At 45.9% G+C, this 71,920-nt stretch overlaps 1 protein-coding gene, 2 long non-coding RNA genes and 1 pseudogene across 3 annotated transcripts in view; 1 reads left to right on the top strand and 3 right to left on the bottom strand.

Annotated features, from left to right (window-relative positions):
- The window catches only part of LOC131918740 (non-histone chromosomal protein HMG-17-like), a 272-nt pseudogene extending 54 nt beyond the window's left edge, over nt 1-218 (bottom strand).
- LOC131918741 (uncharacterized) overlaps nt 1-835 on the top strand; it is a 6,228-nt gene extending 5,393 nt beyond the window's left edge. The window contains exon 2 of the long non-coding RNA XR_009381076.1: nt 380-835. This is a non-coding gene — a long non-coding RNA (uncharacterized LOC131918741). The remainder of the gene's footprint in view (nt 1-379) is intronic.
- A 39,547-nt stretch (nt 836-40,382) lies between these two features.
- Nucleotides 40,383-41,718, bottom strand: Gpr6 (G protein-coupled receptor 6). The gene has a single exon (XM_059272947.1). It carries the CDS (start codon nt 41,716-41,718, stop codon nt 40,627-40,629), a length of 1,092 nt encoding a protein of 363 aa, XP_059128930.1. The 3' UTR covers nt 40,383-40,626.
- Nucleotides 41,719-52,940: 11,222 nt separating this feature from the next.
- On the bottom strand, nt 52,941-69,284 carry LOC131918413 (uncharacterized). Its single transcript, XR_009380967.1, has 3 exons — nt 69,028-69,284; nt 64,627-64,816; nt 52,941-53,240 (listed from the first exon to the last, which is right to left on the bottom strand). It is a non-coding gene; the product is annotated as an uncharacterized LOC131918413 (long non-coding RNA).
- Nucleotides 69,285-71,920: the final 2,636 nt, after the last annotated feature.

The following is a 71,920-nucleotide window of genomic DNA, read 5'->3' as shown; positions in this document are numbered from 1 at the left end:
TCCATTTTCTGCAGGATTATTTGTGTCCTTGCCAGCATTGACTTTCTCTCTCTTCCCCTTGGGGACCTTCTCCCCCTTCTTTGTAGGGGCCTTTTTAGGCCTGGGCTCTGGCTTGGAGGAGCAGGTTTTGCAGACAACCTTGCAGATCTTCTCTGTGGCTCATCCTTCACCTTGCCCTTATCTCCTTTAGTATCCCTTTCAGCCTTTCTCTGGGGCATGGCAGCTGCGGGGGACGTGGGCGCTGAACACGGGGATGCAGTGGTGCACATTTGGTCCATCTGGGAGTCATTCTCCCTGCTTCTTCCTCTACTTTTAAGTCATTTTGAGTTGCTGTTGACTGAATGCCATTTTTGTTGTTGTTTTGTTTTATTTGAGACAGGGTCTTTCTGGCTGTGCTACAACCTGCTCTGTAGACCAGGCTGGCCTCGAACTCCTAGAGACTCAACTGCCTCTGCCTCCTTAGTGCTGGGATTAAAGGCGAGCGCCACCACCAGCCAGCTAATTGTGTTTATTCTTTGCTGTGCGGGTTGTTCCCGCAGAATCTTTTGACATGAGTAAGTACTATCCCTTTGGTTGGGAGAGCACTAGAAGCCACCACACTTGGAAGAGTGACGCGTGGATTGATTGGAGGTCATTTGTGGAATTCTATGGAATCTGTTGATGCTGAACTGAGAGTCATCCTAATGTAGAAGAGGACCTGTCATCCCTCAGATGTCTCACAAAGACAGTCCAAATTTTGACTCTACTCATGACGTAGCAGTGACCTCGTGTCTGTTTTCCCAGAATGTTGGACAGAATAAGGTTTTATAAACTATCCACCTTGGGGGAGTTGTAACTGCTTTCTGAATTGTTTTCTCATTATTTTTTGCTAACATTTTGAAAATGCCCGCTTTGGTATCTGCCTCCCGTTTCTCACCTTTAATTTCTCAAATCTGTCATGCCACCTCTAGCCCCTGCAACGTTGTGTTCCGTTTGAGGGGGCTGATACGATGGATGGGAAGGAAGGGACATTCAGGCCGAAGGATGACCGTCGAGCTGGATGCCCTGCAGGCCTTGGCTCTCCACTTCAGGACCCTCAGGATCTATTCCTCCCCTGAGCTTTCAGAGCACTATGCCTCTCGTTCTGTTTCCTGGACTCAGCTTCTCCATATCTGTCCCTGACCTCCCTGCAAGCCCACATCTACCCTGAGCCAGCTCCTTCCCACCTCTGTTTTGATGTCCCCAGAGCCTGGCTGCATTTACATTATTTTAAACCTCTAACAAGGGGAGACTTACCCATAGGAGACACGTGACTTGTCCCCAAGCAAGGAAGCTAGTAGCTGAAGAGAACTGGGATCCTGCCCCTTCAGACTGGCAGCTCTCTGGGCAGTCCGAGTGTGCCTCAGCCTTCAGAATGGGAAGATGGAGGATTCCATCCGCTGTGAAAAGGGGCTCAGGAGATCCAGGCTCTGGGGATGGAGCAGTCTCATACCTAGATCCTGGCCTAAGGGAGGTCCCCAGGATCAGAACTGTGGTCTGTAATCAGCTACATGTGGGAGAAAGGGTCTCTTTGAGGCCACTAGGCCTACAGTAAAGGTGTACGGGAGTAGGTACTTCCGGCTCACGCACACTGGTGCAATCACTCAGGCCCAGCCAGTAATTGAGGGATGGAAGCGTCTTATGGCCCAAGCTGCTGGTAGATTCCAGGAGGGATTGTAAGCCCTCAGAGAAAGTGTAAAGGAATCTACAACCTATGGATCCTTTGAGATGGCTTTGAAGCCTTTTAATAACTTTTTCCTGAAAGAAGAGGGTTGACGCTCTGGTTTCCTTCTCCCTCAGCTGGTATTTTATTTTATTTTATTTATTTTATTTTCCTCAGAAGCAGGGACAGCCTATTAGGAAAAGATACTTCACAGGAGTGGGCTGTGTGGGCCCGAGCAAAGGGAAAGCATTTAGCAGCTGGCATGGTACCACGTGATCTTGTGGGAGCCTCCACACTCTGCCAGCCTTCATTCCCTCCTCTTTGGAGGAAGGAAGATGACCTCTGCTCCACACACACCGAGACCAGCGAGCACAGTAAATGAAACAAATGTGTCGTTTGGGGGGTAGATTTCACAAACTGAAACGCATTGCCTAGTCAGACCCCAAAGGGGTTGTTTCCCTGTGGGAAAATGGAGCTGCTGAGATGCTACGGGCATCCTTTGCACTCTGCTCTCAATGACGAGTCTCTGGGGGGACTACAAGGCAAGGACCAGGTGATTTCTGTCCCTGGTGCACGTCGCCTTGGTGGATGTTGCCTGTACCTTTCTCTTCACCAGACAGTTCCTGCTGATGCCCCATGTGGTGCTTTGGATGAGACGCCCCTCATATGAGATGCTCCAGCCATATAAATATGATTCCCGTTTGGTGATACTGTCTGGAGTTAGGAGGTATAGCCTTGATGGGCTGGAGGAAGCATGCTATGAGATTCCAAAAGCCGTGCTCCATGCCAGCACTTGGGAGGCAGAGGCAGGTGAATCTCTGTGGTTTTGAGACTGGCTTGATCTGTGTAGTGACATAGGACAGTCAGGGCTACATGGAAAGACCTTGTGTTAATAAACAAGACAGACAGAAAAAAATCTTTCTCAGTTTCCAGTGTGCACTTTCTGCTTCCTGTTTGTGGTTCAGTTTGTGAGCCCTGCCTGCACCCCCGCTGTGCTCAGCTCAGGTTGCTGTGTCTGCTGCCTGCTGTCCCTATCATTATGGACCTAACTCCCTGGAACTGTAAACTTCAAGCAAGCTCTCTGTCAAGTGCTTGGCATTCCTATGAGAAAGTCATGGTGTTTTATCCCCATGGTAGAGAAGCAGCTAATACATTCCAACTCACTGTTCTGACAAGTGTTGCAATATTCAGTCACTGAAGTGAGGAAGGACTTGGCCTGTGCTTTTTCAGCTTCAGGGAATCCTGGTAAGGCACAGATCCCTGGGTCCTACCCCTACGGGAAGCATTTCTAACGAGTTCCCAGGTAGTATTGAGTCTATTGATCCTAGACTCTGCCTCAGAATGACTAGAATTGGGAGGTTAAGAGCCCTCTCTTTGGGGCTGAAAGACCAAAGCTGTCCACTGGCCTAGGCCCCTCCTGTGACTCCTTCCTTGAAAATCCTAGGTATGAATACTTCTGTTAGCGCTGATGGGTCCCTTGGCTGTGCCTGGCTTGAGAAGTACATGGGCATGTCTCACCTCTGCCTCACTGGTGTTGCAGCACATGGCAGACACTGTATGCACTTTCTCTCGGCACGAAAGGTTAGCCAAAGTCTGTAGCATGAATCTTAAAAGTTCTTATTAATAAACTCAAACCCAAGGCCAGTTATTGGGGTCAATGCGGGTAGATCAGATGCAGAACAAGCCACAGCTAGCTCATCTCGCCGGATCCTCAGCTGGTCTTGTTTCCTCAAACTGGAAGCCTCTGTGTCCTCATCCAGAATGGCTCTCAGCTGAACTGTGCTGCTAGAAGCCTGAGAGCTTAACCAGCCAAATGCTTCTAGTTTCTGGTCCTCACGCCTTATATACCTTTCTGCTTTCTACCACCACTCCCTGGGATTAAAGGCTTGCTTTGTGGGATTAAAGGCGTGATGAGTCACCATGCCTGTCTGTATCCTTGAATACATGGATTTCTGCCTCTGGAATGCTAGGATTAAAGGCGTGTGCTACCACTGCCTATCCTTTATGTTTAATATTGTGGCTGCTCTGTCTCTGACCCCAGATAAGTTTATTAGCATGCACAATATTTGGGGGAATACAATACCACACAAGTCTGACCATGGGAACCCTTTTCTGACTTGGTCCCTTTCCAGAATTTGCTTCTGTGGGCTGGGAGCTTTGCTGAGTGCAGTCCTGTGACCCAGAAGAGTCTTGCATGCAGCCAATGGGCCAGTGCACAGTGATGGTGACAGCTGTGTGATCTAGAAATTGCCCATCACTGCTTCCTGCCCTCACCTCCAGGCTGCCCTGGCCCCTCCCCCACATGCTGACAAGTTACCTGCCAGCCTGTCCCACCAGCCTGTCCTCACTGGCTGTTTGGTTCCGCCTCAGACCCTGGGAGTCCTCCCCACTGTGACATCACTAGGTACCTGTTCTCGCTACCAGACCCTGTGTGGTTTTTCCTTGCCTAATTGTCCTGTTTTGTTGTTGTTGTTGTTATTGTTTTGTTCTCTCTCTCTCTCTCTCTCTCTCTCTCTCTCTCTCTCTCTCTCTCTCTCTCGGTTGGCGTCATTACTTTCCCATGCTCACAGCCTAAAGCTCGGTTTTTCTTCACATTTTATTTCGTGAAGGCAGCATTGGGCCTTGCAATACTTGGCATATAGGAACTAATCTGTCTCATGAAGGATTCTTGACCTGGTTCTGTCTATGGCTCGTTTCCTGTTGGAAGCTTAGCAACTTGTGGATACTTGATTTCTATAGGCTCTCCTTTGAATAGCTTTATTGAATAGCCATTTTTATTATATTAATCTTACTGAACCATGAGTGTGGGATCTTTCTGTCTTCTGATATCTTTTTCAATGTCTTGAAATTTTTGTCTTACAAGTCTTTCACTTGCTTGCTCTTGTGATAGGTGTTGTTTCTCTGATTTCCTTCTCAGACAGTTTGTCATTTGCTACTGATTTTTGGGAGTTAATTTTATATCCAGTTAGTTTGCTGAAAATGTTTATCAACTGTAGTTATTTGCTGGTGGAATTTTTAGGGTCGCTTATGTATACTATCATATCATCTGTAAATAAAGATACTCTGACTTCTTCCTTTCCAGTTTGGACCCTCTTGAACTCCTTTTGTTGTCTTACTGCTCTAGTTATGACTTCAAGTACTTGAATAGGTACGGAGAGAGGGGACAGCCTTGTCTTGTTCATGTGTGCTTTCTTGACATTGTAGCCCTCCACACTGGCTCATATCTAGTACCATCCATTTAGTGATGAACTGGAACAAAGCCGGAAGCCCTGCTGGAGAGATCATCTGTTGTCAAGCAATGCTTCTTCATTTCTTTGAATTTATCAAAAAAGTAAAAAAGTCTCCAAATCCTTTTCTGAAGACAAAGAACACCTCGAGTAATCAATCACACAGACCCCCTCCAGGGTAGCTTCCAGATACACATTTCCCAATGTTTCTGACCTCTCATCTATTCCAGGTGTCACCCTGTCTCCTGGACTCCCTTCAACCAAGCTCCCATCCCTCAGGAGATCTGAAATGTTCAGAGAAGAGAAAACAGCTCCCTCTTGCCTTGAAGACTCAAAAATTCCTAGTTTAATTCATAATAGGGTTTCCGTAAGAAAAGAATAACTAACAAAGGAAGGAAAACAAGCTGATTCTTGAGGGGAAATTGCATTGGGTAATTTTCCTTTTTTCTACCGTCAGGTTTGTGGAAACCAGATCAGTGAACCACCGAAGTGACCCAGTTCACACTGAGCAGCCTAATGACACACAGGAAGGCAGAGCGGGTTGTTTTGTATTACTGTGACGTTGTACACACAAGTATCCTAAAATGCTATCTAGCAAGAGCTCCAAAGGTGTTAGGAGCTATTTTTACATGAGAAAGTGAAAATGGAATTAGACTTTTCAAACCCTGAGGACATTTAGAAATTTACACCCAGTGGGTCTGGTGTGAGTTTTGAATTTGTCTTTCTAACTGGTCAAGGCAGTGAGTGCTCAAGGCTGCCAGTCAAAGGGCACACTCCAAAGACCACTAGTCCAAAGCCCAGCCTCTTAAACTGTGAGCCATGACGCCACATGGGGTCATGTTGCTGAATGCTGTTGGTTAGAAAAATTCAGTATCAGTAAAAGGTTCTGAATTTGCAACTACCAAAAGTAATCCAAAAATCTAGTGCTTAATGGATCCAAGGTATTTATGGACACCCACTCGCCACCTGACATCCCTGCACCCTTTCTTCGAACACACTGCGTGCATATTTTGCATTGCATATGTTGTCACGTGACGCCAATGACCCTGCTTGAAATGCCATGGTTCAGCTTTGAGACTACTGTTGGTTATGAACCGTGGTGTTTTTGCAGTTTTTCCTGTTTCTGTGATTAAAATACTGGGATAAGGCAACTTAAAGAAAAGCAGTTCATCTGGGCTCACGGTTCAGGGGCACAGTCGACATCATGGGGAGGAAGTCACAGCAGCAAGAGCTTGAGGTGGCCGTCACATTGCCAGTCAACAATCAGGAAGCAGAGAACAGCCGTGCTGGTGCCCAGCTAGCTTTCCCCTTGAAAAAAAAAACCCAACTTTGTTAGATTATGTGTATGGGCATCTTGCCTGCATGTTTATGTCCACCACGTGTGTGCCTGGTGCCCACAGAGGTCTCAAGATCGCATTGGATCTGAAACTGGAGTTACAGATGGTTGCGAGCCATCATGTGGGTGCTGGGGATTGAACCCAGGTCCTCTGGAAGAGCAGGCAGCACTCAAGTGCTGAGCCATCTCTCCAGCCCCTTATAATTTTCTTTCATTGTGTGTGTATACGCAGGCATGCTTATGCTCGCTATGTAAGCTGGTAAGCATGTAGACGTCAGAGGATAACTTGCAGAAGTAGGTCTTCCCTTCTACCATGCGGGTCCTGGGGGCCAAACTCAGGTCATGTGTCTCTTCCTGCTGAAGTATCTCACTGTCCCGGCTTTCTCCTTTTTATGCAGCCCGGGACCTAGTCCAGGGAACAGTATTGCCCACTTTCAGGATGGGTCTTCCCGTCACAATCAACATAATTCCCCACAGCTGTGGCTGGAGGCTGACTAATTCCTCACAGGTGTGCTTCCGGCTTGCCTGATGCACAGTTGCAGAGCCCATTCGGAGAACATGTAACCAGCAGTGTTTTATTGCACATGCAAAGTCTTTGCTGTCATGGAAACATCATGGTTTAATTGTGGGAAGCAAGCACTAACAATACTTTTCTGCCACCATTTCTCAGTATGTGAGTCTCAAATTAGTGTATCACTGGATTGCATTGCATTAGAATGTTTGGTTTTAAAAATTGAGTTTTGAATTGTTGACTAATTGCATAAAAAAGATTAAATTAATTTTAGCTTGGAACTGAGACGGAATCCCAGTAATTTCTGAAATGGCTTTAAACACAATTCTGCCGATTTAAACTATGTGTTTACATAAAGTGGCATCCTCAGCATTAAAGATTATAAAAATCAAACTATATCAGCTATGAAAAATATTTAAGATGCTCTATGTCCTGCAGGATCAAACATTCAACTGAGATTTAATTCTTGTGTAAAACTAAGCAAACTGCCCATCTCATTAATACACAGCTCTGCTTTCCTCTTGCCTAGGTGGTAAAATTACATGCATCTCAAATAATTATTTTAAAATACATTTCTTTAAGGTATGCTGTCAGCAAATGTTTGATGTTTTACATGACCTGGGGTCATGGAAAAGTTTCTCAGTATAAAAAATTGTACCAGTAGAATAATAAGTTCTCCTGGTAGTGGAGTTTTCAGTCTTGGGTTTATTCTGGACTCTACCCATCTTTCTTTCTAAGAAAAAATGTATCCAAGGGGAAAATCTCCCCTCTATTTGAACCAGCTCTGTAAACTCATCCACATTTCCTCAACACTTACATTCAAATGGCCCCACTGCTCACAAGAACACTTCCAAAGGAACTGTTTCCAGTAGGCTTTAGTGGAATCATCATCAGTGGAATAATGTTGCAGCCCTGACTACAGATTTTACCTCTGCACATAAAAAGAGTTCTTCAGACAATGTTAGTACAGATAAACAAATAAAACGGAGCAGCCCTCTTCCCCCAGGATGCACATCCGGATGCATCTCTTCACATTTCCCCGGTCATTTTCTTTGTACTCAAAGCCAGTAGGAAGTGAAGAAGGGTTTGGGGTGTGTGGTTCAAGGAAGTCAGGGAGAGGATATTGCTTTTTTTCTTTTTTAGTTTCCAGTGTGCTCACTATGTCTTTTCTCCAGCTCAAATACACTGGAAGAGAATGAGAAGAACTATTATTTCCATGAAAACTTGGCTGTCCTTCTTAGTCACTCAGAGAGAGTAAAGAGACAGACAGACACTAGAAGACGAATCTTTTCCCCTCTGTCTTAGAGGTAATAATTTGAGGTCTTCAATGTTCAGAGTCCTCAACATAGGTAGCTAATAAGGGGGCCTTTGGATTCCTGGGCAATAGAGAGAAGTGTACTGTGTATAACCTTAGCAAAGAAGATGTTTGTGCTGTGGTTAGATACAGCTCCATGGGAAGGGAGCAAGCATCCCCTCCAGCTGGAATGGATTTCAGTTCAAAAGGTGAAAATACAGTGGTTTCCACCTACCTCCTCACTCCCTCACACTACCTCCTGGTGACCCACCAGTGCAGATCCACCCTTCGGCAAACCTGGGTGGTCACACATCGCTCAGTTGAGACCCCATTGCGTTCCTCTCCCCTCAGGGACTGCCAGTGCCTCCCAGTAGCAGGCACTCACTTTTGGGAACTGAGGCGGAGGAGGCTTTGTTGGTGATGCACCTGTCACATCCCATTAGTGTATGGGTGGGTTTCACTGGGTACAGGAGGTATGTCATTTATAGACAGAAATTGCATAATTAATCTTGATAGAATTTTGACGTTTCCTTGGCATGCAATTTTTCCATCAAGTAAAAAAACCTTTGGGAAGCAGGTCACATGGAATTTGAAACTCTGAAGTTCAAGACTAGGTACTTCTCATAACTTAAAGCAGTCCTGGAGGCTCATGGGAGATACACGCTCACCTTTGGGTTCTGGCCTTGTACCCCAGGTTTGACTGGAAGAAAGGACAGTGTTGAGGGCAGGAAGTTTTCCCAGAGCTGTTTGAGAAGATGCAATGACTTTAGCACTTCCCTATTCATTTTCTCTGAAAAAATTATTTTTATTGTAGAAATTCTGTAACTCAGGTATTAAAAGCCAAGTGTGTATCTACATTGATCAAGACTTTCTGAGCTGGTTACATGAATGGATTCAAATCATGTCTGGCTTCTTCCACTCAACACAATGGGTGGGAGACTCATCCATGCTGTTCCTCTATGGCAGTAATCTCTCATTTTCGTGACTGTGTAGAACTCTACTGGGTGATGGCTCTCAATTTATCCACTTCCCTGTTGATAGGCATGCTGACTACTTTCAGTTTTCACTGTTACAAGTGATGCTGTTATGAGCATTTTTGTACACCTGCCCCCGCCCCCAAACAATTGAATAACAATGCCCGAGTTTCACCTTGAAATTTTTTGGCACTACGGAAATGAAAACAGATGAGGCATAGGGTTATTGATATTCTCAGCTTCAGTAGACCGCGCAAAGCCATCTTCCAAAGAAACAGTAGGAGTCACCTGGTGAGGGGACGGGACCTGATGCTTTTCACTAATAGTCTTAGTGTTGTAAGATGTCCACCTCCAGGTGGCCCCTGATGGCATGTCTCAAGGCATACATGAAAATTCTTGAAAGTAGGGTGACTTGGCTCTGCCTGTGCCTGGTCACATTCTTTGGGAAATGTCCCAAAGAGGCATGGTCATTGGAATCTTTGCTCACAAGATGCAGACAGAAAAAAAAGGAAGGTGTGATACAATTTGGATTAAAACCATTTGTTTTCTAGAATTTGACCAGTAACATATTTATGTTTTATATAGACTAGTGAGAAAAAAATATTTCAGTTTTGAATGACAGCCAGACACAGGGCATGAAAAGCACAGATTTCTGACAATGTGGAATTCTGTAACAATATGTGGACTACCAGGCCCCCCAAACACGTGTGTACATGTTGTCAGAAGAAGATAAGAAGCAGCTGTGGGCATGACTGACCCTGTAACTGCTGCTCCCCCAAGTGACATAACCCCCTCCAACTCTTTCTTGGCAGATCCAGGAACCCTGGTACATTCCAAATGGTAAGGCGAAAAGGTCATTGCCTTGTCTGCCTGGGCGCACGTGCACGCACACACACACACACACACACACACACACACACACACACACACACACTCCCACAGACGTAGACAGTCAGAACCGCTTGCTAACATCTGACGAGAAGAGCCAGCACCACTTCTGGGTTTTCACGGAGGTTGTACATTTTTGCGACAGAAATATTTTGGGTGAAAAAGACCGAGGATTTATGCCAGGCGCGACACCAGTAATGGCTCAGCAGCTGCACTCTCTGCGTCCACGTGAGGTTTTGGCACGTGACTGCATGTGCCAGCCTTGCAGCTGGCATTTTAACTTCCAATTGTACACTGGCCAAGGTGGATGTGAAACACAAAGGCAGCATGCCAAGTGAGAACGAGGAGGAGGAAGAGGAGGGAGAGGACTCAGTCAGCGGCTTGGAGTCAGTGCTTTAACCATGTGGCCCCCAGGCTGGCAAGGTCTTGAAAATACCTGATTTGGGCCCGGGGAAAGTGCTTAAATTAGGTTGTTAAAACATTCTGCTATGTGTGAAGATCATGCTACCGCCGTAGATAAATTAATTATGCTCCCACATTCTCAAAAGGGTTCATAGTTTTCCAAAAGAAGTTGTCAAACTAAATAATTGCTTTAAAAATTTAGCGAGCTGCATGCAGGCTGAAGTAGCTAACAGTGAGAGCAGCTGCCGGTGCCTGTGAAAAGCTATGGGAGGCAGATCTGTTCTGGGGTCAGAGGACAAGCTCTGGGGGCAGATCCCTGCCTCCATTCCTAGCTCAGGTGACCCTCAAGAAGCCACTGAGCTACTTTCAGCCCAGTTTCCAGAGTAATATCATGGCCGCAGGCATTAAATGATGATGCTTAGGTCTTGTACAGACTCACATGAGCTAGGATGCTAGTATGAGCTAGTATGCTCATTGTAAGAAGAGGATGCTGTAGGCGTGAAAAATGGCTTATCATGGTCCTTTATCCTGTTAGTAAAGCAGGGCCGAGATACATTGGACTAATTTTGGCATCTTGTGGAGATGCCTGGAATATCTAGTGGTTTCTTGGGTGATGATTCTTGTAGTTTTCTGACAAGAGACCATTAGGCATAGGCCAACACTATTCCTAAGTTCAGTGAGACTGGTGGCCTTTTACTGCTCTTTACAAAGAGACCCCAAAGGGCCTCCTTCTACATCGGGGACCTTCTTTCCCATCTCTGAACTTTTGTCTCCTTAATTTCTTTTTCTTTCTCTCTCTCTCTCTCTCTCTCTCTCTCTCTCTCTCTCTCTCTCTCTCTCTCTCTCTCTCTTTAAGACAGAGTTTCCCTGTGCAGCTCTGTCTGTCTTGGAAATCACTCTGTAGACTAGGCTGGTCTGGAATTCATAGATCCACCTGCCTCCACCTTCTAAGTGCTGGGGATTAAAGGCATGTGCCACCACCACCTCATATTTCCTCTTGCAGTGTGATATGGCATGTTGCACATTCACTTATGGAAAATATTTATTAAATGCCAACAAGGCCGTCCAAGCACTGAGTATTGCAGCTTTTTATTCTTGAAAAGGAAATGAATAAAACCTCAGGCAAAGACAAAAAAGTACAGTAATAATAAATAGCGAGAAGTATCCAACTATGGGAGAATCTAGCAAGGAGTAAGGGATGGAGTGACAGGAAGAAAGGAGAGGAAAGGGGACATTAATTGAGACAGACAGTAAGTGTCTTTCAAAAGAGGTGACATTAGTGCTTGGATTCTGCCATCAAGAGAAATGGTATTTGTATGTGGGGGTGGAAGGGCCCCTAAGCAAGAAGGACCCATGTGGAATCCCGCTGTGGGAGCAAGTTGTGTTCTAGGAAGAGTCAAGGGGATGGCCTGGGCAGGAACAGAGTGACAGAAAGTGACAGGAGGTAAGGCCAGAGATGAGCAGAGCCAGTGTGTAGGGTTCATATCCATGGAGGGAGGTGGACTTCCTGTGATCATGCTGCATGGCTTTTCTGTTAGGGGGAAGGCTCTATGTCCTGTATGTATCTTGATGTTTCTATTCCCTCCATCAGCTACCACAATATGGGGACACAGCACATGCCACGAGAGTTGCAGACTATGATGGTTCCCTCCGGTGGTGGGGGTCTGCAGCCAGGTGAGCTGGTGGGAAGACTTGGAAAATGAAAGCTGGTAGAGCCCTCACCTGTCACTGTTCTTTGTGCTTGACCTGACATCTGGAAACTTCTCTTCCAGAGAGATAAGTAAAGAATCTTGTCTAACGCAGGACACGATTTTCTTGAGTAACTGTGAGTCATTTTCCATACCGTAGGCCATCTAGGAAATGCAACTGATGAATCTCATTCAAACACAATTGATATTTGTCAGTGTTCATTGCCTGACCTGGGCCCAGGCCACCTTGGCAGCCACCCTTGCCCATTAATTATTAACCTCCTTCACTTGGGTTAGACATGGTCCCAGCTATTTGGGAGGCTGAGGGAGGAGGATCAATTGAGCTTATTCATTCCATGTCAGCCTGAACAGCATAGTGAGATTTTGGTCTCAAATAAAATGAAACAATCTTTCACTTAGGCCTGACTCTTCTAGATGAAGAATGAGAGGAAACTACTACATTTCATAGCAGAATAAATAAATTTTAAAAACCTGACATAAAGAAGGAAGCATAGCCCCACAGAAGGAAGGTTAGCTGGGTTTTAAACATACTGTGTCCTGGCACCTACAGGCATTGTATTGAGTACATTATAGATGTCATTCTTGGTTCCTTTTGCATCTGAGAGACGAGAATCCCACTGCTTAGAGGGCAGCACCCATAACTACCAGGCTGTGGAGGAAGTATTTCTTAGACCTCACTCCTGTGGGAGCACAACAGATACCCTTCCATTGCCACACCGGCCTGAGGGCAGCGTGTGGCTTCCCTTCTTCTGGCACCAGTCGGAGGACCTGCTAGAGTGTCTGCTGAGCTGTGGGCTGGGGTGACAGCAGCCAGGGTGACAACAGAGCAGATTCAGGTTTTCACTCTCTAGCTACCCGGCATCTAAGTGGAGCTTTATCCAGAGACATATACCCATTCTGTCCCACGTGACTGGGATGAAGCCTGGGGATTAAAAAGGTGTTTGCCAGAGATGAGGATACACAACTGGATTTTAAAACACTACATGTCAGGGCCAGTAGTGTACCCAAGTGTCATACTATCTACTTCTCTAGTATGAATGATCCACATCTAGTATATCAATCCACAGCACTATTCAAAAACAAATCAACAAACAAAAGCCCCCAAATAAAAAAATCCAAACTGTCTTTCTATTTGGCCCCTAGCTTGCTTCGTTGAGGGATATGTCTTTTTCCTTCCCTTACCCAAACCTTACTCAAAGAATGTTGGGTTCCTAAAAACCCCCGATGCAAGAAGAAAAAAGAAAAGGTCCCTCCCCCAAATAAGACATTTTATTGCCGGGTGGTGGCCTTTAATCCCAGCACTCGGGAGGCAGAGCCAGGCGGATCTCTGTGAGTTCGAGGCCAGCCTGGGCTACCAAGTGAGCTCCAGGAAAGGCGCAAAGCTACACAGAGAAACCCTGTCTCAAAAAAAAAAAAAAAAAAAAAAGACATTTTATTGTTGTTGGAGGGAGGGGCAATGTCTTCTCCTTCACCTTCAAGGGAAATGGCATCCATCTCCAACCAGGAAATATTTGCTTTGGGACAACACAATCACTCTGGCTTTCAGGCCAGACTCCAAGGCGTGAGCCTATGCCATTACAGTGTCATCGTAACCCCAAGTTCAGAACAGCTCAGCCTGCTCTCAGGACGCCATTCTCCAGAGTCCGTGGCATTTGCTTGTGAGGTGGGCAAATCAATTTGTTATTGAGTTCTGCTACATCAGGATCAGTATCTTGGTAGTTATTTTCCTTAGATAATGCAGTGAAAGCCTTTGTTCAAGCCTTAGACAAATGTAGGTCAGAAACTACTTATAAATTTCAAACTAAGCAAAACAACATGGCTAGGCCTCTTTCTTTCTGCACAGAACAGAAATGGAACATACCTACTGCCAGGATTATTTTGAAAGTTAAATGAGGTCGTGTGTCTAGAACACCAGCTTTTAAGCTGGACACATACTAAAACCCTCTGGAGAGTTATAAGTGACATTGGTGTCTGCATTTGATTGCTTTGGTCTGGGCTTCAAGCTGGGTAACAGGATGTTCAAGCAGTCTCTAGGTGCCTAGAAGATGCAGCCCCAGTGAAAGCCAGTCATGTCCAGTGTATGGACAGTCAGAAAGCCATGTGGAGGGCTTTGCAGAGAGGTAGACATCTAAAGCCTCAAATAATTTGGAGAATTACCTCTGCTCTGTATATTTAAAAAGGAATTTTCTCCGCTGTTTCAGATGACTCTTGTTTTTTCATCCGTGATTACAGTCAGCAACTTTCCATTGCCACTGTTGTATGAACTATTTGATATTGCCCTCAAATTCGATAATGGGAATTGACCTCCATGATGGGACAAATTACAGGTCTCAGAGGCACAGTGTGGGTGACCAGGATTTAGCCATCTTTTAATTCTCAACCTATAGTTAGTGCCTAGCACTGAGCTATCCCATCCTATTAAATAATAATAAAAAATATCCTTAGTCCAGCTTAATTTGATTTGAAATTAATTCTCTTTGCTTTCCTGGCCCCCAAATCCCCCAGATTGGAGCAATTGTACCTGAAGAGTGCCTTCTGGGTTACTCAGGCAATCACACTCCAATTGCTAACAGACTGGAGAATTTCAGCCAAGCAGGATTCATTCTTCAGACTGATTATAAGTGGGTGGAATGGAGTAATTCCCTGCTTCAATTGAACGTATTTTTCTGCCTCATACTTTTTAGCCTTTGAGCAGTCAAGGCTGTCTTTAATGCCTCAGCTCCTTTTAGTTTAGCAAGGGAGTGGCTACTTTTTTTGATCCTTAAGCTTTTGTGGGAGAGGGTGACAATGTAACCCGGCTCCCGCAGGATCAACCTTTGCATCGGTGAGGGATGGGAGCGCCTCTGGTCCTGTGTATAAACACACAAGGCAGAAGCCCCTTTTCTACCACCAAGATCAGCCGAGAAACCATGACAGGAGAATTTGAAATAGATGTTACTGGAGAACAGCAAAATTCTTAACAAGGTAACTCTTCTGTTCTTAATCGAAATCAAATCTAACATTCTGTGTATAAATAGGAAGGTCGCTCATCACAAGCTTGAGTGATGTGAGCCAGCTGAACAAAAGGGTCCCATGACAAGGTGTTTGCCTTTTTTATGCAAATGTCAAATAAATATTCATGAAGCTTTATTTTAGGGAGAGAAATTTTAAATGGCAAAACTATTTAAGTTTGATTTCACATGGGCACAAATATCTTAAATCCTCTTGGGAACAAGAAAAGGGTATAATTATACATTTTTAAAAGTGCAGGTGTGGGTGTGTGTGCTCGTACCTACACACCTATTTTCACAGAGAATCAGATACAGAATCATGATCGATTCTCAGCAGGTGAGGGGCCTGGTGATTTGGAGAGCTCACGGGACACATAGAAATCTCTTAGTTTTCCCAGGGTTACCTTCGGCCAATCACTGCCACATGGCAGTTGGCCTAAGGTTATCCAGCAAAGCTAGTAGTTAGTCCTGTTTTCTTCCAGCTGTGAGCAGCAGACGTAGACAAAAAAAATCTCCCTTTTTCTTTTTATTGAGAAAAATATCCAATAGCCAGTCAGGAAAAGACTCTATGTGACCTCTGTGCGCCATCCCCCAGCTGCAGCAACTACCACCTTTATAGCCCATCTGGATTCATTCATAATAAACCATCTCCATTCCCAGATTTGTTTGAAGGAAGTCCCAGATATAATATCATTTCATCAATGTCCTTTTTTTGATGGGAAGTGGAGGGTACGAGGTCTCCTGGATCTCAGACTGGTTTCGAACTCACTCTGTAGCAGACGATGACTCTGAACTCCTGTCTTTCCTGCTCCCACCTCCTAAATGTTAGAATTACAAGCATGTACCACCATGGTTTTTGTTTTTAAATGATAGAGATTGAACCCATGGCTTTGTGAATGCTAGCAAACATTCTACCAACTGACACATATCCCCAGTCCCAAGATTTTGGTTTCCAAACCAGAACTGAAATAACCAATCCTGTGTAAATCAAAAATATTAATTAATTCCTATGTAGTCATAAACGGTTGGGCCCATCCAGTTCTATAACTAGTCGAATAAATTATTCGGCTGAACTGAATTCATTTTCTTAAACCGTGTGTGAACCACATACAGCTGCTGTTCACAAATTCTTCTGAGCATAAAGTAGCAAAACTAGGAACCGGCTTCGCATTAGAAAAAGCTAGATGCCGACCCTAACCTGAATTCGCTTCCAAGAGCTGTGTCTCTGTCTGTAGCTCGGCAAGTGTTCCAGGTCTCTGTTTTCTCACAAAACACGTTTAGACTTTGATGTGGCGTCTGTGTAAGTATGTCTGTTGCTTATCATGGTTGTGGTTTACATAATGTGAACATTGTTGTCTAAATGTTGTGAGGTAAGTTCATGGGAGGAACGTTAGGATAATTGGAAAGTATCAATGAAGGCTTTGTACATTGTGCTGGGCTTTTACTATCTTAGGTAACATTTCTCCACGAAAAATAGTGTTTGATCTTCACATCTCACAAAGGGAGGCTTTTAAATATGGCTCACGTCTTGAATTGCACTTCTAAATGGTGATTGTGCCTTTAAAAATCTTTTCATGTTGCTCAAATCATTTTAGAGCTACTTAGTCATTTCTGGTGATTTAATTAAAATATAATTAATGTGGGAAAAAGAATTAATTCTCATTAACTTGGGCAAACTGAGGTAGCTGGTCTGAATTTTAAATATGTTTGAGGGAACTTCAAACCTTTTTTTTTCCCCCTTTTTTTTTTACTGTTTCCAGCTACACACACTGAAATCAGTCCTGAAGTATTTATGAACAAAGAACAATGAACAGAAATATTCCGGACAGCAGCTCCTGCTCGCAGGGAAGAGGTTGAGAGAACTTTATTTACATGTTTGATAGTCAGATGACATGTATGTCTGAGTCTGATTTGTGCTATGACTTGTCACAGACCTTTGCCTTCTGTGTTATGAAAAGGTGAGAATTGTAGTTACTCCAGAATTTAAAATCCTGAATGACTAGAATGCAAACTAATGAAAACTTAACTTTTTTTTTTTTAAAAAAAAGCATACCTATTTCCACAATGGAGAGTAACTGGTGTAGGAAGCCACATTGTCTAGATGCTTGAGGTTCATGTGCTTTCAAGCATAAGAGGAATATTTTCCTTAATGTCTATTAAATTCTTTCTAAAATAGCCCAAATACTCCACTACGTTTTAAGTAAGAGATTTAAAACAAACTTTTTTTTAACAAAAGGTATGAGTTATTTCACTTGTTCAGAGGACTTTCAAGGACTTTGGAGTATTTTTTATCAACTCAAAATCAAGTCCCTGAATGTGTGTGTGTGTGTGTGTGTGTGTGTGTGTGTGTGTGTGTGTGTTCCTATGTATGTATTCTGTGTATTCCTCAGTTCTCAGACTTTCACGGTTACTGTGGTCACTGTGTCCCCCAGATTTTAACTTGATAAGTCTACAGACTTCTGTCTCTTGGGAAATCAGATAATCTCACTATCATAAAAAACATTTATGTGGCTGTGGGTGGGGCTTCGTGAGCTCCATTGAGAATGGGCTGCAGATGCTCGCAGAGGTCTCCAGTACTTCTGCTTGGAAGGTTTTGTGATCATCCCCGCTCACTCCTTTGACCTCTCCTGTGGACCCTGCACAGGTAAGGGCAAAAGCACCAGTGTTCTGAGCTCGAGCGGTACTCGTGTCTTCTGTCTGGCTACTCCTCTTCAGACTGAGAGGAAGGATTAGGATTCTACAAACACCACACAAACTGAAGGACAGGTGTTAGAGCGTGAAAGTGATGGGTAGAAACTCAGGGCCCCTGAAATAAAACTAATTCATTGCTAATCAAATCAAGTGTTTTAAACATTTTATCACTGAAAAACTTATTAGCATCATAATTATGAAAGGTGCATTTATTCTAAATTTTCATCTTAGTCAGAAAAACCAGTGGAGCTACTGAAAGGTGAGCCCTCTCTAATTTGGACACCATTTTGGGAGTCATATATGCAGACTTATGTATTTATCACTTCTATAACCTGATGTCTTTTTTACCTCTATATTTTCAATAGTATTCCTTAGTTGTACCCAGAAAAAGATCCCCACCCCATAATTGTGTAGGTTGAATAATACTTGCCATCTTTCTAAATTGTCCATATCCTAGTCCCTGGGAATATACATGACAAGAGGGATGGTCCAGACGAGATGTGGTGACGGACCCTATAATGGGGACAGTCCTGGATTACCTGCACAGGTCCAAAGAAATCATAAGGACCCTTGTAAGAGGGAGGCAGGAGGGTCAGGCTAGAAGGCAGGGAAGAGGAAAGATATGTTGTAGAGTGCCAGGACCATGGGACAGGGGCCTCCCCTCAAACAGCGTGAAACCTATTATGAGTTCTTCCTTTCAGCCTCCAGAAGAAAGCAGCCCACTGATGTTAGCTCAGTGGGACCGATCACCGACTTTGAATCTCAAGAACTGTAAGATAATAAACACATTGTGTGTGTGTGTTTCATGCTTTATTTACTGTGTGTGTGCACACGTGTGTGCACATGTGTAACTATGAAGGAGTCAGAGGACAGCTTGTGTTAGAAGGTTCTCTTCTTCCAACATGTGGGCTTGACCTTAGGTTGTCTGGTTTGTAGTTGTTTTTTTTTTTTTTTTTTTTTTTTTTTTTTTTTTTTTTTTTTTTTTACTCTTCACTCTTTGGGGCGCCACCCAGCTCCCAAACAAATACACAGAGACATATTCTTACTTACGAATGGCCGGCCTTAGGTTAGCTTGTTTCTAAGCCAGCTTTTCTTAAGTTATCCCATCTACCTTTGGTCTCTGGGCTTTTGCCTTTCTCTATTTCTGTATAACTTTTCTTTCCTTCTTATTCCGTGTCTGGCTGTGTGACTGGCCCCTGGCATCCTCCTCTCCTCCTCTTCTCTCTCCTCTCCTCTTTTTCTCCTTCTATTTATTCTCTCTGCCTGGCAGCCCTGCCTATCCTTTCTCCTGCCTTACTATTGGCTGTTTAGTTAGACCAATCAGGTGTTTTAGACAGGCAAATTAACACAGCTTTACAGAGTTAAACAAATGCAACATAAAAGAATGCAACACATCTTTGCATCATTAAACAAATATTCCACAGCATAAAAAAGAACGTAACACATCTTTAACTAATATCCCATAACACTGGTTGGTGATAGTTGTTTTTATCTGTGGCGCCATCTCCCCAGCCTGAATTTCCTGTTCTTTTTAATGTCACTGAAATGGCAATGATTTATTGGAGCAGCAACAGGACACCAACACACATGGAAAGGAAGGTACTTGTGACCTCCTGCTGCATACACATTAGAATGAATTAAACACGAAAGTCAGATGGCACAGCTCTTTCCTACCATTATCCTGTTTGCTCTTAAGCACAACAGTAGACACAAGCTTTCTTTGTCTTTTTCAATTGCCAAATGAATTCTTAATTTAGCATGAATCAATCTAAAAGAAGGAAATGTTCTTCTTAAGCTTAAAAAACCCTCTGTGGATAAAAGCTGGCCTTTCACTCCAGTGAGCTCCCGTGGACATGGCTTCCACTGTTTACTGCTGGACTTTCTGTCCCTCCCCGCCAGCAAGCCTGTATTGGAGTGAGTCATCCTTCATCCTGAAATATGCAGCAAAGTGGTCGCTCTCACGGAGAGATGATTGCCAGATCCCACGCCATGGCAGCTCCGCGCTACGGTGATTAAGAGCTGATTAAGAGCTGACCTTGCTACTGTGCATTAAGAACCCTGGCAGGAAATTGAACTAGAAATTTGGAACAAAGAGGCCAGGACTGCATTTGTGACTATTGGAAGTAGGTCATGGTTCTGTATTGTCTTAATACTAAGGCAAGATTTCCTTCCCTTGATTTATACTCTCCTCACTACAAGTTTTTATTTCTGTTATTAATGTACTGTGTCACAAGTGATTTTGAATATAGAGAAAATTAGGAAAAATGAAGCATAAATCTGTCTTTAAGAGTCAGGGCTTGTTGTTTTTTCTTGCAGTTTTTTTTGTTTGTTTGTTTTGTTTTTTGTTCTTTTGCCTTTTACAAGTAGTCATTTGGTCTGCTGCATTCTATTCCTGTCTAGATAGGTTTGCATCTATCTTTCCTCATTCTGTGTAGATGTAATTCTGAACAGTCTTATTAAATGAGAAACACAGAGCCAAATGCAGAGTTAAAAGCCCAGAGATTGAGCAGCAGCCAAGAGCTAAGACCACTTTCTTACCTCTCACTGTCGCTGTCGTCCTTCCCCTGAGAAAGAGACCTACTTCCTGTGTGTCTGTACTTTTATTGACTTTCTGTTCTGCCTTCTCATTGGTTTTAAACCCAACCACATGATCTCCTCATCACTGCCTGTCTATACAGACCTCCAGGTCTCCATGGTTGGTATTGAGATTAAAGGCGTGTGTCTCCAAGCTGGCTATGTCCTTGAACACACAAGACTCTGCCTGCCATGTGATCAGATTAAGGACGTGTGCTACCACTGCCAGACTTCTGCTAAATGGCTTGCTCTTAGCTCTGACCCCCAGACAACTTTATTTATTAACATACAAATAAAATCACATTTCAGCACAAATAAAATATCACCATAATTCTGTCTCTGTGTCTCTGTGTCTGTCTGTCTGTCTCTCTCTCTCTCTCTGGACATCAGGATGGAACACAGTACTCTGTGCACACTGGCAGGCACTTTACCACTGAGCTACATTCCAAGCCTGGTTTTGTGACTTTCATTTTAAATTTCACAATGCGCAATGACCGAAGAGGCGGCACGGGACTTCAAAACATCTTCACATATGAGTCTGAGGATGTGCCATGATTCTATGTAAGCCACAGAAACCATTTGTCTACCTTATTCATGAAGCTTCTATACAGGAGGAATGTCAAAAATTTGCATAATGACTAGGAAGATGAGGGCACTTTAGAGGGCTGTTGCTGTGGGATGTATGGCAAATGTGTTGCTAATTAATCAATAAAACACTGATTGGCCGTTGGCTAGGCAGGAAGTATAGGCGGGGCAAGGAGGAGAATAAAGCTGGGAAGTGGAAGGCTGAGTCAGAGAGACACTGCCAGCCGCCACGATGAGAAACAGCTTGTGAAGATGCCGGTAAGCCACGAGCCATGTGGCAAGGTATAGATTAAAGGAAATGGATTAATTTAAGCTATAAGAACAGTTAGCAAGAAGCCTGCCACGGCCATACAGTTTGAAAGCAACATAAGTCTCTGTGTTTACTTGGTCGGGTCTGAGAGGCTGTGGGACTGGCAGGTGAAAGAGATTTGCCCTGACTGTGGGCCAGGCAGGAAAACTCTAGCTACAAATGGCGCCCAACGTGGGGCAAGAGTTTCCACCTAAAAACTGAGAAAAAAGATTCTAAAATGGAGCTAAAAACAGCTTCCTAATTGTCTCTCTCAAATGAGCGGCAGCTGCTGGTTTGAGCTATTGGCGGGTTCCTAGCGCGTGTGCTTGATCTGCAGTAGGGCGGAAATGAGGCCTCTGCAAGTGGCACATTAAGCTGCATGGTGGATTTAGACATTGTTAGTATAAAACAAAAAAAGTTTCTGGACTACACGCTGCTTGGATAAAAGCATAGACCCATGATAGCTCCCAGAGCTGGTGGTAAACGTAGCCATGTTGAGAAGCTGTGGGCGGAGCCAGCAGCCACAGCTGCTGCAGGTTAAAGCAATAGATTCACAATAAGACAGATTCAGATGTAATAGTTTACAATGTGTGTAAAAGATACGTAGGCTTGAAAGAGACAAAAAAGGTGATATATACAGTTATAGAAACAAATATTAAAAAATAAAGTCTTTAAAGAGACAGTAAAATTAATATAAAAAATAAGCCACGTGAAGATGAATATTACACAGAGAATCTGGATTGTGTTGTCTTTGGGATTCTTAACTGCAGAAAAATATTTGATTGTAAAGGAAGCTGAGTTAAACCAATATGTATACTTTAAAGATACCTTGACTTCAAAATTTGGATATAAGGATATGTTGCTTTGGAAAAGAGTTTCTTTTGTTTCCACAGAAAGCCAGAGGCTATGGATTTGTTCCAGATTAAGATACATCAGGTTTGACCAGCCAAGACCCCCTGAAGTCTCCGATGACACCATGGCCCAGATGATCCAACATCCAGAACAGTTTGAAGGCATCTGGCTCAGATGATACAGCCTCATGGACTATTCCATAATTCTAAAATTTTCTTTGTTTCCCCATAAGATACAGCGCCCCCCTCCAGCAGGAAGTAGTAAGAGAAGCTACGCCCAAATTCCCAAATTATATGTAATTTTACTTTGTTAAGGTTAAAACCTTCCTTTTTAAAAAAAAAAAAAAAAGGGAAGTGCTGTGGGATGTATGGCAAATGTGTTGCTAATTAATCAATAAAACACTGATTGGCCATTGGCTAGGCAGGAAGTATAGGCGGGGCAAGGAGGAGAATAAAGCTGGGAAGTGGAAGGCTGAGTCAGAGAGACACTGCCAGCCGCCACGATGAGAAACAGCTTGTGAAGATGCCAGTAAGCCACGAGCCATGTGGCAAGATTAAAGGAAATGGATTAATTTAAGCTATAAGAACAGTTAGCAAGAAGCCTGCAACGGCCATACAGTTTGAAAGCAACATAAGTCTCTGTGTTTACTTGGTCGGGTCTGAGAGGCTGTGGGACTGGCAGGTGAAAGAGATTTGCCCTGACTGTGGGCCAGGCAGGAAAACTCTAGCTACAGGCTGTGAGCAGGGGAGCCATGATGGGTCTGGGCATGAAGGCGGCATGGACCCAATTCTTTTCTCTTGACCCTGTTTCCTGGAGTGAATACCTGTAGTTTCCACAGTGTGGCCATGGTACTCAAGGCTGGGGTCTTGAGGGAGAATGTCTTGTTGGACCAGCCTGGGTTTGTGACCAACTTCTGGGAGAGGAGGACAGGATACTATAACGCAAACATCCATGAAGAGACAGAGAGGCAGCTAGTTAATGCTGCACAAAAATTCACCGGGGTGACCGTTAGTATGCAGTTGCTTACTGCTTAGCTTGGTGGACATGAGAGCAGAAAGGGATAAGATGACTTCCCCTGTCATGGGCGATACTCTTTGGTCAAAACAATATTTTAAATCACTACCATTTGGATAGAGACATATTCCTTTTTGTTTTAGGCAAAGCTAATTGAATTCCAAATTACAGTACCATTTTAAAAATCAATGTGGTGCCTTTTAGTTCATTCCAATAGGAAAAATAATTTTTCTGCAGCCACGGAAGCTGCTTTGAAGATAAAAGGAGTGTGACTGTGGTGGGTCCTTCATGTAGACAGTTTCCCGGGCATCTTGCTAAGTCTCTGGTCTGTATCTGTTCAACTAGTAGAACCTGCAGTATTGGTAGGTTTCTCAGGCTTTCCGATGGGTTTCTTCATTCTCCCTGGTCCTGCTAATCCAGACTTTCATTAGAGGGATGTAATTTAGTCATACTGGGTGGGGAGCAGCATAAGGCAGGGTAGGATTTGGGTGGAGGAGGGATCTTTAATTCTCATTTGACATGTACATCTTGGGTACTTTTTATATACAAGGCTTGTTAAAACCTTTCAGATGTAGTGGTAACAAGACAGACAGGGTCCCTTAAAGTGAACAGTCTATCAAGGAGAAAAAACAATTTAGAGAAATGATGATCATAAATGACGAGGATGCTCAGGGCACTTAAAGGAACACCTCACAGAGACCTAACCTGATCTAGGGTAGGGGATAGGGGAGCTGAACCCCAAGTATGAGGGAGGAAGGTAGGAGATGAGACCTTGATGAGGCACCTAATGGGAAGAGTGGAGGAATTGAAGGAAAAAATGATGTGGCAGCAGACGAAACTGAACGCACACAAAGCCGTGCAGGTGGATGAAAGGTAGTACATTCAATGTGGGTCACCTGGCAGGGTGAGACAGAGGAGACAGCCAAAGAGGTTGGCAGGGTCAGATCGTAAGTGTCTGGCCATGCTAAGGTATTTGGCTTATTCTAGGAACCACGGGGAGCTGTTGCGTACGTGGGCAGAGTTGCTGGCAAGAGCAGATTACTCCTCTCTGACCTTGCTTCCTTGTGGTAGGAGACAGAGAAGAAGAAAACCGTCAAGAGCGTGGAATTCACCACACCTCAGAGCATCTCTGCCTCCACTGAAGCCAGAAAACGAAACAGACTCTGGAAATGATGGGCCTCCTCCTGAGAAGTTGGTGCAAAGAACATCTGAGATCCTGAGGAGGAAGCCAGCGCTGGATAACACAGCATCTCTTGTACCACCCCATCATGGATAGGATTTTGGACCATCATCTGCTTAGAAGAAGGGAGTAAAAAGAAAACTCTCAGCTCATCTCAGCCCAAACTTCTCATTTTGCTGATGTTTGAGCTGATGAGAGAGAGGACTTGCCTACCGGCCTCACCTGAAGTCACATAGTCCTTGAAGGGCAAACATGATTCCCTAGTGTATCAATCACTGGCTAACAGAAATCACGTCCTTCCTTATCTGCAAGGGATTTGCTGTAACATCTTCTTAGAAAGCTTCAGGTGGCTCTGAATGTTGAGAGTCTTGGTCCTGGTGAACCTCCTCAGTGCAAAGATAGCTGTGATCATTTTAAAGAACAGGGTTGTACGTTAGAGTGGTGTGTGTGGGTGCTACCACAAACAGTTGAGGGACCTGCCCATGACTCTGGTTCCCCTTGTCCTGTGTGGAATGGGGGAGCAGGGTAGAGGTGCAGAGCTGTGGCTGAGCGGCCCTTATTCCTTGCTTGCTCTGATGCCTCATGTTGAGTATGTCCCAGAGCCTTGCTGAAATGCTCTGTGTTTAGCCCAACATGATTCTCAGAACTTTCTCTAATGTCAAGGATCAGGGGTTTGAACAGGAGAAAAGCAAGCTCTGATGAAAGTAATCAGTAAAAGCCTCCTCCCACGAGGATAAGACAGTGTAAGTGTCTGCATCCAGCAGAGCTGACATTTCCTTTGATGAAATCTCTGTTATATTTTTGTCAATTTTCCTATTGAGTTAACATTTTCTCAATCTGTAAAAAGCTTATATGCAAAACTGTGTTACATTTTATTAATGTATTTAAATGTATGAACTGTATTTGATATACTTTGCTCTTCATCTTTAAATTTATTTATCATGGGTTTGGCTAGACCTGCATTTCTTACACACTGTGTGACTCTGTTCACTGTTTTGAAGCTCAGAAAGTCCTGTCCACTTCAGATAGTTGATGCATATACCCTCACGTATGTATTTTTTCTAATGTTCTCAATAGTATGAGAGGGTTTTGTTGTCTTTTACTTACTCATTCGTCTACACTAAACTCAGTTGGGAGAGGCAGAAAATGCTTGGCTTTTGAGCTTAAAAGCTTTACTTGAAGGTCCTGAGGTGGCCAGCTGCTGCATGGTCTTGTTGTTTAAGACAATTCCGCAGGCACTGAAGAGACGCAGTCACCTGGGCCAAATTCCTGGCTCCTGAACTTGATAAGTAGGGCAAAGCCTGACTGACATTCCCTTTGGTTCACCACACTCAACAGCTAGCCACAAGCTATGCCGTCTTGAGTAAGACTACTCACTGGCTTTTCTGTGAAACCCCGAATCGCTGACACCCAAGGAAACTCTACAAGACGGCTTCTAAAGTCCTTTTAGCTCTACCTCTGTCACTAGGGTCCAAACCCCCAGCAGATGTAGCTAGCTTCCTGGACAGGGAAAGTGGCATCTATATGGAAAGGAATAGGGTCCCACACAGTCACAGAGTTGAGTTCAGTTTGCAAGCCCAGGCAGGGTGGCTATCACGTGCACGCTGCATGATACGCAAAGTTCTGCTAGCTCGGTACCAGCCCGTCCAGTGACATCTGTCACACAGGGATTAAATGCCTCAGCAACAAAAGATAACATTATCAGCTGTCAGCTGTTTCAGTAATAAAGTGGATGTGCGTCCACAGCAGTGAAAAATGAGATCTGTTGAAATGGACTGAAACAAATGATCCTTTCACTGTTGTTGATTCTGCCACGGTTTTCATAATTACCTTTGTGTGTGCAGTATTTACCAAACAGGCATTTAACACCCTTCCAGTAAGAGAAAGAATACCGTCTCACGCTGTTACTGTGTGTTCTATTAATAACGGTAATTTAAAAAAATTAAGGGAGCAATTATCCTTTTAACACAGAGCATCCGCCAATATTACAGTAATACCCAAGGGGCTGTAATCATTGTTGGCTTTGGATACACGGTGACGTAACTTAGTACACAGTGGTGGGGTAATAGAGGGATGGCTGTCACCTCACATTCAGTCTGTAATGTATGGACCCCACCTCACCCCACCCCCGCACCCTACAGCAAGGGGCTGATGAGTGACTGAACACACAGCATTCTGTTACTGGTCATGGCTCCTTCTTGCCCCTTCCTTTTGTGTTGAAGCTGGCATTCAAAAATGCTCACATAGCCAGAGCCCAGGCTGAGAATGTTATACTGGTTCTGTGTACCTATGGAGTTTGTCCTAAACGATTTCTCTCTCATAACTGCATTTCTTTTGGGAGTAACCAGTTTTTTTTTTTTTTCAGAGCACCCTTGAATAAACTAGGTGTGTAGGATATCCTAGGGAGTGGGATTTGGTAAGTAGCAGGGACTCCCAGGTACATGACTTCTGTGTGTGGTTTGTGTGCGTGCATTTGTGTGTGTGTGTGTGTGTGTGTGTCTGTCTGTCTGTCTGTCTGTGTGTTCATGATAGAAAAACAGAGATGGAAATGTGTGTGTGTTTGCTGGCTGGTTTTGTTTAGTTTACTATCCAAAGGATCTGGTTTAGGGGGAGCAGAGATGTGAATGTTATCCCTAGGTGTAAACAGTTTATTGGAAAATTTCATGACAAGTGGTTTACAGCAATATGTACACCCCAGTTTCAATTTGTTGGGAAAATGGATACAATATTGATTTGAATTGCTGTTTCAGAGATACAGCTTAGCTCAGTATTAAAAACTGTCATGGCGTGGGACCCGCAAGATGGCTCTGGCAGTAAAGACACCTGCTGCTAAGTATGGTGACTTGGGTTTAAACCCCAAGACGCACATGGTAGAAGGGGAAAACCGACTTTCAGAATCTGTTCTCTGACCTCCACATATGCACTATGGCACCCCCCCATATGATAAATGAAAAATGTAATAATTTTAAAAGATTATTATAAAATTATTTTCAAAGCAGCAACTAAAGCATTAAAGTGGCAAAATTTGAGATTTGCAAGCTACTGAAAAGAGGTAACCCATGAGGAATACCTGGAGTACAATGGAGGGCACCTGACGATCAGAACGGGCCTCAGGCTATAACACCCAATCTCTGTGAAATGCTGCCGTTGTACCGTCTGCTCGCGATCAGCTGTATCACAGGAGCAGCAAAGGCAGATGCGGCGCTGCCTTGGGCCGAGCCCCGTTCCGGCTCTGCCAGCCCGTTCAGCCGTTCAGTTCTTACAACAGCCTTTGCCCTTGCTTGACCTGGCTGAGAGAGTTGAGTTCTGGACTGGAATTCTTTAGACCTTCGTGGCTTTAGGAAAAGAGCAGTTCCAGGACTGGGCAGGTGACTCACCTTGCAAGCGTGAGGACCGAGTTCAAACCCGAGAACAGTGGTCATGACCCCTTCGGCAAACCTCTGTCTCTCCAAATACGTAACACTACAATTCATAACAGCAGCAAAATTACAGTTATGAAGCAGCAATGAAAATAACTGTATGGTTGGGGGGTCACCACAGCGTGAGGAACTGGATTAAAGGGTCCCAGCACTAGGAAGGGTGAACACGTTTAAAAACAATTCCAACAGCTGGGTGTGGGAGCACCATGCTGGCCTTGTCAATCTCAAGTCAGTGAGAGATTTGTCTTAAAATACAGTGGAGCCTGGGAGATGACAACTGAGGTTGTCCTCTGATCTTACACACACACACACACACACACACACACACACACACACACTCATTCACCTCCACACCCCCACACACCACACATACATACACACACACCCACACACACATATACTCATTCACACACCCCCACCCCACCCCCACACATACACACACTCACTCACATACCCTCATTCACCCCCACACCCCCACAGACCACACACTCACACACACTCATTCATACCAATACCCACACCCACACCACACAAACACATATACTAATTCACCCCCACACCCTCACACATATACACACTCATTCACCCCGACATTCCCCACACCACATACACATACATACACACACACACACACTCATTCACACCCATATCCACACCACACGTACATACACACACCAACACTCATTCAGACCCACACCACACACACCCACATACACAAACCACACACACACACCACACATATACCCTACACACTCACACCCCACACACACACCACACACACACACAAAACACACACACAGCACACACACCCCCCACACACTCACACATCACACACACAAAACACACACACAGCACACACACACCCCATACACTCACACATATCACACACAACACACACACACACACACACACACACACACACACACACACACACCATTCAAATGGCTTCACTCAGCTTCCAAGTGTGCTCTACACTAGTTATAAGCTGAAGCTACAGGTTGCTGTCATGGCAGACTCCCTTCCTCCCCCAACAGTCTTTAATGGCGACTTGACCTGACCTGCCACGGACTGGCCCATCGGAGGTACCACGACCGTAGGGGGACCAGAGCTTGGGTAGTCAGGAAGGCAAGGATTCGGCGACTGACAGACAGACAACACACTCAGAAGTGGTTTGAATCTGCTGCAATTTTATTTCTGCAAATCAGTAGTTTATATACAGAAAAGAAAACTATCAAGTCATACAAGGAACAATAAGAGCTTGGCAATAATTCAATTACATCATCTTTAAAAAACAGCAAGCACACAATTATTAATCAGTGCTAGACATATCCCTTCACTCATAAGAACTTTATGACCCAAAGAGCGGTCTGTGTTTTTTAAACTTAGTACGGTCCCTAGACTTGTGTAGGCTTCTTGCAGCTGTGTCCTTCATCTTTATCTCAGCTGCTCACTGGTTTATTATGCACTTCTACTTTTCTGGTTCTCATGACCCACTTAGCCAATTTGGATGCTGCAGATCCTCCCTGAGTCTTTCTTCAGTTCTTTACCATATATCTCTTCTGATATAAAACTTTTTTTACCTGTTGGAATATGGACTCTTGTACTTTTAGGCCTGTAAGGGGAAGGTGTTCTGCTGTAGTCCTTAAGTTTCCCATGCTGAACTTCCTCAATGGAGGGGCCCACCATCTGTCTCCTATGAGATAACGTTTTTCTGCCATAAATCACTTTAGTTGGGATTCATAAAGGATTCCTAGTGGGTGAGTGTTCATTCCCCAGAAGTGCCTGAACTATTATACTTTCTATTATCTAGCGGCTTGAGGTCTTTAAGGAATAGCTCATTCTGCTATATCCAAATAAGGTCCATGTCCAGCTTCCCCTCTCCTCCATAGTTCACAACCCAAGCATTCATTAATTTTGGCTGTGCTTCATAGATTATTTAGAACATTATCAAAAAAGCAGTTATACACAACCCATAGCCCAAGGAGCTCATGATCTGTGAAGCACATCTCCTTCAAGAAGGAGGCATAACACGGGCACTCTGCCAGGGACCTCCAGGGAGCTTAGTCCCATGGGACACGTATCTCCCGTCCACTATTATTGACATAATTGTTTATGTCACATGGACAACACTGGAGTTGGTGTGGCACCGACCCTTCCTTTACCCCTAAGAGATCTGATGTACTTCATGATAGAACTCACATATTGCCAGAACCTCTGATCAGTATCAGTTATCAGAGCCCACCTCACTCAGTATAGGCACACAACCCTAGCCACACACTGGCTGAGGACTGCTTGTGGGCAGGTGTTTATGCCAAACTCCCCAGTCCCCCAGCCACTCCATGATGAGGGACTATGGTTGACGAAAGTTAGAAAACCAGACTCCTCTTTTGAATTCTTCCTACATTTTTTGCACTGTTTAACTGACTAAACAGCCACATCACATAAGTTTTATTAAGGTATTACAAGAGCCTGTTTAGTCTCAAATAATATTTGAAACTTTGAGTTTGGGTCTCCAGACTTTCCTCTCTGTCTGCACCTTGACATTCATTTAGGGAAGGCAAAAATGGTGTGGTCAAACATCAGACCCTCCACTTCGTTTTCTTTCTTTCTGAGACCCTAACTGTTACCCTAGTAGTCAGGGGTGTGTGTGTGTGTGTGTGTGTGTGTGTGTGTGTGTGACTAGTTCTACACTCTGGCTGAGAATGGAAGTGCAAATTATGGCCAAAGCGTTTAGTCACTGGCACGACACCTTCTAGAGCTCCTTTCTTGCCCTGGTGGTTTGTAGAAAAGGCCTCGAGGTGAGGGCGGACCCAGGAAGTGAACAGTTACGTTGCTGTGCAGTAATCAAAGGTGTCCAGACATTGCAAAAAGTACTGTAGAAACTAGAAATCCGCATTGCATGAGGCACTAGAGTTGTGGGCTGTTTGTTACTGCAGCTTAAATTACGCTTATTAATTCATATGTTCCCTACAAGACCCTTACACCCTGCAAGGCCCTTAGAGCAACTTAAGCTCACTCTTCATCTTCCGATTCACATGACCCCTTTAGTGGCCAGCAGGTGGATGTATTTGAGGAGACTGGACCACATCTGACTAATAAACTTTATCATGCATATACTATTGTACTATGGCTCTTTTGTTGACTTTTAGTACTCTAGCATGGATTTACTGAAGCTGCAATTGATGCAGAAATGAATGGGTTTGTTTATATTTTTATGCAATGCTACAGATCGGAGCTAGGGCATTGCATATATTAAGTAAATGCTCTGCCGCTGAGTTTCAGCCTAAGCCCCTGGTTTGTGAATGACGGATTCACTGTGCAATCAACAGTGCCCTTGAACCTGCTTTGTATCCAAGGATGACCTTGAACTTGCAATCCTAGTATTCCAGCCCCATAAAGACAGGCATTAGAGGGATTACAGCCATGCGCCACCATCAAAGGCACAATCTGCACCAGTGAAACAACCATAATTAAGATAATGACAATATCCATCATCCCCGAATTCCCCTGAGCCTCTCTCAGTCTCTTCCACATTTTTGTATGGCTGCACCCCCCCATCCCAAACATAACATGATTTCTGTTGCATGCATTGTCAAGAATTCTGCATGTGAAGAGTTATGTCCTTTTACTCCCTTCCTCTCCGGCTTCTTTCACTCAGTATACGTATTTGGAGACTCATTCCACACACTGCACAGCTCACTAATTCATTCCTTTCCACTTCCGAGTAGTATCCAGTCAGATAGATAAACCACAATTTACTACTCATGTGTTGATGCATATTCGAGTCATTTCCAATTCTTTACTCTTACAAACCCAGCCATTGTGAACATTCGCATGAATGTCTTTATATGGATGCACTCCTTTATTTCTCTGCAACAAAGATCAGCAGAACAATTTGATTGTGTGGTGTGAGACTATTTCACCTCTTAAGAAACCACCTGATCATTTCCCAAAGTGTTCGTCCCCTTCTGCATCCCCATCAATGGTGTCCGAGGATGGTACTTGCTCTCCATTCTCGCAACACCTGCTATGATCTTAAACTTGGATCAAGTGATGACAGCATCACCCGAGTACCCCGCTTTGTTCCCAAACTCATCAGCTCAGGTTCTTGAGACCTTTTGTAATCATCTCTTAACTGGCACTCCTCCTTCAGACAAATGGAGATTGTCAGGTAGGAACTCTGTGAACTTCCTCCCACCACCTATAAACTTAGAGCTCTCTCAGTACCAATTACTCCCGCCTTGCCTCCCCGGCAGAACAGAGGAGCTGTGTCCCCACCGACTCCCTGCGCTCTGTCTCGGAGCCGGAGCCCATCCTTCCTCATCAAGCCTTGTCTATCAAGCATCTCTCCTGCTGCCTTGTCTTTTTCAGTAGAGTGCTGCCTCCTCAGTAGAACAATGTGTTCGATTCTTGGCTTTCAGAGAGAGAGAGAGAGGGGGGCGGGAGGGGGAAAGAGAGGGGGAGGGAGACAGAGACACAATATATGGGAGACACAATGTATCCCCACAACACACAGACAGAGAGACAGAGACAGAGAGATGGAGAACTAAATTCAGGGGACTAAATTCAGTGGAAGAACTTAGCGTGTTCCTCCTCGCTGCACCCAGTCTCACACCCTATCTTGCTGTCCCTTAACGCTGCTCTCACTCAGTTCACCTGTGACACCATATTTTTAACTTAACACCCCCCATGCCCTTGGCTCACTTGTTCTCTCAGTGCTCTGACCACCCTTCAGCACATGCTCTGTAAACCTCTCTCCAAGCTCTCAGCTGCGCCTCTCCTCGGTGGCTCTTCTTCGGCTGACTTCCATGGTTCTGCGTCTCAGACTGTAACCTTCTTGGCACAGCTCTCAAAGGTTCTGTCTGTTACTTAGATGGCAAAGGCTTTGCAGAAGTGACCCTCGAATGGAAACACTGTTGGCAGTTTCCTAGCCAGGACTTCTGTAATCACGAGTGTCTTCATAAGACAAACACACAGGAGGTTTAACTGCAGAGGGAGGGAGGCAGTGTGGCCACTGTAAGGGAGGAGCCGTGAGCCGAGGAATGCTGCCCCGAACATTAGAAAAAGCTAGGGAATGTTCTTCCTGAAGAGCTACTGGTGGGAGCAAAGTTTGCTGCCATCCCGATTTCTGACCCTGGGAAGTTGAATTCCAGCTTCTAGTTTCGATCTCTATAAAATGTGTGCTGTTTTATGCACATTACCAAGTTTGAAATGATTGGCTACATCAGCAATAGGAAATGAATAGGCTATGCCAAGTGGAGCCTGGTGCTGGGCTTCAAGCTTTAGAGGGTCCTGCTTGCCTTCTTTAAGGGTGGAATTTATGTCGTCACTTCTAGGCTACGATCAGAAAATCCCCACTTCTGGGGCCATGGACCTCCTCCCCAAGTTCATTCCTTAGAGACTATGGCCCTGTAGACACAGGCAGAGACTGCAGATACACGGGCTGCAGTGGGAGCCCTGATAGGAAGCTACTGACGTAATCCAGACCAGAGGAGACCGTAGCAGTCCAGAAGTGTCTGTGGCTCGATTCCCTGTATATTCCAAGTTCAAGACAATGGCACAGTTGTAGCTGGAGAATTTTTCTCCAGCTCCCGCCATCAAGTCCCGCCAGTCCCAGAGCCCATTTATAAAATAAATATATAGACTCTTACATTATTTAAACTGCTTGGCCATTAGCTCAGGCCTGTTATTGTCTAGCTCTTATTCTTATATTTAGCCCATTTCTATTAATCTTTACTTTGTCATATGGCTCATGGCTTACTGGTACCTTACATCTTCCTTGTCCTGATGTAAATGCCATATTCTGTAGGCCTTTGAAGTGTTTGAAGATTATCTATCTATCTGAAATATAATTATGTATATCTAGAAGACTTAATTAATATGGCTATAAATATGATTATCATAGATGATTAATTATTAATCTATTTTTTAATTATCTATTATAATTTTAAATGAGTTATATAAACATACCTCAAACAAGAATAGAAATATATATATAGTATAACAAAATTAAGTTTAAATTTGTATCAATAAATTAAAATTTATAGCAATGTAAAACATTTTAAATAAGTTGTTATTCTTTAAAAGTAGGTTCATTAATCTATCCTTTTATCCTATCATATCTAAACTATCCCCCTTTTTGTTTTAGAAAGAGATTGTATTTATAATCAACCTGATTTAAATAAAAATATTGTTTTTTTTCTGTCCCATATCAGAGGGCTCTTTTGATTTGGGACATAAGAATCTCTTAATCATTTTTTTTTTTTGAGCAATATGTCTGGGTTTAGAGGGGGAGTGAGCCAATTCTATCTCTAAAGCCAGCTTGGTATATTTGGGAATTTGGGCGTAGCTTCTCTTATTATTTCCTGCTGGAGGGGGGCGCTGTATCTTCTGGAGACAGAAAGAAAATTTTAGGATCATGGAGTAGTCCGTGAGGCTGTATCGTCTGAGCCAGTTGACTTGAAACCATTCTGGATGTTGAATCATCTGGGCCATGGTGTCATTGGAGACCTTTCAGGGGGTCTTGGCTGGTCAAACCTGATGTATCTTAATCTGGAACAAATCCATAGTCTCTGGCTTTCTGTGGAAACAAGAGCAGAGACTCTTTTCCAAAGCAATATATCCTTATATCCAAATTTTGAAGTCAAGGTATCTTTAAAATATACATTTTGGCATAACTCAACAGCTTTTACAATCAAATGTTTTTCTGCAGTTACGAATATCAAAGAGAACATAATCCAGATTCTCTGTGTGGTAGTCATCTTTATGTGGCTTATTTTTTTATATTAGCTTGAGCCTATTCCTTTTAAACTGCAGCCTTCTAAGCCTGAAACTGCGCAGTGGCTGCTGGCTCTGCCCACTTCAGCTTCCCAACATGGTGGTGGTCCGCTTTCCGCCAGCTCTGGGAGCCGTAACTCTCAGAAATAGTGGGTCTACATTTTTACCAAAGTAGCGTGTAGCCCAGAAACCTCTTTTTTTGTTTTGTATTAGCAAAGGCTAAATTCATCACATAGTTTAATGTGCTACTTGTAGAGGCCTCATTCCCACCATATTGCAGGTCGAGAGTGCATGCTAGGAACCCGCCAGTAGCTCAAATCGGCAGCTGCCGCTTATTTGAGAGAGACTATTAGGAAGCTGTTTTTAGGTCCGTTTTAGAATCTTTTTTTTAAGTTTTTAGGTGGAAACTCTCGCCCCACGTTGGGCGCCATTTGTAGCTGGAGAATTTTTCTCCAGCTCCCGCCATCAAGTCCCGCCAGTCCCAGAGCCCATTTATAAAATAAATATATAGACTCTTACATTATTTAAACTGCTTGGCCATTAGCTCAGGCCTGTTATTGTCTAGCTCTTATTCTTATATTTAGCCCATTTCTATTAATCTTTACTTTGTCATATGGCTCATGGCTTACTGGTACCTTACATCTTCCTTGTCCTGATGGCGGCTGGCAATGTCTCTCTCTCCGCCTTCCACTTCCCAGAATTCTTTTCCTTGTCCCGCCTATACTTCCTGCCTAGCCAATGGCCAATCAGTGATTTATTTACTGACCAATCAGCAACACATTTGACATACAGACCATCCCACAGCACACAGTGGACGTGAAGCATGAAAGAAATAGAACGGTGTGTGATTTCTAAGGCTTCTCTGAGGGCAACTACAGGATGACATTGCCATTAATATTGTAAATAAGAGATAGAGGATGGGCTCTTGGGGGTGAAAGTCAGTAGCCCAATTTAAAATCTGTTGAAGGTAGGATACTCATTAGATAATAAAGTGGATGGGTTTCTCAAAGACCCTATGCTTCTCTGACTAGATAGGGTCTTATAATAGAAGATTCTTAATTAGTTTTTGATAGGTCAAATGAATATGTGACATTTCTGTGTGGAAATGTTTTGAGATCTGCCCACAGCTTTATACTGTTACATCATAGGTTGGCTAATGTCAAACCTGTTGACATTACACAGACTGGCCCACTCTATAAGGCAGCATCATTAACAAACTGATTGCTTAGCATTTTCCTATTCTTAGCTCCCCCAAACTGTGATCAGGCCAGGGATGGATATTAAATATTAACTAACACATCAGCAGACTGAAGTCAGATCCATGTGCTTATTGCAGGAAGTTTATATCTGTGGTTCTAAAGTGTATCATACTGTTAATCCCTGTGTCCTGTCTCTGGAGTTGGGTTACTTTATCCCCTCACATTTAGGGGATGCTGATAACCAGCTCTGTGGTTCAGTGTACTCCAACACATTCCAGAGTCAATGGGTAGACGGACTTCAAACCATGTGTGATGGGGCTGAACAGTCCAAGAAGTCAGTTCTTGAGAAAAGTTTAATTTGATGGGTGAACAATAACACTAATCTTTCCATATCTAAATTTATGGGCACTGTAAGCGTCTACATGCAGAAAGCACAGAGTGTTACAGTGTTGAAAAGGTCAGCAGTGTGCAGTTGGGAACTGTTTGAGGCTGGATCGCTAGTGAATTTTCTCCTGCACCTTCTACAGCTAAGCTTCTTTCTCCTCACACTCTTCCAAGACTTGCTTTGTGGAGTTCAACAGCTATGCTGACATGATAAAATCTCAAGTCATTTCTTAAGTCCCTTCTTTACTCATTCTCTCAGGAACTCCTCCCTGGGGCTTGGTTTCCTCCTTTCCCTGGGGAACTCTGCTTTTCTCACTCTCTCACTACTTTCTCTTCCTTTGCTTAATCCTGTCTTTTGATGTGTGAACACTTCAGTCCCCTAGAGCTCAGTCCTGGGCCCTCTTCTCTGTCCAACAGTGTTATATAGAGATTTTCTCCACTTAGAAACTTTCCATCTTGAAGGGTGGGTCCTTTAAGACTCAGCCAACAAACAACTCCCAAGTCTCAGGAAGTTCCTGAAATCTTTAAGATTCCTAAGATCCCTCTAACTCCCGGTTATATGAGTAGAAAAGACTACCAGGGCAAGGTGACTTTCCTGGCCTGTCGATCTGCCTGCAGGTTAAGCTGCAGGAATGCAGCTTTTGTGAGCTGGTGCCTATGCTGGTGGGTTTTTCAGTGAGAAGGCTGCCTTTGAATTGCCCACGCTCCTGTAAGTAACCCAATAAATGCATTGTTTCTCTAAGTTAGACTTTGGTGGAATCCTTTCTTGAGTCTAGTGAGCAGTGAGTAGACATTTGTTCTCATCTCTGCTGGAAAACTCACATGACAACTAATACTCCCAAAGTGACCCTATCCAGGCCCTATCCAGACCCATGACTTTAAATACCATCAATGTGTTGACAAGTCCCAAGTTCATCTGTCAGCTTAGACCCCACTCCAGAACTACTGACATGTATAGTAACCTCTCTCTACCTCCATTTCCTCATCTGGAAAGTGGGCATAATGCTAGCATCTCTCTCACAGTGTTTGTGGTAACTGTTCCGCTCTCACGGGCAGGTCTGCTTTTCACTCCACCTCAGCTGCTCCAGGAAAATGGACTTTGTGCTCCACATCAGAGCTGGTTGTCTTGCTCTCTGGCTTCTGGCAGCTTAATTAATAAACGTCATCACCAGGAGGTAGCATGGAGCCGAGATGTGCTGATCCAGTAATTAACTCTCTCAGCTCACTCTATACCAGACTCCAGGTTGTGAGGGGCTGCCTCCCTCTACTAGGGTCACATGCCCCAGGCCGCTATTCTACAACAATCTCTCTTGGTTCTAGAATCTGCTTTCTCTCCATTCCCTTTTGGCAGCTCTGTTAGTGAGCCGTGGGTGGGGGAGGGTGGGAAGCTTTGGTACCTTGTTGGATTCCTTTAATCATAGTCACTTTTAGAAAGAGTCCCTCTATTAGATTAGACTTAATTACTTAGTTAGAGTATGCCATTTGTTTCTTGCCCGGAGTTCATCAATCCGGGATTGCTGTAGAGATTAAATTAGATATTTGTCAAGTGTTTAGAGCGATGGCTGATTTTATAGTAAGTGCTACAGGAGGTTTGTGTAATAGAAAAACTGCCCACATGTGCTCTCCATCTGGGAGTCCAGAATTGATTTTTGAAACCCCCCACCCTTCCTGTATTAGGGTTTTCCAGAGAAACAGACAAAGACCCAATAAGACGTGTGCATGCATGTAAAGGCAAAGGCAGTAGACTTTGCTGGCTCATTAAATGTGAAATATGAAAGAAATAGAGGGATACGGGTGTGTGAGAAATTTATTATAGGGAAATGACTTGTACTATCATGGGGATTAGCACACCCAAAAATCTGCAGAGCAGGCCGAATAACTGGGGACCCAAGGAACCTGACATGATTACAGTCTCAAGGCCGTCTATGGTAGAGCCAGAGAGATCCAGTGTTGCCAGTGAAGTCAGAAGGCAGGTAATTGGGGCACCCCCACATGGAGGGTTGACAGCTTTATTCAATGTCTACCCATGTACGTGTTAATCTCACTCCAAATCACCTCCACCAAAACGCTCAGAATGTTTGACCAGTTATCTGGGTAGCCCACCAGGTAGTCAACTGGACAGAAAACTCATCACCCACCTTTTCATTGCTCCTCTACCCTTCATGGTCTCCCTGATATCAAAGGCATCCCATTCACTCTATGGCTCGAGGTAAAATTCCAGCTGTCATCCTGAAGATCTGTCTTTTCTTTCATGCCTCGTCTGTGCTTCCCCTTGTTTCCAGACCCTAACCACTGCTCCGCATCTTTAGCTCTGCCTCTGCGCCTGAAGCCGTTTCTCAGGGGGAGTGCAGCCACGGCCCGCCTTTTGCTGCTGCCTGTCTAGCTCTCTTAGAGACAATTTTCTTTCTTTCCTTTCTTTTTCTCTTTTTTTGAGACGGTTTCCCTACGTAGCCCTGGCTGTCCTGGAACTCGATCTGTAGACCAGGCTGGCCTCAAACTCAGAGATCTGCCTGCCTCTGCCTCTCTGGTGCTGGGGTTAAAGGTGTGCACCCACACCGAACTGTGAGTACCTTTCTAATCTTTTTGTTTTGATGGTCTATTGGTGATAACTGTGTTTATTCCTTGCTGTGCTGGTTGTCCCTACAGAATCTTTTGACATGAAGAAGAACTGTTCCCTTGGTGGTGAGAGCAGGAAAAGCCCTGCCCAACTTAATTTTCAATGGAACAGCCCAAGGGAGTTTTAAGTAATTTTGTCTTTAATTACTTAGCCAGGTATCAGGTTTGTTCACAGCCTTTTCACAATCCTTGAATCGTGTCACCCCTTCCCCAATCCCCTCTTCTCTCTCCGTTTTTCTGCCCCCCCAATCTCACTCTGAGTAATTTTTTAAAAACACAAATGGCATTGCCTCACTGCTATACCACAGCTCGGTAGAAGTCCAGGTCCCCGCAGTGACCCCAGAGCTGGAGAAGACCCGCCCTCACTGCCCTGGTTTGGTGCCTCTCCCACTTGCTCAGTTCAGACGCCTCTGCTGACCTCGGTGCTCCTTGAACTTGGCAGGTGAGTTCCCGCCTGAGGCCTCTGTGTTTGCCGCTCCCTCTGCCCAGGAGGCTGTCCCCTTACATCCTAACATGCCTGGCACCCATCTCACCGAGGTTACCTCCTAAATGGGCGCTCCTCTCAGGGACTCCCTCAGTTGCCCCAACCGCTGGAGAATGCTCTGCTGGTTGCTACCACCTTTACTTTCTTCCTTGGCATTTATCCCAACGTAAAAGCAGATATTTGTTTACTTTTAGGGCAGCCTCCCCACTAAAATATAATACCATGAGAATAGAGGGATTTTTTTTTGGCCTGTTCATTTCACTTCCACATTCGCAGGCCCAGAATTGTGCCTAACATATAATAAGTACCCAATAAATATGAAATCCATGAGCAAATGTGCTTGTGTGTATTTTCCTAAGTTCCCAATAGTAATGTATGTGTTTGTGTGCATAGTTCTTCATGTGAGCTCACGGTGTACCTTACTTCATTTAGCCTTGATTCATGACCCATTGATAGAGAGGAATGTTTAGTTGTTAAGGGTCTTAATGCCTGTTTGGAAGAGGAATGCCTGGAGAAAGGACACCAGGCACACTTCAGTTACCTCATGAGGATCTGAAAATCTTGCCTTAAAAGAATTTGATTCATTTTGTTGGGCTCTACACCTTGCTACCAGATCCGATCAACAACAATCAGAATAAGCCATATTTGTAAATCTATGCTGGGAAGTTTTGGTTTCAGGGTTTACAGCTGCACGTATGTGGCTTGAATTGCTTTGTTCCCTGAAACATGTCTTTCTAATTCAGTCACCAAGGGAGCACATTAACTTGTACCAGTACCATGCAGCCTTTCCTTCCATGTTCTGTGAATACTGTATATGAATGTTACTTCCTCCATGACCTTTCCCACCCCTTGATCTGGATTTGATATTTCAGGGAAAATGTAAGGACACATATGCAATATATATGCTTTCTTGGGTGAGGTTTTTTTTTTTTTTTTCTGGAAGGAGATGCTATGTAATAGACTTTTAAAATGAACACACTCATAATTCAGCTTTCAAATAATTCCACAATCCATCACATACCCCAGATTATATTTCTTATAATGTGTTTATTTGTGTACAAAATATGTTGTAGTTTATCGATGCATGTGCAGCAAAATATTCTATCACATACAACAAAAATACATCTTTGACTCCCATTCTCCTGCTCATGGAAATGGCAACACTGTTTTGGCATTTCAGCAGCTAAAAATAAAGTGCTATTATTAAGCAGTATTGGAATGTCTTCACTTGACAAATGTGATGTAAATTGAGTATACAACCACATTTTGTTGGTTGGTTTTTCACATAACAGGAAGCTCCAGGTCCTGACCACCTCCAGAAGACACAAATACTTGTATATATATGTACACGTGTATACACTGTATATATAAAGTGCCAACAAGCCTCTTGGTCTGAGTGAGTTTGTTGTGTTCACGCCCAGTCCCTCGTCTCCTGTAGAGTCAGATTCACACCACTGAGATCTCAAGAGTTCATCAGCAGGTACCTAGAAGCTCACCAAAGGCTGGCGTGTTGGGTTTGTCCTGTTGGTGAGGGGACACGGAGACGCCGTTCAGACCTCACTGGGGGACCTGGAGCGGAATGGCACTTTGGATTGGAAACAGCCACAGAACAGGAGCCACAAGGCACGCTGGATCTCCTGGTTGCGGAAGGCATAGATGATGGGATTGATCATAGAGTTATAGGTGGCGGGCAGCAGGGTGGCATAGGTGTAGATGGCCGGGTCCTCTTGGCTACCCACCACACAATAGATGGCAAAGGGCAGCCAGCTGGCCCCGAATGTGCCTAGCACCACGGCCAGAGTTCCCACTCCCTTTCTAGTGGCGGCTAGGTGGGGCGGCGCCAGGCAATGCTGCTGCAAGGCGATCTGGTGGGCGTGGCGCCAGACCACCTGGCAGATGCGCACGTACAGGTGCAGCATGATGCCGAAGACCACAAAGAAGGAAGTGGAGAGCAGCGCCACGTGGCTGCGGGTCAGGGGGCGCACCACGCTGCAGGATGAGCGGTCGGCCAAGCAGTTCCAGCCTAGCACGGGCAGCAACCCCAAGGCGAGGGACACTGTCCAGGTGGCTGCCAGCAAGAGATGCACGCCCAACAGGGTCCGACGCGAGTAGTAGGTGAGTGCGTTGTAAAGGGACAGGTAACGGTCCACTGTGATGGCAAGCAGGCTGCTGACTGAAGCGGCGAAGGAGGCCACTAGGAAGCCCACCATGAGCAGGCTCACAGTCTCCGAGGGCACCACATATTGGAACACAAAGTGTAGGATGAGGCCACAGCCCGCCAGCAGGTCGGCAGTGGCCAGACTACCCACCAGCACAAACATGGGCGTGCGCAGCGCGGGAGTGGACGCGATGAGCGCCACCACCAGCGCGTTTTCGCCTGCGATCACGGTCCCCGATACACACAGCAGCACATCCCAGGGATTCACTGCCGAAAGCAGTAGTCCTGACGGCCCCGCTGGCAGCTGTGAAGACAGCTCCAGTGACCCGTTAGGTCCACCGCCGCCTCCCAGCGCCGCGGATGCTGCCGGGGGTCCCCATTCGCTGGTGTCCGGTGCCCCTGCTGCTGTGGCCGCAGCTGCCGCTCCCTCCGCCGCCACAGCCACCACCTGGGAGTCGTTGAGCGAGGCGGCGCTCGCGTTCATGCCGCCAGATGTTGCTCCCTGCAGAAAAGGGACCGCAGATGGTCAGGTGCGCTCTCCGCGCTACCGAGGAACTTTCTCCCGCAGATGCCCTGCTCAAAATGCCTCACTCAAATTGCATATCCCATCTCAGGAGCATGGAGCATAGTGGGGAAGTGGGGATAAAGTGCGAACCCCAAATAAGTGAGCACCTGTTGAGTGAATGGATGAATGGATGGATGGATGGATAAAATACACGGAGCTTTTGAGCTTTAGCAGATACACACATAGATTCCACTGTGGACTCGCATGGACAATCCGATAAATATACGTGAACTTGCACAAGCACCGAAATAAGTCCCCTCGTAAACGGTCTTAGCAGGGCAGAGCCGCTGTCCGCGGTGCTGAAATCAAAGTTTGATGTCTCAGCAAGCAGAGCGCAGAGCCAGAGACCTCAGGTCAGGAACTGGGAACAAAAGGACTGAGGGGGGAGTGTGCTAGGTGCTGTGGTTAAGCCTCCCTCCTCTGACTCCGGGATAGACTCACTCCGGACTGCCTCTTACCCCCTTGCTTTCCCCACACGCTCAAAGTACCCCTGGGAGCCCGCCACTCACCTGGGGAGTCAGGGCTCCGGGGAATCTCTGGTCATGCGCCCCGTGGCTGTGTGCCCGGCTGTGCTCTCTGCATGGGCCGAGCAGCTGCCTGCAGGAGGCGGCCCCCGGCGTCCAGGAGGAAAGCGCTGGTCGCCTGTCGTGGAGACACCGTCACTGCGAGTGAGAGGCAGGGGCAGAGAAGGAGGCTGCTGCGAGCAGCGCGCCCGCCCGAGATTGACAGGCGGGGCCCGGTGACGTCAGGCTCTGGGTTCTGGTTCCAGCGGATTACTCGCCACACCCGCCCGGCCAATCCTTCTTGGCGTCCCCCCACCCCACCCCTCAGAGACATCTCAGAGAAGCTCCAGACGGGAGGAGAAGCCAGAGCCTCGACCAGTCCAGAAACCTCCAGGAACGGGATGGGGGTGAGAGGAGAGGGAGAAAGGAGCCCAGACCGGAGGCCAGGCCCAGAGGGTGAGCAGGAAAAGGAAGGTGAGGGGTGAACCACAATAAGGTACAGAGCAAAGGCCAGAGCCAAGGGTCGCCGAGGGTAGGTGAAGCAGCCATGGAGAAGGGGAGGTTGGGTCAGGGGCATCTGGAGGGAGAGAGAGAAAAAACTCAGGGAAAGGAGTTCTCTTTTAAGAGTGTTTATAACGTTTATGTCCCTTGAGTAGAGCCAGGGAAGAAACAAGGGACCAGGACCAGGGAAAAGGTAATAAGGACAGCCGGGGTAAGCTGGCTTCTTCTCCAGAGGGGTTTACCTGAGCAATCCTCTCTCCCACCATCTTCTGAGTCCTGCTCTGCAGGTTTCCCACGCTCTCCGCCCTTCTTGCTGCTGCCCTTACAACTGCTATTTAACTGAAGACAAGGTCTGTGTCTTGTTAGAAAAGAAGAAAACAGCAAAATGTGATTTACTTTGCTGGCAACAGACTTTGCCCTGTTAATTAGTACCTTATAAAACAAATTATAGGACCAAAATAGTGATAACTCAGCTGCACCAGACTTCAGTAGGCAGGGGTTTTATTTTCAGCCCAGATAAATCACCCTTTTGGTTTAAAGGTGTTTTGTTTTGTCAGTAAAATGCAAGTATTTGTCTTTTTTTCTTTTGCATTCAGACAGAATCTCCAGTAGCTGTGCTTGGACCAAAAGCTAAAGTAGCTGGCTTTGTGTGAGGCTCTGAAGGAAACAATTGCACGCTGCTGTTATGGCATTGGACTGAGGCCATAGCTGTGGCCTTCACAGGCTACATGGTCTGGGCAGTGAAATAAAGCAACACACATTGCAGGTGCTTTCTCGCCAGCTGGTGCTTGGCTTCATTTTTACATATAGCTCCAGGGATGGGAAGAGAGAGGAAGGAAGGAAGGAAGGAAGGAAGGGAGGAAGGAAGGGAGGAAGGAAGACCTCAGCTTGCCCATAGTCTGGGAGGATGGGTTTACGTATATTGACCATTTTAAACAGGGCCTCCCAGACCATCCCTGCTCCTACCTCAGTGTACATGAACTCACCTGGGAGAGGGAGCATGCCTAAGAAAATTCAATACTGCTGGGCAGTGGTGGTGCACACCTTTGATCCCAGCATCCGGGAGGCAGGAGCAAGTGGATCTCTATGAGTTCGAGGTCAGCCTGGTCTACAGAGTGAGATCCAGGACAAGCTCCAAAGCTACATAGAGAAACCCTGTCTCGAAAAAAACCAAAAAGGAAAAAAGAAAGAAAGAAAGAAAGTTCTTTATGGCAGTAGCTAATGTTGGGCTATGGATGAATTTATTCTCCATTTGAGGGGATTCAAAACTTAACACACTCCACCACTGTCAAGAACCTAAAACCTGGCTGACATTCCGAGATCCTGAAAAGAGTCATTTTGGGTTTCAGAGCAAGACTGTCATGTCAAAGCCAAGAACGTGGTGACAGAGCTCTCCAATGAACTGTCAAACCTCTGCACACTTGCAAGTGATCACATCAGGTGCAGGCCGAGGCCCTCAGGCATGTCCCCAGACAGCTAGTAATACCTGCCAACACAAAATCAGATTGTGAGTCTTTTTGGTGATTTTTTTTTCTTTGTAGCTTCGTCACATGGTTTTTAAGCATGAACTCTGTAAATGACTACACTTTGTTGTAATGTCAAAAGATGGACATTCCAGGTGGGGGGAGGCCCACGTCTGGTCCAGTTTCACATGCCAGAACACAAGAATCAATCTGAACCCAGCTTACCTTTTGTCTGGACATTCTGAGTTTTGTCATAACCAAAAATAAACATGGTTTTGGGGGTGGTGGTGGTATCTCAATCAGCGTCCTATTACTGTGAAGAGACACCATGAGTATGGTGATTCTTATAAAGGAAAACATTTCATTGGGGCTGGCTTGCAGGTTCAGAGGTTCAGTCCACTGTCGTCATGGCAGGAAGCATGGCACACAGGCAGACATGGTGCTGATGAGAGCCGAGAGTTCTACATCTGGGTCGGCAGGCAGCAGGGAGAGTGAGAGACACTGGGCCTGGCTTGAGCACTTGAGACCCCCAAAGCCCACCCCCAGTGACACACTTCCTTCAACAAGGCCACACCTACTCCAACGAGGCCACATATTCTAATGCCACTCCTTAAGCATTCAAATATAAGAGCCTACAGGGGCCAATCCTATCCCACCCACCACACGGGGTAAGCTGACTCATGAGGAATCACATACGAATACAGTGGGAAGTTTGTAAACTACCTATGAGTTGTGTGGTTACCTTTCCCAGATGTAGGTCCTGAGACTAGATGGGGCACATTTTTTTTTTCAATTTTCCCTCCCTCATTTCTGCTCATCTCTTGGGAGGTAGAAGGAGAAAAAAGCCTTGAAACTTCCTTTTTATGTCTCTACCACAAATCTTCCTAACTTTGAACTGCCTTGAGTCTGTTTTTTTTCCCCCTGTGAATTCTTTATGCTTGATTAAACACCCAACTAAGTATATTGTTCAAGTACCAGCTTGCCTTGTCCTGGTTATGTTTCAGGAGTCTGCCAATTTGATTCCATGCTCACTCTCACAGGGTTAGCTCATTAGCACCAGTCCAGTGACAAGCTGATTGTAGCCTCTGGTTCTTCACATTCCAAAACTCACTCACTCACCAGCATGGACATGAGGAAGCCTGCCTTGTCTGTGATGATGCCTAATTGGTCAACCCCACCTCTCTCTAGCCTCCATCAGCATCTTTCCCATCTCGGCACATTTCAGTGGCTCTCAACACTCACTGTACATTAAAATTATCTAGAAAGCTTTTTAAGAAATCACTGGTTTCTGGATCCCTTGCCCAGAGATGGATTTATTTGATCTGAAGTGATGCCTAGGCATTTTCTTTTCAACCCATAGAGCCAAAGGTGAGAACATTCATGAAAACATTTGTGCAGTTCCCCTGTCAGACAGTGTACAGTGAATTCCCCGAGACAGCACCCTGCAGCTCAGAATAGGGTAAAAAAGGAATTTTGGCAGCAACCCATCTGCAAGTCACTCGGTGAGTGTTTCGCCCACTAACCAAACCTCCTCTGCACACCTTTAGTTTTCTGCATTCACAAAGGACCTCCTTTCCATCCCGTGATGAAGGCTGACACTTGGTTCTCTCTAGACCTAAAGGGTCTCAATGGCCTCAACAGGAAGTACTAAACCTTGGCCACTTCCAAGGTGTGCCTACTCTGGGCCCAAGCCTTTGCAAATAATCGGTTTAATGAAATCAGAGCTTTATTCGACAAACTTTAGAATCTTATAGAACTGTAGCAGTTCTGCCCCACCTCTGGGCATCTATAGTCTCACACACACACACACACACACACACACACACACACACACACACACACACAGAGAGAGAGAGAGAGAGAGAGAGAGAGAGAGAGAGAGAGAGAGAGAGAGAGAGAGTAAGCACTTGGTTCTTAGAGCCAAGCAATGCAGTTCTTTCCTGGAAAGTGTAAATCTGGCGGCACACTGGTCCTTGTCCTGACAGGTCAGGAAGACAGAAAATGCTGGATGAGGTATGTGAGGCCATTTATTGAGAAAGAGCACTCCTGGAAAAAGCAGAAATCATAGAGGACTACTGAGTCCAAGTCCAGGATGTTGGATAGAGTATGTTCCCTTGAGGACTCATGCTGAGACAGGTGAATTTTATTTAAAATGTGTTCTTATTTCTCTACTTTCACTTGTGTCCAAAGTAGCCTCTCATCCTCGGGTATCAAAAGCATCTCATAATGCAGGACACCCCTTCCCTTAGCATGTCCAAATATGGCAAGGATGCTCTTTCTTTGTGCCAAGTGAACAGTTTCTACTCCTTATCACCTCACGGTCTCAAGAAATTGGCATTACAAGCAATGCGATAATGTAGAGAACCCTGTGCAAAGCAGCTAAGAGTTGGTGTTCCAACAAGTTGGCAAATAACTTTTTTCCCTGAAAAAAAATGGCTTTTAAGATCACTTATTTTTAGAAAGTAAAATGCTGAACTGTATAGAAAAATGTAGTCTTCCATCTTGAGTAACTGACTATTGGATACAAGACTGTTGATCAGAAAGTTGCATTACTGGTATATTTGAAAAGAAACTCAGAGGCAGTCTACCCATCATCTTGATCTACATGTTCAAAGTGCTTTGACACTAGTGGGTTCATACCCATTATCTCATTTTATTCTCTGAAATAATCACATGGAATTAGAGGCCATTATCTTTGCTACTGGAGTAACTCGGGTTCAGGGAGGTAGAAGAAGTTGTGACAGTACACACGGGGCACCAGCAGAAGCCTGCATCCAGACTGGGTTCATTTAATCTGGTGCTGGTATTACCAAGGGCTCCTTAAGGGCCAGGGGTTGTCAATGGAAAGAACAGAGAGTAATCCTCCCTCCCACTCAGGGGAGGGAGACTCTTGTACCCTCTGGGCGCTAGTCTGCTTCTGTCTATCTGGGTCCTGAGTGCAGGTGGCACCCGAAGAGCCATGCAAGGAGCAGGCCTGTCTTTTGGCTCTGCCTTCTAGAATAGGGATCTCCCTGTGTTCGAGGACTGGTGCTGACACCTCTCACAGTCTTCAGGCCAGGCTCCTCTAACTTTCCCTTGGAAGGAAGGTGAGCACCGGGGTCTGGGGATGAGATATAAACACACACACACACACACACACACACACACACACACACACACACACACACACAGGCTTCCCTTCCCATTCCACCCTACTCCAGTACTTCTGCTTCATGAGAAAAGATGGGCTGCTATTAGAACACATGGCACAATTAAGCTAGACATGGGTTGCCCACCACTTGAGCAACTAGATAGACTTGTGACTAGTCACTGACGCCCTCAATGGGGAAGACAGGCCAATACACAATTACGTGTGCAAACCTGCGCAGACACAAAACTTCCCAGGGCTTACCTCTAGAGAGATGGATCCAAATGATAGGGGTGGAATTTTCTACTTCAGTATGACTACTGGTAGCATTTTATAGGTGAACATTTTCTGTTTCATGGGTTGCTTTTAAAATACATTGTCACCATGAAGATGAGTTTTGAAAGAAAACAATGTGCTAATATTTCACTAGCCTAACAGGATTGCTAGCCAGATTGTCACGCTTGAAGTGATGGGGCAGTGTCAATTAATCTTTCCATTACTATGATGTGGCACAGAAGGGGTGTTAAGTTAAGTCTATCAAATGGCTACTTCCAGGACCATCACCTGCATGTATATTTTATATAGTTATAGCATATACCATAAAGCATATAGTACAATTTATATAATGTACAATTTAATAAATAAATTAGTAATAAAATGTGTATTGTCAACATTTCTATATTTTGTCACAATCATGATTTCTTACTTTTTTTTTTTGGTTTTTCGAGACAGGGTTTCTCTGTGTAGTTTTGCGCCTGTTCTGGGACTCACTTGGTAGCCCAGGCTGGCCTCGAACTCACAGAGATCCGCCTGGCTCTGCCTCCCGAGTGCTGGGATTAAAGGCGTGCGCCACCACCGCCCGGCCATGATTTCTTACTTTTATTCAGTCATTTATTTATTCAGGAGACATTTGTCGAACACAATCTGTATATTAGATATTATACTAGAAATGGAGACGCCTAAGTAAATAAATAGGTAAGTCAACAGACTGCAGGAGAAAAGCATCATCGGATTACAGGAGGAAAGTTATCAAAGATGTGTTCCTGTGAGTCATGGTGGCATCCAGGAGTCTCACCCAGCCTGGCTGAATCAGAGAAGGTTTCTCAGATGAGGTGGTGTCCAAGCTGAATTATGAAGGATGGGTGCTAGCTCCTAAACAGGATGGAATAGGAGAGTGCCAGGCAGGGGGCACTATAACTTTAAGGTGTGAAGGAAAGTCTAGGGAAACTGGCAGACCACTCTGGGGCTGTGGGCCACTAACTCTGTCTGGCAATGAATGTGAAAGGGAAGGGACAGAGAAGTGCCAGGCAGGCGGGACCCGCTCGTGTAGGGCCTTGTGTCAAGTAAGAGGTTGTTTACCACAAAGGTAATAGCGAGGGCTAGTGACAGATTTTCTTAAGGAGAAATGATTCATAAAATCAGACTTGGGTTCTATGGTGATTCGAAAGAAAATGGCCCCCAAAGGTAGTGGCACTATTAGAAGGTATGGCCTTCTTGGAGGAAGTGTGTCACTGTGGGGGCAGGCTTTGAGGTCTCTTTTGGCTCAAGCTTCCCGCAGTGTGACAGACGACTTCCTGTGAGTCAAGATGTAGGACTCTGAGCTCCAGCACCATGTCTGCCTGCACGCCACCATGCTCCCAGCCATGATAATAAAGGACTGAACCTCTGAAATGGTAGGTGAGCCCCTCAGCTAAATGTTTTCCTTAGCTGTGGTCATGGCGTCTCTTCACAGCAAAGGAAACCTAACTAAGACAGGGTCCTCCAATAATTCACAAAGGCGCTGCAACAACTATATAAAGAATGGATTAAAGAAAGAGAAGAGCGACAGTCTGATCAGCCAGTTAGGAGGGTGTCACAATGGACTATTCTTTTAAAAGGGCCATGAAGCCTTAATGGAGAGAAGTGTCAGTGGGGATTGGGGTAGCTGACAGATCCTTTAGACAGTTCGGACGGTGTTAGTGAGAGCAACCCCAGTTGCCACGAAAGGTGGTTATTGAACTGCTAGTGATGTAATTTATCAGGGCGTTAGTTCTTGCTCACATGAAATTCATGACAGGCCTTTCAGCATGGCAGACAGCCCTTCACACAACCAGCCCTGGAACCTAGCCCCTTCCGTCCTGCAGTCTGTCCTTCCTCCTCTGAGATCCCAGAGTTTCTCTGCATTTCACCGTCTGGCCATTGAGGAGAAAGCTTAGGGGTCTCACTGAGGGGCTTTGGGAGGCATTGCTGGGCATGGGAAGACACAGCTAAAGGGGGAGTTTGAGGATGACCCCAACGTTATGGTGCAGGAAGGGTTTGGGGCTGGCAACACTTAACACAGTCATAGCATGCTGAGTTTGAGGTGGAACACAGGGGTTTCTCAAAGCCCAGCAGACTCTAGACTAGGAAAGCAAGTTAGGAATCATCTCTGCCATTCCTTGAGTGTGTACCACATGAGGCAGGTTCCACTGTTACCTTCATTTTCTAGAAAACAGAGGCTTAAGAAGTCAGATAACTTTACCACATGGTGGAGAAACAAAGTCAGAATTTGGACTCCATTTGTCTGACTCCAATTAAAAAGAGAACTCATGAGAGTCCCTTGTGGAACAAAGTCACTACAGGGTGGGTGGAGGAAGAGAAAGCCGGGAGGAGGTGGGGAGGAGGGAGGAGGAAAGGGAGAGAGAGAGAGAGATACCCATTCAAATGATGAGGTAAAGTCAAGGAAGATAAGGTAGCTACTGGTGACGTCACTGAAAGAGTAGGAAGGATTGGCAGCCGTACTGCAGTGGGTGGTCCGTGAATGAGGCGTGAGATAGGGCAGTGGGCATGCGTACAGAGAGGATGGCTGGAAGGGAAAAGAGCAACAGGCAGCTGCTTCCTAGAGATACGAGCTTAAGGGTGAGATTTTCCTTGAAAGCGAGAGACAAGATTAACTACTGTGAAGCAAAGAGGGTGTGGTTGACTTGAGAGAGTGTGGCATGGGAGGAAGATAGTAGAAGGCAGAGAGAGGGTCTGGAAGACAGCTGGCAAGTGTAACCTGATGAGGGGACGTAGAGGAAGAACCACAAGTGGAGATGGGACCACGCAGTGTGGCCTTTAAGTGTAGCTGGGGATAGGAATACCAGGTGACAGTGAAGTGGGAAGTAGAGGGTCTTCAGCCATCATGTGACAGTCATCTAATTGCCAGGACATGGCCAGAAACATGGACAGACATGTTTGTATCTTTCTACAGTGTCAAGATTTATTGGATAACAATAAATTTACACATCATTGTCTCAAGTTGCCAGGTAGTCTCGCCAGTGGACCATTGTCAAACACAGGTTCTTTTATTCCAATCTGAACTACTAGTATTAACTCTCAAATGACACATCACACAGGTATTGCATCTATGTATGTGTGTATATATAGTTATAGATGTCCGTGAAAGGGCTAAGGAGATATAGAGTTCAAGGAGTTCAAAGGAACCTTCCTGGAGGGAGGGGGAAAACTGATACAGTTTGCAGAGAGTCATCACATGGGTAGAGAAGAGGTCAAAGAACCAGGTTGGAGAGTCACTGGAGACTCACAGAGGCAGACCTAAGCTACAAGTTCTCAGACTTAGGACTCAAAGTTGGATCAAGTTTCAGAGTCAAGGTGCAGAACTGTGGAGGCTGCAGAGGTGAGGTGCAGGACCATGGAAGTTGCAGGGGTGAGGTGCAGGACCATAGGGGCTACAGAGGTGAAGTGCAGGACTGTGGAGGCTGCAGCAGTGGGGTGCAGAACTATGCAGGCTGCAGAGGTGAGGTGCAGGACCGTGGAGGCTGCAGAGGTGAGGTGCAGGATCACACAGGCTGCAGAGGTGAGGTGCAGGACCATGAGGGCTATAGAGGTGAAGTACAGGACCATGGAAGTTGCAGAGGTGAGGTGCAGGACTGTGGAGGCTGCAGCGGTGGGGTGCAGGACTATGCAGGCTGCAGAGGTGAGGTGCAGGACTGTGGAGGCTGCAGCGGTGGGGTGCAGGACTATGCAGGCTGCAGAGGTGAGGTGCAGGACCGTGGAGGCTGCAGAGGCGAGGTGCAGGACCATGGAAGTTGCAGAGGTGAGGTGCAGGACCATGGGGGCTACAGAGGTGAAGTGCAGGACCATGGAGGCTGCAGAGGTGAGGTGCAGGACCATGGGGGCTACAGAGGTGAAGTGCAGGACCATGCAGGCTGCAGAGGTGAGGTGCGGGACCATGGGGGCTGCAGAGGTGAGGTGCGGGACCATGGGGGCTACAGAGGTGAGGTGCAGGACCATGAAGGCTGCAGAGGTGAGGTGCAGGACCATGGGGGCTACAGAGGTGAAGTGCAGGACCATGGGGGCTGCAGAGGTGAGGTGCAGGACCATGGAGGCTGCAGAGGTGAGGTGCAGGATCACACAGGCTGCAGAGGTGAGGTGCAGGACCATGAGGGCTATAGAGGTGAAGTACAGACCATGGAAGTTGCAGAGGTGAGGTTCAGGACCATGCAGGCTGCAGAGGTGAGGTGCGGGACCATGGGGGCTACAGAGATGAGGTGCAGGATCATGCAGGCTGCAGAGGTGAGGTGCAGGACCATGGAGGCTGCAGAGATGAGGTGCAGGACCATGGGGGCTACAGAGGTGAAGTGCAGGACTGTGGAGGCTGCAGCGGTGGGGTGCAGGACTATGCAGGCTGCAGAGGTGAGGTGCAGGACCGTGGAGGCTGCAGAGGCGAGGTGCAGGACCATGGAAGTTGCAGAGGTGAGGTGCAGGACCATGGGGGCTACAGAGGTGAGGTGCAGGACCATGGAGGCTGCAGAGGTGAGGTGCAGGACCGTGGAGGCTGCAGAGGTGAGGTGCAGGATCACACAGGCTGCAGAGGTGAGGTGCAGGACCATGAGGGCTATAGAGGTGAAGTACAGGACCATGGAAGTTGCAGAGGTGAGGTGCAGGACTGTGGAGGCTGCAGCGGTGGGGTGCAGGACTATGCAGGCTGCAGAGGTGAGGTGCAGGACTGTGGAGGCTGCAGCGGTGGGGTGCAGGACTATGCAGGCTGCAGAGGTGAGGTGCAGGACCGTGGAGGCTGCAGAGGCGAGGTGCAGGACCATGGAAGTTGCAGAGGTGAGGTGCAGGACCATGGGGGCTACAGAGGTGAAGTGCAGGACCATGGAGGCTGCAGAGGTGAGGTGCAGGACCATGGGGGCTACAGAGGTGAAGTGCAGGACCATGCAGGCTGCAGAGGTGAGGTGCGGGACCATGGGGGCTGCAGAGGTGAGGTGCGGGACCATGGGGGCTACAGAGGTGAGGTGCAGGACCATGGAGGCTGCAGAGGTGAGGTGCAGGACCATGGGGGCTACAGAGGTGAAGTGCAGGACCATGGGGGCTGCAGAGGTGAGGTGCAGGACCATGGAGGCTGCAGAGGTGAGGTGCAGGATCACACAGGCTGCAGAGGTGAGGTGCAGGACCATGAGGGCTATAGAGGTGAAGTACAGACCATGGAAGTTGCAGAGGTGAGGTTCAGGACCATGCAGGCTGCAGAGGTGAGGTGCGGGACCATGGGGGCTACAGAGATGAGGTGCAGGATCATGCAGGCTGCAGAGGTGAGGTGCAGGACCATGGAGGCTGCAGAGATGAGGTGCAGGACCATGGGGGCTACAGAGGTGAAGTGCAGGACTGTGGAGGCTGCAGCGGTGGGGTGCAGGACTATGCAGGCTGCAGAGGTGAGGTGCAGGACCGTGGAGGCTGCAGAGGCGAGGTGCAGGACCATGGAAGTTGCAGAGGTGAGGTGCAGGACCATGGGGGCTACAGAGGTGAGGTGCAGGACCATGGAGGCTGCAGAGGTGAGGTGCAGGACCATGGAGGCTGCAGAGGTGAGGTGCAGGACCATGGAGGCTGCAGAGGTGAGGTGCAGGACCAGATCCAGATGGAGAAACAGGTGGACAGAAGAACAGACAGAAATTTTAGTAGCCTGCATTAGCAATGCGCACTGGTCTAAGCTAAAGCCCCAGGGGCAGTCAAGAGTCCTTTGCTTGTCAGTCCCTTGATGTCCACACCAAGTGGTCAGGTGACAGATCAGTGAGGCCACCACCATCACATTATTATGTGTCCTCATCTTTATAGGGTACAGGTGGTGATGTTATATCTTTCATTGCTCTGCTGGTTCTCCTGACATGGTTTTAATGCAGCCACATGCTCATATGGTCCTTCTACACTTGATAGTTTATATAAGTAGCATTTTGTTGTTGTTGTTGTTGTTGTTGTTATTTTAGGAGTGGTATTGGTCTGCATCTTGAAGTGCTGGGCATCTCATAGTGTCTATATGCCAAGTGAAACGCAGACATCTTGCCTCTGTATTTGCACTTCAAATGGGGTCGCCCAGTGCAAGATGCAGCATGAAAGCCACTGTTTTATACAATATGGAGCAATTTTGAGCAGGGCACAGCCCGGTCTCAACACCAATATTACAGGAATCAACACTTAATTCACCATTCCTTTAATGATAAGACATTTAGACTATTAATATATTGTTATCATGGATAACCCTACAAAGATTACTTTCATCACATAATTATTTTTTATTTTGTATGATTATCTTACTGTGAACATTGTCAGCCAAAGGGCAAAAATGTTTTCCTGGCTCTTTAGATGAGCTGCTAAATTGCTTTTCAAAATGCTGGTAATAATTTACAGTGTCAACAAGACTGTGAATGTAGCAGTTTCTCTGGTGCTGGAGCTCTGGGCTTTATTATATTAAAATACAATTTTAATTCAGTGGGCTTAAGTGGTACCTTCTTAAAGATTAAAATTATATTTATTTGGTTACCAATGACACTGGGCCATTTTTGCAAGACAATTTGTACTTCCTCTTACTTAAATGATCTGTTCTTTTCTTAGGCTTTGATGTTTTTATAGTTCTAAAGAAATCTTCTGTGGGTATAAATCCTTGGAATGTGAAAATTAAGCGTATTTTTTCCTATTTACTTTTTTTTCACTTCAAGGTTTGATTATCCAGATGAATTGTATTTCAACAAATATCGTGTGTGTGTGTGTGTGTGTGTGTGTGTGTGTGTGTGTGTGTACGTGTTTGTGAGTGCGCATGTACCACAGCACACATGTGGAATTCAGAGGACAATCTTGGATGTTGAATCTCACCTCCTACCTGTTTGAGCTCTTGCTGTCTGCCACTGTATACACTAGGCTAGCTGGCTTGCCAGTTTCCGGAGATCATCCTGTCTCCACCTCCAGTCTCACAGTGGGAGCATCGTGATTTCAGACACTTTACCACTGAGCCACTTCCCCAGCCCAAATTGCATTTTTGTAACATTGGTGTCTTTTGTTGTTGTTTTGGGGGTGGAGGTTAGCATACAAACTAATGGATTTTATTATGATAATTTCATTATATCATCGTATTTAACTCATACTCACTCCCCATTACTCTCACTTCCCCACTTCCCACAGGTCATTTTTCCCCTCTAAAATAGTATCTCATGTGTGTGTGTGTGTGTGTGTGTGTGTAGCACAGGTTCTACATATGAGAGAAAAACTAGCAATACATATCTTCCCCCCACCTCCATTTCTTTCTCTTGGTCTTCCCATATCACTTTAGAACTCTTGCTCTGCCCACGTAGCTCTCCCTTTCTATTTTCATATACGTGTATACTCATGCTCATATGTGTATGTGCCATTTTTGAACACAATGTAAATTTGGATCTCCTAGCCCCCAGAAGGTACACACAGTCATTTCCTAAAGGAAATAAAGAACTGAGATCTGAAGAGATCAAAGGTCCTGGGAGGGAGCTCGACCCAGAGCAGATGTAGTCATCACTAGCCTGACAGACTCTATGGCTGGTGTAAAGTTGGCACAAACTTTGCCATAGCCAGAAAGCTACAACCCTCACGTGCCGACACCAAGCTTCCCAAGACCTCCATAGCAAGGGCATTTAATAAGCTCTGACAGTTGAGCAACCCCATCGAGCAAGAGCAAGGTACAGACCAGCACCAAATAGGTGTCATCGAGGTGGGACACAACTCCATAAATCCAGAGCCTACACAGAGAAAAACAATTACTGAAGAAGGGGTGGGGAGAGGGAAAAAATTCTTCTGACTCCTCCACCATAAACCAGACAGTGTAGGATTCTGGACATGCATGGTCTCATTTTATCATTCCCACTTAATGTATAAAGAAACCAAAGGGGTTAAATAATACTACTAAATGCGACTCTCCTCCGCCTCCACCCCACTAGAGTTCTGAAGACGAACCTGAGGACTTGTAACCTTTCAGGCAAGTACTCTACCACAAGATCTCCTGGCTCTGTTCCCTTCCTCAACTGCTGGGCAAATGCCACCTCACTGGGTGCAACCTCACCTCCTAAAAAAAACCTCGATTCTGAAACAGGGACTGAGGGGCTAACAGCTTCAGTGCAATGAGCAATCTAGGGAGGGGGAGCAAGGGGGAGGATGAAGAAGATTGAGGAGGGCACTCCAAGTCCAGGAGAATGCTTGGGGTTTGGTACATGAGAAAGCAGGGACCCACTAGGGGATTCTGAGCTGAGAGTTCGTTTGAATCAGTCCTTTAGGAGACATTAAAAGCGTAGCAAGGAGAAAGTAAGATATTTTTCTGTGACAGGTTTGCAGGCTCTGAGCAGATGATACAAGTCTATCAAAGAAGAGCAAAAGAAGCTGATATCTGACTGGCTAAGAAAAGTCACCGCTTGGATACTGATCTGAACTGTAATGCCCTGATCTTCTGGGAAGAAGTCTAAATCCTCGTTTAAGTTGCCAGGGCAATAAAGCCCTAAATATCATAACAACAGAATCCATTGAATCATTTCCCCAAAATATCATGAGCTCCAGCCCCTAGCAAGCAGCATTTAAGGGTTGGCCTAGAGGTAAGGAACAAACCAACGTAGATTCATGACCCCCACCCTTCCCAGCATACTTCCTTTCCCTGTGCACAGAGATAAGACAGCACAATTTCTCATACCGGCAAGCTCTGGAGTGTCACACACCCTCAGCTATCACGTGGCCAGGGATCCTCTCCTGTTTCAAATCCTCAACTCCTAGCTTGTCATTTGGTGTGTGACTTTGGTTCCCTGTCCCCCACACAGAGTGATGCATCAAGCAAGAATATCTGATTCGAGGGACTTATGTGAAATGTTTTGTTAGGTAGAATTGAACTATATTTCCCTTTGTGGCTTTAAAAAAGGCATCTGCATCTAATTGTGAAAAGACACATGTGGAATGAGAACAAAACAACGTATCATAAAGACTCAGTCCTATAAAAGAAATTACACACACACTCGAATACACTACATATGGAATACAACAATTACCCATGGCTGGTGGTTGTTTTTCATTTTCTTTATAGTCATGCAGAAACTACTAGCTACTATCCACTTTCCATCCTCTATTTGTCCTATAGCATACGTAGATCTCTACTGTTTGATGGGCTCATGGCTACCTTGGCCTCTCTTCTAGGCCTCCCTTGCAGCTAGGTGTGGTCATGAAATTCTAGCCAGTGAAGTGTAAGCGCAGGCTACATCTTACCTTCCAGAAAGTCTTTGAGAGGGAGGAGAATGCCCTTCTTTTCCCCTTGCCCTTTTGCTGGCTGTCAGCATGGCTTCTAAAATGGAAGCAGTCATGTAGACTCTAACACGGGAGCTATACTCTGAAGGTGTTGAAGAAACAGGAGAAAACCTGTGTTTGTAATGATAGTGAAGACACAGAATGTTTCCTCTTCTGTCTTGTTTAAGTTCTTAGTGTTCTAAGTTTCTGTCACTTGACAGCTGGACTAAACCCTAGCTTATACATAATAAACCCTAGTTTATTAATTAATTAATTAAAATCTGTGTGTGTGTGTGTGTGTGTGTGTGTGTGTGTGTGTGTGTGTGTGTGTTGTAACAATACTTTTTCCTGGGGGAGATGCAACATACATATCTATTTATCCCACATAGGGGTCCCATGACAGACCAAAGTACAGATATCACCAAAGTCCAACTTGGTGAACCAATGAGTTTTATTTGGGTCGCTTACAGGAACATGGGTGAAGGGTCACTTACAGGAGCAGGAATGACTCAAAGACACTACATCACCAAAGCCCACCCCAGCACAGGTGACAGCTCATAAAAGCTGGGAACCTGGAACACACTGCACAGCCTGCAGGCAGCTGAACAGGTTCAAGAATAACCTTTCCCGGTGACTCAGTTGGTCTAAACCTCTTCCAGGCAGCTGATCTTGTCTCAGAGACGACTTTGCAGGTTGGCTTGCCTGAGAAGGACTCTCAACAGTCTTTATTGTTTACTCTTGAGAGGGAGGGGGCCTGGTGAATCTCCTCAACTTCAGGGACTTTCTGAAGCTATGTTGAGTTGTTTACATTCTGGGAATGTTTAAGTTTTGGAAGACACACAGCAGTGTGTGTGTGTGTGTGTGTGTGTGTGTGTGTGTGTGTGTGTGTGCAGGTTCCTGCACAGGCCGGAAGAGGATGTTGAATTCCCTGAAGCTGGAGTTACAGGCACCTGTGAGTGACCCAGCATGGTTTTGGGGAACTGAACTCAGGTCTTCTGGAACAGCAGGAAACTCTCTCAACTGCTGAGCCATCTCTTCAAGCCACATTTATATATTTTTAAAGCCACAGAACACACAGGGATATATTGAGAATTCAAGACTAAGTCTTACACATGGGATGGCTTTTCTAGGTGCAAAATCTTTCACAGAAACCACTTGTCTCAAGTTTAACTCGTCCATTTTCTAGTGCTTCAAACAAATTGCATCAAATCTGCACTTCACATCAAGTTCAAGTTTGGTTTTTGTTTTGTTTTGTTTTTATAGAAAGGACACATTGTCCCATCCTCTGTCCATGGACCATCTCAATTTTAATTCAAAAGGTACCACAATTGTTCTGGGAATAAGATATTGATTAGTTCCATTGTGATTATCTCAGGATATTTGTGGTAGGTTTCTAGATTACTAGGGACTCTTTCAGTTGAGACAAAACATAACCTAAAGTGGGCTAGGTAGCCCTTTCCCCTGTCCAAGTAAGCAGCTTCTATTACCACGTTATAGCTAGGGTGTATGAAGACCAAGAAGGAAGTGTGTGCATGCATGTGTGTGTGTGTGTGCATGCTTGTGCATGCACAAGTGTTTGTGTTGTATTGTGCAGCTTTGTGTTGTGCTTGATTGGTGTGGGCATGTGATGGCCACATGCTATGTGGTGTCCCAAGGTCTAGGGTGTTCTGTGTTTACTAGCTATGTATTTTCTGAGCCTGTGTGCTACATAGTGTTAGTAAACTGCAAAAGCTCTGGGTTTGGTGTCCTGGGTTTCGGCACCAAATGTTAGTAAACTGCAAAAGCTCTGGGTTTGGTGTCCCAGGTTTTGGCACAAAAATGTAAGTAAATTGATGACTGAAACTGCGAGGAGACAGTTCAGCCCTAGAGGGCGAGGTATCCCGGACACCTCAGAGCTACTTAGGACAAGAGCTCTGCCCTGAAGGTGTCCCAGACACCTGGAGCTGTTTAGCACAGCTCTGATGGCTGAGACTGCAAAGAAACAGCCCAACCTTGGAAAGGAAGGTTTTCTGACTTCTCGGGAGAGTCAGGCCTGGAACTGCTTCAGCAAGGAAGGGTATCCTGACTCTTCGGGAAGGTCAGGATATACCTGGTATGATGGTATGATGGGGGATGTTTTCCCCGCAGGACACAGCAATCCTGCTCCTCTCCTGGAGAGCCACAATCTCTGGCTCAGTGTTACCAGCTCTTTCTCGCTCATTTCACTATGGGACATCCCAGCAAGGTTCTTCTGTTCAGCTCCTCCTTGCTCAGTCCACTATGGGACGTCCCAGGAAGGTTCTTCTGTTCACCAGTCAATGAAGGTCTTCACCCAATACTCTTTTGAGAAAGAGGTTTATTTGGGAAGGAGGGGTCCAGGAGAGTAGCTGCCTCTACCAGGGTGGAGAGAACAGACCACAACTCACCGGGCAGGGTCCTTGTAGGTGAGTTTGTGTTTGCATATGTGCAGGGATGTGTCACATGACACTGGCAGATGAAATATCTTGTGGTATAGAGTGCTAAAGAAAGTTACATTTGACTTAGAACTCATGCAAGAATGAGACATAGTGGAGAATCTCACCCCGGACACCTCCTCCATCTTCATTCATTGGTAACAATGCAATATTTATGCAATGTTTGGTTATCTATATTGTGAGTATCACAATTTAATTTTAGATTGGCTTTGATCTAGTACATTTGTTGTTTTTTTTTCTACTCCAAATGACAACAAGTCACTATTTCAAGTTAATTTTTTCCCAGGCACTTGCTTTTACTCAAGAGGGAGCAATGATCCTGAAACACAAGGAATTCTTAAAATAACAAAAAGAGAAGTTCCAATTGCAGAGCAGATGCCAGTGGGACACAACGTTGACATTTGTAGCCATCCTCAAGCATTGGTGTGAAAAGTGTTTCCCATCATCTCACGGGACACTGGTCATTCCTCGCCTGTTTGTTCTTCTTATGTCCTAACAGGTCTAGGCTGACAGCTGCCCTTGAAAGGTGGTGGAGCGGGGCAGCCACTCCCGCGAGCATGTTGGAGGGTTACGTCCCCCACAGACCTGGAATTCCTGACTGCAAGGGTTGTTTTACTCTTCTGAAATTTCTCTCACAGGGCAGGAGTGTGTACATCGCCTTGGAGGCTCCTGAGCACACCTGATACCATGCTGTGGTGTGAGGGGGCACGGGAGAGGGGGCGTGGCCCTAGGTGGCGCTGCTGAGCGTTTGCTTGGTGTGAGTGGGGCTTGCCCATGAGGAGACCTTCAGTTTGAGCAGACATCTCAAGTCTCTGATGACCCTCCTGGCTAGCTTTGGCTGCATCTGAGAATGCCCACAGACGGCAAACATGGCACCAGGAACATATTTATATTGTACAACCCAGTGTTGACTAGATTATTACCATAGCTTAAACTAAGGTTCTATGCTCCTTGTCCAAGGTCACACACTCAATAAACTTCTGTGTTGGGATTTGAACCCAGGCAGTTTGGTTTTTGAGAGCCTCTCTTAAATGCTGTTCTCTCCTGAGCACCTGGCACACAGTAACACAGGAGCCGGGTGGGGACGGGAGTTCACTGAGCACTCCGGTACAGATAATGGCCTTCTGTTCTGAAAGGCTTAGCTCATGAGTGAACGAGGCCAAGAGCCCAGAATTTTGGGGGTGATCTTGTGAGAAAAAAGTCCTCACTTCTGAGAAGTGTTTAAAATGTTGGCTGATGGTACAGGGAGGAAGAAACATGGCTCTGGAGATGTCTCTAGATCTCCCAGGTAGTGAGACTCCCTTGGGGCATCCTTTAGTCCCTCTTTCAGAAAAGGAGTAAAAACTGGCCACTCTCCTCCGTGGCTGGCCTGGACCACCTTCATCCCATCCTCCATGCTGCAGGCAGAGCTTTGAGGCAGCCCTCTAGGGTAAGTCAGTCTCTAGGCCTTTCCTTGGAACTCTCCAAGGTCCCCATCCCACCAACACCAACACCACCGCCCTCTCTTCTCCCCGCTTTCATTTCCCTCCTTCCTCTCCAGTTTCCTGGATCTCTCTGTTCTTCCTCTAACACATCAGACATGCATGCTCCTGATATAAGTACCCTTTGCACTGGCCATGCCCCTTGCCCAGAATGCTCTTCGCCTGGATGTTATCACTAGTGTCTTCATTTCCGACGGCCTTCCCACTGTGACTACTCTGTTCTTGGTCACAACTTAGCCTCTCAACCCTCTCACCACAGGACTTAGTTACCACCTCCTTCATCGTCAACGGCTCTCCCGCATGCAGGAATGACGGGATCTTTGAGGGCAGGTTCATGTGTTGTTTACTATAGCATTCCACATGCCCACAATATTTGCAATGTGGGAACATTCTCCTGCGGAAATGCCTGGAAACTTTGGGAAGCCTGGCTGAGTGCAGGTGAGCAATACTCCCACAGCTGGTGACAGGCAGGGACCTGCAGAGCTCCCTGGGGGAGGGGGAGGGCTTCTGTGCACTCTGCTGGTTTGGCTGATCCCAATGGCATGGTGAAGCGTGTTCCCATGGTCTCACACTGCATCTTCAAAACACCTTTTGAAGTAAACATCCCAAGAACTGAGAAATACATTATATGGCTCACTTACATAGACTGCCCTAAATGAAGAACTTAGATGGAAAATCTTTAGCACGAGGTCCAGTATACTTACACGTCCACACAGTCAGTTATCTTTACCTATGCCCAGCCTCTACCATGAACTTCACTCTCAAATTTTTCAGGCAGCCTCCTTTCAGTGCATCAATGAAACAAGTTATGTGAAACATGCCAATTGGAGAACAGCCTGTGTGCCAAGAGTGTTCAGCTCTACCAAGGGAGGTGTGTGCGGCCAGGAAGTGAGTCTCAGGAACACGTCACCTCTTGCAGAGTCCCAAGGCTTCACTGAGCAGGTTGCTATCTGTTTCAGTGGCCTTCCCAGAGCCTCAGGAACCAAAGGAAGAGTGGAAGGATTTCTTTAGTATCCAATTATCTCATTGTAGTGGGTAGCCATTCCAGCTTTGTTCTGGAAGTTCCAACCCCCATTGAGACTTCGGCAACTGTCACGCCTACAAAGCGGGGCCAAGGGAGGCGCCTGGGGACCCGAGATCTGGATTGGCGAACACTCTCTTGGTTCCAGGACCCTGGATGGTGGAGGTGGACAAAGCAGAGCTCCAGAGAACACCGCTGGACTGTGATACACCTTCCCCAGACCCTGCGACCTACCTATCCCTTAATTTGTAAGTTACGCCATTAAATAAATCTCCTTTTAACTACGTGGAGTGGCCTAAATAATTTCACCAATATCTCATCCCTTAAACCACCCCTCACTTCAGACTAACACTAGATGTCAGAGCACTCAGCTTATCTTTTCCCATTTCCTAACTCCCTGCTTAATATATTAGCATCAACCCTGCAGAGAATTCAATTTCCATGTTGTCTCTTATTGACAGCATGATTTGTTTGTTGTTTTTGTTTGTTTGGCTTTTAGCCACACAGATGGATTATCTTACAGATTTGTTAGACCCCACTTGGGTCTCCCAGGGCTAAGGTCAAGTGGCTGGTACAGCTGTGTCTTTCTTAAAAGCTTTCCTGGAAAGCTCTAAAGTCTTCCTAAATTCTTAAACCCTAGACCTCTTTTCCATCTTCAAGACTAGTGATGTCCCTGTTGTGGAATATTAGTTTAAAATGTGTTACTTCATTTATGCTGTGGAACATTTGTTTTAATGATGCAAAGATGTGTTGCATTCTTTTATGTTGCATTTGTTTAACTCTGTGAAGCTGTGTCACTTTGCCTGTCTAAAACACCTGATGGTTTAATAAAGAGCTGAACAGCCAATAGCTAGGCAGGAGAAAGGATAGGCAGGGCTGGCAGGCAGAGAGAATAAATAGGAGGAGAAATCTAGGCTCGAGAGGAGAAGGAGGATGCCAGGGGCCAGCCAGTCAGCCAGCCACTGAGTAAGAAGAAAAGAGGGATTTATAGAATAAAGAAAGGTAAAAAGTCCAGAGGCAAAACATAGTTACAGAAAATGGGATAGCTGAGCGGTGGTGGCACATGCCTTTAATTCCAGCACTTGGGGGGCAGAGCCAGGCCGATCTCTGTGAGTTTGAGGCCAGCCTGGTATACAGAGCAAGATCTAGGACAGGCACCAAAACTACACAGAGAAACCCTGTCTCGAAAAGAACAACAACAACAACAAAATAATAATAAAGAGAATGGAATAAATTAAGTTAGAAAAGCCAGCTAGAAACAAACCAAGCTAAAACCAGGCATTCATAAGGAAGAATAAGTCTTTGTGTATTTTTTTGGGAGCTGGGTGGTGGGATCCCAAAGAGTAAATAACAGCTAACTACAGCCCCCCCATTGTGATTCCCCTTCCATAGTTACATTTCCACTGACTAACAGAGAAGTATCTTAGCAAATTTTTCCCGTTGCTGTGCCCTGGAAACACAAGTGTGAACATGACAAGGCTCTACTTGGGTTCACAGTTCCTGGTTCCTGGCCATCGTGGCAGTGAGTTCAAGGTGGCAGGAACTTGCAGCAGGTGTTCACACAGCACCCACATCAAGGAGCAGAGGGTGACAGATGCCTGTGCTCATTGGTATTCCCACACACACACCTTTTATTTTGCAGCCCAGCTTCCCTGTCCGGAGAATTGTACCACCCACAGGGACGGCTCTTTCCAGCTCAATGGATCTAATCAAGATAATCATCCACAGGCACACCCCGAGGCCAGTCCCTCAGGTCATTCCAGATGGCATCAAGTTGACATCTATCACAGGAGGCCTGAGTGCTTCCAAAGATTCTTGTGACACTCAGGCTGATATCACGCTAATTATCTCAGTACATTTCACCTTATCACACCTTCCGCATTTAAAGTGATGCACTAATAGACATAGGATTGGTGCGCCTATCTTAGGGGGCTCACTGTTCTCCCTACTACAGCTGCCAAGGTTAGGATTTTCATTTGGCCATAGGATTTTCTCTATGTATAAGGAAGGCTTTGCATTCCAATTTCAATTCTCTTGTCTAAATGCTAGAGCACCTACAATCCCTTTGTTATCCACATGTGTAAATGTGCATCTACGTTGTATGAATGGGTACGTGTGGTACATGTGGGTGCCCCCCACCTGTGCGCCTGTGCTCCTGGAGGCCAGAGGTCAACAGCGAGGACTTTATTCAGTCACTCTCCATCTTGCTGTTTTGAACAGGGTCTCTCACAGAACCTGGAGCTCACCAATTCAGCTAGACTGGCTGACCAGCAAGCCCCAGGGATCCTCCCGTCTCTCTTCCCAGTGCTAGGATTAAAGATGCACACTATTATGCCCAGCATTTAAGGACATTTTTAAAAAATTAATATGAGTTCTGGGAATCCCATGCTTGCAAAGCAAGTACTAGACAGACTAAGCTGTCTCCCCAGATCTCCCCCTCCCCGATACTAATAGGTTTCTTTTCTTCTTTTTTATAATTCTTTTGGTGTATGTGTGTGTGTGTGTGTGTGTGTGTGTGTGTGTGTGTGTGTGTGTGCGCACGCGCGCACTACATGGAGAACAACTCATAGGAGTTAATTCTATCTTTCCACCGTGTTGGTCCTGGGGATTGAACTCAGGTTGTCGGGTTTAGCAGCAAGCACCTTTACTGTCTGAGCCACCTTGCCAGCCCAGGCAAGTCATTGTTGATGCATCACCCCTGAGCTAGGCTTAAGGAGAGCGGTGTAGAGTACGCCAGAGGGAAGCTGTCTCCCAGGTACCTGAATGGCTCTGAAGCACAGGATCATCCAGGTATGGCTGTGCACAGGGTAATCACTGAGGCAGAGGTCTGCTGTGAGGAGTCCAGCCCGAGCTCTATAGGTCGATCACATTTCAAAGGGGGAGGGAAGAGGGGGGTGGCTAACACAAATGCAGAAAGGAGGGAAAGAATGGGGTGTGGGGAGGCAGTCCCTGGATGGAAGGGGGACAGGAAACACACGTTAGCAAATATATACAGGGTAAGTGTTGTCTCAGAGACGAGCAGAATCCCTGGGAAATTAAACGTTCCTAGAAGAGCCCCGGAAGCCCCATTTCTCCTAGCATAAGACACTCGGATTCTGAGAATGTTTCCTTTCCTCCATCTTTTCGGGGGGAGGGGCTCAGTTGTGAGTTCTGCGAGGACACACCGCCTCTCTAGCCCACTTCCCCATCAGAGGCCCAGGCAATCAGTGCCCACATTCTGTATGCAATGTTGTGGGCGGATGGCCAGGTCCTGCTCTTAATGTTACCATAACAGGACAGCTGCGTCTTCTTTGGAAGCAATTTTAGTGAGAGGATCTCGTGTAGCCCGGGCTGGTCTCAAACTCTATAGCTGAGGATGACCTTGAACTCCTGATCCACTGGCTGATACCTCCTAAGTGCCGGGATTACAGGCATGTGCCACCACACCTGGTTATATTTTGTAATATATTTCTATATTTAGTTTTGATTCTATATTCATGGGGAATTTTCTATGTTATTTTCTTTTCTCAGAATGTCTTTATGAAATTCTCACATAATGGTTAGAGAGGCCACATAAAGTGAACTGGGAATGTTTCACCTTTCTATTTCCTGGTGGATTTTTGTGTAATGGGAAAATTTGTAGAACTCACCAGGGAAATCATCTGGGCCTGGATTTTTTTTTTTTTTAATTAGGGAAGTTTGTAATTGCAGATTCATTTCTTTAATGTAGGAGAGAGTCTGGTTTCCTATATATTCGTTTGTTACTTTGAGAAAATTATCTCCTACTACAAGTGCGGATCCGTTTCATCCACCCTCTCTAGTTCAGTGACAGAAAGCCTCATGGAATTACTTTATTGTCCCTTCAGTGTCTTTGGGAATCATTGGTGATAACCCCTCTTATTTGTGACAATGTCTCCCCCTCTTCCTTCTTTCCTCCCTCCCCCTTCTTCCCCCCCCCCCGTCCCCCCTCCTCCCTCTTCCCTCCCTTCCTTCCTATTAGTCTTCTGGAGTCACTAATTTCAATAAACTTGTAAAAGAACCTGCTTTGGCTTTGATGTTTCCCACCACAGTTTGTCTCTTTTCCAGTTGAGCTGTGTTCTTGTTATTATGTCTATGTACTCTTTATTTGTGGCTTAATTTTCTTTTCTTCCTCTGAGTTCTGGAGGTGGAAGCTCGGATTATTTTTAGGTTATTGATTTTAAAGCTTTCTTCTTTTCTAACATTAGTGCTCCGAGCTATGAATTTTCCGTCTTATTTCTATCTTGCAATTTTCCATTGTTAGGTGAAATATTTTCTAGATTTCTTTAATGATTTATTTTTTGATGGACCCCAGAGGAAGTGTAAATGATTTAAAAGCATATTCATGTTGCCTCATTTTTGAATATTTGGGGGAGATTTTCTAGATAGATTATTGCTATTAATTTATAATTTAACTTTTATGGCTGGAGAATATTCTATTACAATCTCATTCCTTTGAAATGTATTAAGACTTACTTTGGCCAAGTGTGGTGGAGCATGCCTATAATCCCAGCTAGCACTCAGAGGCAGAGGCAGGCAGAACTCTGAGTTCAAGGCCAGCCTGGACTGTATAGTGAGTTCCCTGACAGCAAGGACTCTGTAGAGAGACTCTGTCTCAAAAAAACAAACAACCAAAGACCTTGGGCAAGCATTCATTGCATTTTGTGGAAGGGTCAATGTGCATTTCACAGAGTGTATGCTCTGCAGATGTTATAGCATTTATGAATATCAACCTGTCCAAGCCGGATAGCATTGTATAAATATTTTATATAGTTCTTGATTTTTTAGTGTCTACCAACAACCGAGAGGAGAGTGTAAAGCCTGCACCATGACTGTGGATGTGTCTGTGCCTCCCTTCAGTCTGCTGTTTGTTTCCTGTGTTACTAAAGCCGTGTCATTGGGGTTTTTGTGTCTCCTGTTGCTCAGATGAAGCATATCTTCTTTATCTGTCATTGCGTGTTGTCTTGTGATCTACTTTGCTTCCTATCAATAGAGCCGTACCGTCTTTGGTGTGCTCACTATTTAATACTGTACCTTCTCCTTGCTCTGCGTTCCATCTAGCTGGGTCTTTGGATTCAGGTGCATCTGTAGGCACAGAAGCTATTTGGATCTGAGGTGCTCAGAAGTTAGTCATCTTGCCAAATGCTACACAACCTGTAAGGGGCAGAGCTGGGACTACAAGTGAGCAGACTCCACCACCTACGGCCTCAGCTCTGAGCTGAGCTTTCCTCCACTTTCCCCGGGTCATCACTCTGAAAAATCTAGTGTCTGTTTCAATTCTCTTCATTATCATGCCCTTGGTTCAGACTCTCCTTCCTCATTTTTTTGCCTCAATTTTCTTTTCATCAATTTAAATTTTTTACTTTATTTATTATTATGTTATGCATCAGTAAGATGGGGCGGGTGTGCAGATGCTTCGGTGCCCACGTGGAGGTCAGAGGATGGTTCCGTGGACTAGTTCTCTCCTCCACCTATACGTGGTCTTCAGGGATTAGACACAGGGATGCCAGGCTTGCACAACAGGCACCGTGACTTGCTGAGCAATTGGGCTAGCCCTGTCTTGAGTTTTAGAGGGACCTTCCTCTAGGTTTCTTTCTTCTATATTTTATCAAAACTATTTCTAAATTCAAATCTAATCATATGAAGTCTTTTCTTTTTTTTCTTGAAAATTCTTGATTAATGGTACCTGAGGTCTGTTATGATCCAGCCCTGTGCTCTTCTCCCCTGTCACTCCTCCGGAAAGGCATACCCACCTTTGGTTCTAGTACAGTGTTATTTTAGCATCTGGGCACCTACCCATGCCGTTCATTCTATCTCAGACAGTCCTGCTACTGAGCCTGACCAGCTCACCTCCTCTCCAAAGCCCGGCCTCACTTCTCTGAACCATACTCGGGTCTTTCTTCCTCCAGGGATCCTGAGCACACAACCTCTGCCCTAGCAGAAGACACGGCAACCTTCCTTTCCCTTGGGGCAGGGCTGAGAAAACAGTAAAAATCCAGGGCACCCGGCACAGGCTGGGGACACAGTAGACATGCAAGAAATACATGCTCTTTGAAATGCTGGACATACCAGAGTCCTCACAACAACTAAGTGTCCTTGGATTTTTCCCATTTTCAGGTCATCAGGGCAGGGAGGGAGAAAGGCCTTTTGCAAAGCCTGGGTGTGTCGGGGAGGAGAGGAGTGGAAAAAGATGGCAGGTGCAGCCGGGCGGTGGTGGCGCACGCCTTTAATGCCAGCACTCGGGAGGCAGAGCCAGGCGGATCTCTGTGAGTTCGAGGCCAGCCTGGACTACCAAGTGAGTTCCAGGAAAGGCGCAAAGCTACACAGAGAAACCCTGTCTCGAAAAACAAAAAAAAAAAATGCATGTAGTATTTGACATGTGCACATGCATGGGAGCTTAGGAATGGAGGGCAGGAGTGATAAGTCTGTGCACCTTGAAGGCCTCTCTGCTGATGCAGCAAACTGAATCAGACCGAACTGGAAAAAACCAGGTTAAATGGGTAAAGCATTCCCGGGTGATTCCCAGCCCCTCAGAGAGGAGACAGGGAGGAGAGACTGGAAGAACCATGTGTCTGTTTTCTGGGATGTTGTTTATATGTCATGTGGGAGTGGTCTTGAGACTCTTTGGGGGAGGAGCTGTGTTTGGCAGGCTTTGAAGGGGCGGGTTTAGGGAAGAGATAGGGAGGGGAGTTGAGGTGGGTCTTCCATCAGCCTCCTTCCGAGCAAGGTGGAGGTGGGGCAAGGAGGAGCGGAGGCCGGATGTTGCTTTCTCTAAGGGAAATCAATTAGAGTGAGGACATTGTGTCTCCCGAAATCTCCTCTGCACTCTGAAATGGGCACCGCATCCCCGGAGGTTCTGGGATATAAGTAACTATGAATCAAGACCCGAGGAGGGGTGCTTCCCTGGCTGACAGGCCTCGACCGCGATGCAGACCCTGGGGCCCTGGGTCTCACCCCTGTAGTCCCGCGATGCAGACCCTGGGGCCCTGGGTCTCACCCCTGTAGTCCCGCGATGCAGACCCTGGGGCCCTGGGTCTCACCCCTGTAGTCCCGCGATGCAGACCCTGGGGCCCTGGGTCTCACCCCTGTAGTCGCCACCAAATCTTACATCCAACATAAGTGAAAACTGGGGCTTTCTGCTTTCTGTGGGCAATCTCTCTCACCTTAGCAGGCACGGCCACTGAGTTGGTGGAGAAGCAGGATGCCCCCGTTACAGCCACTGAGTTGGTGGAGAAGCAGGATGCCCCCGTTACAGCCACGGCCTGGCGAACAGTCCAAGGCTGCGTGTGAAAGAAGGGTCTGTGTAGGACAGACAGAACTTACTTCAGAAACAGGCCCAGGGCCTTCCTGCCTCGCCAGCTTCTCTTGTCATCACCTACAGTACTCTTAGGAGCCCTCAAGTGGTTGCTAGGCAACAAGCCAGCTCAGCATCCCCCTCAGGTTTCTAGACATTTCTGCCTGGATCCTCATCTCCATGTTGGTCCCCCTGGTAAGAGAACTGGCCAGACGCACGGCCAGAAGTTCTGAAGGTCTTTTGAGAAACACTTAGGTTCTTTCTCCAGGCACAGCTAACCCTGCCCCCTCAGATGCTCCACATGTTCCTGTTTTCTAGCTGAGAATGTGTGCAGCTCCAAGACAAGGTTACAGGGACGTTTCTTTTTTCTCCTGCTGCTGCTCTTTGTCCTTTCTCTGCAGGGAGGCAGAGGGTGCTGGAAAAAGAAGAGCAACCTGTGTTTTGCTGTTGCTGGCTTGGGAGAGGATGTGGTATCGGTTGAATTTTACAGATGCTTTCTCGGGTCTCTGGTCAATGACTAAGAGACAGCAGGATGAAGAAGTAAAATAATTCACCAGACAGATGACTGTCAATAAGGTGTGTGCCACGCAAACATGAGAACATGTAACGATCCTGGCCTGGTGACCGGCCCCTCTAACCCCAGCACTGGAGGAGCAGGGGCAAGCAGATCTTTGGAGCTTGCTGCCCATCTACCATAGCCAAATTGGTAAACAGGTTCAGTTAGAGATTCTGCCTCAAAGCGTAAGGTAGAAAGTGATTGAAGAAGACATTAGATGTCAATTGCTGCCGCTGTGCATGCATGCACATGGACCTGCACACGTAAGCATGAGCACACAGGCACACACAAAGGATTAAAATATTAAATTCCTCTTCCATTTTCCCCAGCGCTGACATTCTTTTCACTACTGATGAAATGGGAGTGTGTGGCACCTTCACCAGGGGGGTCTGCAAAGATCGCACAGGGCTGTCCTTCCCTGCACCCCTCTCCAGCCTGCCAGTGTTCTCCCTCCTGTCCTCCGGATCTGAAACCTTGTTTGCATGGCTGCAGTAAAACTCAGAAGCGACATATGGCTGCAGGTGATAGCAACTGACCAAGAAAGTACTATAAGCATTCTGAAGGCCCCTGGAGGATTTCTCCCAGCTGTCCCAGGACACGAGCATGGGCTTTTGTTTGGGGGTTGAATTTTACCCATCTTGTGCCCTATCAACCTCCCCCAATGAACATCTTCTGTTGTCAACCAACTTTCTTCTCTCCCTGCCAAGCAAGGCAGCTCTGGCCTCCAAATTCCTTAGACTCTTTCCACGGAGGAGTCTCTTTTCCTGAAAGAGGGTGAGATAAGGACTGGGAATATGGGGTGGGGAAGAGGAGAGTTTGCAGAGGTACTAGTGACTGGGGGTCACACTAGGTGCCGTGTCTAGGTTTCCACATGAAACCTTTGTAGTAACCCCGTGGTGTACGAAGATCATGCAGAAGTGAAGCTGACGAGACCCAGAGAGATTAGGAGACTTAGTTGGTCAAGTCCCAGTTGCCTTTCTACACAGGGTTTGCTAATCCTCACAGCTATCCATGGCAATTCACCGCTCTCTAACATGGAAAGAAAGAAATGGATGGGGGAACCCTGAGTTTCAGACCCAGGTGCTAGCCCAACTAGCTGGTAAATAAGATAGAAACCACCAGAAGGTCCAGAGGAGCGTGAGGCTCAAAAGCAAAGCCAGCGAGGTGTGCCAGCTTCGGGGCTCTGTAGTCCCTGGATGCCCTGGGAGAGTCTGGCTGTTTTGAGGCCTCTGGCTATACTTTCTGAATAGATCTGGAAACTAAGTATAGGTGGCTATATTCTTTGGAGCACAATCATTTCCTTTTCAGAGGAACCTACTCCAAGAAGAACCCTCGGGTTGCATCATGTGATTCTGCAGGAGTCAGCTTGAACTGAATCCCTTGTTGCTATAGGAACAATGTCCTGCACGTGCTCTGGAGGACACAAGCCTGGATAAACGCTGTTCCTGTCCTTGCATGTACTTCCACTGATTCAGTCGGGAAAAGAGGGACCAGCTGAACGCATGCCTGAGACCGAACTTAAAGCCCTCTTTCTGACTTTCCAACAGTCCCATCTCTAATCACAGGGCGCCAGTGACTCTGCCCTGCAGTGTGCTCCAGGTTTTCACACTGCTTGTTTCCTAGGTGAGCAACGGTGGGGAGGAAGGAATGCATCCTGGTGGCTGTGACTCATCCTTCGGAGCTCAGGCTCAGGACAAGCACAAAGGAACTGAAGACCAGGAGCAGGGCGTGCAAACGGGCTCATTCCCAATCCTCCCCACACAGTCCTCAGCTGGCTAGCTCTGCTTCTCTGTGCTCCCTTCTGGAGGTCACATTACATTGGTCAGCAGAAGCTTCATAGGGTGAGCCGCCAAGCCTCAGATCTTGGGCCAATGTTGCTGCTCCCTGCGTTGAGACATGCAGTCGACACATGATTTATGTTTTGCTTTGTCATACACATGGCCATTTCCTTTTTCAAAGGGAGATGAGGACGTTGGGTCAAGGCAGAATTGTCCATGTGGCCACAGTGGAAGCAGAAAGGAGGCTGGATTTAAACCCAGAAGGCTTGTCCTCTATGGAGCTAACTATGGGACCTTGGGCAAGTCATTGGGTTTAACTGAATAACATTTTTTTATTTATGGATATAAAAATCAAGTCTCCTTCATAGCCAGGTTGAAAGTGTTCAGTAACTTGATTTGTTCAGTTGACATCTAGGGCTGGCAATATT

This window comes from Peromyscus eremicus, chromosome 8b (genome assembly GCF_949786415.1).
Source record: "Peromyscus eremicus chromosome 8b, PerEre_H2_v1, whole genome shotgun sequence".
Lineage (NCBI taxonomy): Eukaryota > Metazoa > Chordata > Mammalia > Rodentia > Cricetidae > Peromyscus > Peromyscus eremicus.
The sequence above is the reverse complement of the archived record's forward strand: the minus strand, read 5'-3'. Positions and strand labels throughout refer to the sequence as shown.

What these genes read in the sequence shown, in the direction of transcription:
- Gpr6 (XM_059272947.1), bottom strand. Translation starts at nt 41,718, where the DNA reads ATGAACGCGAGCGCCGCCTCGCTCAACGACTCCCAGGTGGTGGCTGTG.